Source organism: Microtus pennsylvanicus, chromosome 14, assembly GCF_037038515.1.
Source record: "Microtus pennsylvanicus isolate mMicPen1 chromosome 14, mMicPen1.hap1, whole genome shotgun sequence".
NCBI lineage: Eukaryota > Metazoa > Chordata > Mammalia > Rodentia > Cricetidae > Microtus > Microtus pennsylvanicus.
In genome coordinates, this window is record NC_134592.1 from 76,025,266 (window position 1) to 76,095,113 (window position 69,848).

Genomic DNA, 69,848 nt, shown 5'->3' on the forward strand with positions numbered 1-69,848 from the left:
ACGCAGAGTTGCGGTGTACGTGCATGGAGCAGATTGAAGACAGTGTGTTCCTAGAGCAGAGTGAAGACAGTATGCTCCTTAAGTAGAGTGAATACAGTGCGTTCCTAACGCAGAGTTGATGTGTACAAGCATGGAGCAGATTGAAGACAGTGTGTTCCTAGAGCAGAGTGAAGACAGTATGTTCCTACAGCAGAGTGAAGACAGTGTGTTTCTAGAGCAGAATGAAGACAGTGTGGTCCTAATGCACAGTGAAGAAAGTGTGTTCCTATGCAGAGTGAAGACAATGTGTTCCTAACGCAGAGATGCGGTGTATGTGCATGGAGCAGAGGGAAGACCGTGTGTTCCTAGAGCAGAGTGAAGACAGTGTGTTCCTAATGCAGAGTGAAGTCAGTGTGTTCCTAATGCAGAGTGAAGACAGTGTGTTCCTAATGCAGAGTGAAGACAGTGTGTCCCTAACGCAGAGTTGTGGTTTATGTGCATGAAGCAGAGTGAAGACAGTGTGTCCCTAACGCAGAGTTGTGGTTTATGTGCATGAAGCAGAGTGGAGACAGTGCGTTCCTAACGCAGAGTTGCGAAGTATGTGCATGGAACAGAGTGAAGACAGTGTGTTCCTAGAGCAGAGTGAAGACAGTGTGTTCCTAATTCAGAGTGAAGACAGTGAGTTCCTAACTTAAGCAGAGTGAAGTCAGTATGTTCCTAACGCAGAGTGAAGACAGTGTGTTCCTTAGGCAGAGTTGCGGTGTATGTGCAAGTAGCAGAGTGAAGACAGTGTGTTCATAGTGCAGACTGAAGACAGTTTGTTCCGAACGCAGAGTGAAGACAGTGTGTTCCTAAAGCAGAGTGAAGACAGTGTGTTCCTAACGCATAGTGAAGGCAGTGTGGTCCTAACGAATAGTGAAGACAGTGTGTTCCTAACTCATAGTGAAGACAGTATGTTCCTAATGCATAGTGAAGACAGTGTGTTCCTAATGCAGAGTTGCGGTGAATGTGAATGGAGCAGAGTGAAGATAGTGTGTTCCTAAGCAGAGTGAAGACAGTGTGTTCCTAATGCAGAGTGAAGACAGTGTGTTCCTAATGCATAGTGAAAACAGTGTGTTCCTACAGCAGAATGAAGACAGTTTGTTCCTAACGCAGAGTGAAGACAGTGTGTTCCTAACGCAGAGTAGCGGTGTATGTGCATGAAGCAGAGTGAAGACAGTGTGCTCCTAATGCAGAGTGAAGTCAGTGTGTTCCTAACGCATAGTGACGAAAGTGTGTACCTAACACATAGTGAAGAAAGTATGTTTCTAACGCATAGTGAAGACAGTGTGTTTGTAGAGCAGAGTGAAGACAGTGTGTTCCTAATGCATAGTGAAGCAAGTGTCTTTCTATAGCAGAGTGAAGACAGTGTGTTCCTAACACATAGTGAAGACAGTGTGTTCTTAAGTCGGAGTGAAGACAGTGTGTTTCTAGAGCAGAGTGGAGACAGTGTGTTCCTAATGCAGAGTGAAGACAGTGTGTTTCTAAGGCAGAGTGGAGACAGTGTGTTCCTAATGCAGAGTGAAGACATTGTGTTCCTAACGCAGAGTTGCTGTGTACGTGCATGGAGCAGATTGAAGACAGTGTGTTCCTAGAGCAGAGTGAAGACAGTATGTTCCTAAAGTAGAGTGAATACAGTGCGTTCCTAACGCTGAGTTGATGTGTACAAGCATGGAGCAGATTGAAGACAGTGTGTTCCTAGAGCAGAGTGAAGACAGTATGTTCCTACAGCAGAGTGAAGACAGTGTGTTTCTAGAGCAGAATGAAGACAGTGTGGTCCTAATGCACAGTGAAGAAAGTGTGTTCCTATGCAGAGTGAAGACAGTGTGTTCCTAACGCAGAGTTGCGGTGTATGTGCATGGAGCAGAGGGAAGACCGTGTGTTCCTAGAGCAGAGTGAAGACAGTGTGTTCCTAATGCAGAGTGAAGACAGTGTGTCCCTAACGCAGAGTTGTGGTTTATGTGCATGAAGCAGAGTGAAGACAGTGTGTCCCTAACGCAGAGTTGTGGTTTATGTGCATGAAGCAGAGTGGAGACAGTGCGTTCCTAATGCAGAGTTGCGAAGTATGTGCATGGAACAGAGTGAAGACAGTGTGTTCCTAGAGCAGAGTGAAGACAGTGTGTTCCTAATTCAGAGTGAAGACAATGAGTTCCTAACTTAAGCAGAGTGAAGTCAGTATGTTCCTAACGCAGAGTGAAGACAGTGTGTTCTTTACGCAGAGTTGCGGTGTATGTGCAAGTAGCAGAGTGAAGACAGTGTGTTCATAGTGCAGACTGAAGACAGTTTGTTCCGAACGCAGAGTGAAGACAGTGTGTTCCTAATGCAGAGTGAAGACAGTATGTTCCTAACGCATAGTGAAGACAGTGTGTTCCTAATGCAGAGTTGCGGTGAATGTGCATGGAGCAGAGTGAAGATAGTGTGTTCCTAGAGCAGAGTGAAGACAGTGTGTTCCTAATGCAGACTAAACAGTGTGTTCCTAGAGCAGAGTGAAGACAGTGTGTTCCTAAGGCAGAGTGAAGACAGTGTGTTCCTAGAGCAGAGTGAAGACAGTGTGTTCCTAACACAGAGTTGCGGTGTATGTGCATGGAGCAGAGTGAAGACAGTGTCTTCCTAGAGCAGAGTGAAAACAGTGTGTTTCTATCGCATAGTGACACAGTGTGTTCCTAAGGCAGAGTTGCGCTGTATGTGCATGGAGCTGCGTGAAGACAGTGTCTTCCTAGAGCAGAGTGAAGACAGTGTGTTCCTAATGCATAGTGAAGACAGTGTGTTCCTAACACATGGTGAAACAATATCTTCCTAACACGTAGTGAAGACAGTGTGTGCCTAACGCAGAGTTGCGGTGTATGTGCATGGAGCAGATTGAAGGCAGAATGTTCCTAGAGCAGAGTGAAACCAGTATATTCCTATTGCATAGTGAAAACAGTGTGTTCCTACAGCAGAATGAAGACAGTTTGTTCCTAACGCAGAGTGAAGACAGTGTGTTCCTAACGCAGAGTAGCGGTGTATGTGCATGAAGCAGAGTGAAGACAGTGTGTTCCTAATGCAGAGTGAAGTCAGTGTGTTCCTAACGCATAGTGACGAAAGTGTGTACCTAACACATAGTGAAGAAAGTATGTTTCTAAGGCATAGTGAAGATAGTGTGTTCCTAGAGCAGAGTGAAGACAGTGTGTTCCTAATGCATAGTGAAGCGAGTGTCTTTCTATAGCACAGTGAAGACAGTGTGTTCCTAAGTCGTAGTGAAGACAGTGTGTTTCTAGAGCAGAGTGGAGACAGTGTGTTCCTAATGCAGAGTGAAGACAGTGTGTTTCTAATGCAGAGTGGAGACAGTGTGTTCCTAACGCAGAGTGAAGACAGTGTGTTCCTAGAGCAGAGTGAAGACATTGTGTTCCTAACGCAGAGTTGCGGTGTACGTGCATGGAGCAGATTGAAGACAGTGTGTTCCTAGAGCAGAGTGAAGACAGTATGTTCCTTAAGTAGAGTGAATACAGTGCGTTCCTAACGCAGAGTTGATGTGTACAAGCATGGAGCAGATTGAAGACAGTGTGTTCCTAGAGCAGAGTGAAGACAGTATGTTCCTACAGCAGAGTGAAGACAGTGTGTTTCTAGAGCAGAATGAAGACAGTGTGGTCCTAATGCACAGTGAAGAAAGTGTGTTCCTATGCAGAGTGAAGACAATGTGTTCCTAACGCAGAGATGCGGTGTATGTGCATGGAGCAGAGGGAAGACCGTGTGTTCCTAGAGCAGAGTGAAGACAGTGTGTTCCTAATGCAGAGTGAAGTCAGTGTGTTCCTAATGCAGAGTGAAGACAGTGTGTTCCTAATGCAGAGTGAAGACAGTGTGTCCCTAACGCAGAGTTGTGGTTTATGTGCATGAAGCAGAGTGAAGACAGTGTGTCCCTAACGCAGAGTTGTGGTTTATTTGCATGAAGCAGAGTGGAGACAGTGCGTTCCTAACGCAGAGTTGCGAAGTATGTGCATGGAACAGAGTGAAGACAGTGTGTTCCTAGAGCAGAGTGAAGACAGTGTGTTCCTAATTCAGAGTGAAGACAGTGAGTTCCTAACTTAAGCAGAGTGAAGTCAGTATGTTCCTAACGCAGAGTGAAGACAGTGTGTTCCTTACGCAGAGTTGCGGTGTATGTGCAAGTAGCAGAGTGAAGACAGTGTGTTCATAGTGCAGACTGAAGACAGTTTGTTCCGAACGCAGAGTGAAGACAGTGTGTTCCTAAAGCAGAGTGAAGACAGTGTGTTCCTAACGCATAGTGAAGGCAGTGTGGTCCTAACGAATAGTGAAGACAGTGTGTTCCTAACTCATAGTGAAGACAGTATGTTCCTAATGCATAGTGAAGACAGTGTGTTCCTAATGCAGAGTTGCGGTGAATGTGAATGGAGCAGAGTGAAGATAGTGTGTTCCTAAGCAGAGTGAAGACAGTGTGTTCCTAATGCAGAGTGAAGACAGTGTGTTCCTAATGCATAGTGAAAACAGTGTGTTCCTACAGCAGAATGAAGACAGTTTGTTCCTAACGCAGAGTGAAGACAGTGTGTTCCTAACGCAGAGTAGCGGTGTATGTGCATGAAGCAGAGTGAAGACAGTGTGTTCCTAATGCAGAGTGAAGTCAGTGTGTTCCTAACGCATAGTGACGAAAGTGTGTACCTAACACATAGTGAAGAAAGTATGTTTCTAACGCATAGTGAAGACAGTGTGATTCTAGAGCAGAGTGAAGACAGTGTGTTCGTAATGCATAGTGAAGCGAGTGTCTTTCTATAGCACAGTGAAGACAGTGTGTTCCTAACACATAGTGAAGACAGTGTGTTCCTAAGTCGGAGTGAAGACAGTGTGTTTCTAGAGCAGAGTGGAGACAGTGTGTTCCTAATGCAGAGTGAAGACAGTGTGTTTCTAAGGCAGAGTGGAGACAGTGTGTTCCTAATGCAGAGTGAAGACAATGTGTTCCTAGAGCAGAGTGAAGACAGTGTGTTCCTAATGCAGAGTTGCAGTGTACGTGCATGGAGCATATTGAAGACAGTGTGTTCCTAGAGCAGAGTGAAGACAGTATGTTCCTAATTCAGAGTGAAGACAGTGAGTTCCTAACTTAAGCAGAGTGAAGTCAGTATGTTCCTAACGCAGAGTGAAGACAGTGTGTTCCTTACGCAGAGTTGCGGTGTATGTGCAAGTAGCAGAGTGAAGACAGTGTGTTCATAGTGCAGACTGAAGACAGTTTGTTCCGAACGCAGAGTGAAGACAGTGTGTTCCTAATGCAGAGTGAAGACAGTGTGTTCCTAACGCATAGTGAAGGCAGTGTGGTCCTAACGAAAGGTGAAGACAGTGTGTTCCTAACTCATAGTGAAGACAGTATGTTCCTAACGCATAGTGAAGACAGTGTGTTCCTAGTGCAGAGTTGCGGTGAATGTGCATGGAGCAGAGTGAAGATAGTGTGTTCCTAGAGCAGAGTGAAGACAGTGTGTTCCTAATGCAGAGTGAAGACAGTGTGTTCCTAATGCAGAGTGAAGACAGTGTGTTCCTAATGCAGAGTGAAGACAGTGTGTTCCTAGAGCAGAGTGAATACAGTGTGTTCCTAATGCAGAGTTGTGGTGTATGTCCATGGAGCAGAGTGAAGACAGTGTGGTCCTAGAGCAGTGTGAAGACAGTGTGTTCCTAACGCAGAGTGAAGACAGTGTGTTATTACAGCAGAGTGAAGAGAGTGTGTCTCTAATGCAGAGTGAAGACAGTGTGTTCCTAGAGCAGAATGAAGACAGTTTTTTCCTAACGCACAGTGAAGACAGTGTGTCGCTAACGCAGACTTGCGGTTTATGTGCATGGAGCAGAGTGAAGACAGTGTGTTCCTAGAGCAGAGTGAAGAGAGTGTGTTCCTAATGCAAAGTTAACACAGTATGTTCCTGCAGAGGAGTGAAGACAGTGTGTTACTAACAAAGAGTTGCTGGGTATGTGCATGGAACACAGTGAAGACAGTGTGTTCCTAGAGCAGAGTGAAGACAGTGTGTTCTTAATGCATAGTGAAGACAGTGTGTCCCTAACACATAGTGAAACAGTATCTTCCTAACGCATAGTGAAGACAGTGTTTTCCTAACGCAGAGTTGCGGTGTATGTGCATGGAGCAGAGTGAAGACACTGTATTCCTAGAGCAGAGTGAAGACAGTGTGTTCCTAATGCAGAATGATGACAGTGTGTTCCTAATGCAGAGTGAAGACAGTGTGTTCCTAATGCAGAATGATGAAAGTGTGTTCCTATTGAAGAGTGAAGACAGTGTGTTCCTAATGCAGAGTGAAGACAGTGTGTTCCTAGAGCAGAGTGAAGACAGTGTGTATTAACGCAGAGTTGTGGTGTATGTGAATGGAGCAGAGTGAGGACTGTGTGTTCCTACAGCAGAGTGAAGACAGTATGTTCCTAACGCAGAGTGAAGACAGTGTGTTCCTAGAGCAGAGTGAAGACAGTGTGTTCCTAGTGCAGAGTGAAGACAGTGTGTTCCTAACGCACAGTGAAGACAGTGTTCTCATAACGCACAGTGAAGACAGTGTGTTCCTAGAGCAGAGTGAAGACAGTGTGTTCCTAGAGCAGAGTGAAGACAGTGTGTTCCTAGAGCAGAGTGAAGACAGTGTGTTCCTAATGCAGACTAAACAGTGTGTTCCTAGAGCAGAGTGAAGACAGTGTGTTCCTAAGGCAGAGTGAAGACAGTGTGTTCCTAGAGCAGAGTGAAGACAGTGTGTTCCTAACACAGAGTTGCGGTGTATGTGCATCGAGCAGAGTAAAGACAGTGTGTTCCTAGAGCAGAGTGAAAACAGTGTGTTTCTATCGCATAGTCACACAGAGTGATCCTAAGGCAGAGCTGCGCTGTATGTGCATGGAGCTGCATGAAGACAGTGTCTTCCTAGAGCAGAGTGAAGACAGTGTGTTCCTAACACATGGTGAAACAGTATCTTCCTAACGCGTAGTGAAGACAGTGTGTGCCTAACGCAGAGTTGCGGTGTATGTGCATGGAGCAGATTGAAGACAGAATGTTCCTAGAGCAGAGTGAAACCAGTATGTTCCTATTGCATAGTGAAAACAGTGTGTTCCTACAGCAGAATGAAGGCAGTTTGTTCCTAACTCAGAGTAAGACAGTGTGTTCCTAACGCAGAGTTGCGGTGTATGTGCATGGAGCAGAGGGAAGACCGTGTGTTCCTAGAGCAGAGTGAAGACAGTGTGTTCCTAATGCAGAGTGAAGTCAGTGTGTTCCTAATGCAGAGTGAAGACAGTGTGTTCCTAATGCAGAGTGAAGACAGTGTGTCCCTAACGCAGAGTTGTGGTTTATGTGCATGAAGCAGAGTGAAGACAGTGTGTCCCTAACGCAGAGTTGTGGTTTATGTGCATGAAGCAGAGTGGAGACAGTGCGTTCCCAACGCAGAGTTGCGAAGTATGTGCATGGAACAGAGTGAAGACAGTGTGTTCCTAGAGCAGAGTGAAGACAGTGTGTTCCGAACGCAGAGTGAAGACAGTGTGTTCCTAATGCAGAGTGAAGACAGTGTGTTCCTAACGCATAGTGAAGGAAGTGTGGTCCTAACGAATAGTGAAGAGTGTGTTCCTAACTCATAGTGAAGACAGTATGTTCCTAACGCATAGTGAAGACAGTGTGTTCCTAATGCAGAGTTGCGGTGAATGTGCATGGAGCAGAGTGAAGATAGTGTGTTCCTAGAGCAGAGTGAAGACAGTGTGTTCCTAATGCAGAGTGAAGACAGTGTGTTCCTAATGCATAGTGAAAAGAGTGTTCCTACAGCAGAATGAAGACAGTTTGTTCATAACGCAGAGTGAAGACAGTGTGTTCCTAACGCAGAGTAGCGGTGTATGTGCATGAAGCAGAGTGAAGACAGTGTGTTCCTAATGCAGAGTGAAGTCAGTGTGTTCCTAACGCATAGTGACGAAAGTGTGTACCTAACACATAGTGAAGAAAGTATGTTTCTAACGCATAGTGAAGACAGTGTGTTCCTAGAGCAGAGTGAAGACAGTGTGTTCCTAATGCATAGTGAAGCGAGTGTCTTTCTATAGCAGAGTGAAGACAGTGTGTTCCTAACACATAGTGAAGACAGTGTGTTCCTAAGTCGGAGTGAAGACAGTGTGTTTCTAGAGCAGAGTGGAGACAGTGTGTTCCTAATGCAGAGTGAAGACAGTGTGTTTCTAAGGCAGAGTGGAGACAGTGTGTTCCTAATGCAGAGTGAAGACAGTGTGTTCCTAGAGCAGAGTGAAGACATTGTGTTCCTAACGCAGAGTTGCGCTGTACGTGCATGGAGCAGATTGAAGACAGTGTGTTCCTAGAGCAGAGTGAAGACAGTATGTTCCTAAAGTAGAGTGAATACAGTGCGTTCCTAACGCAGAGTTGATGTGTACAAGCATGGAGCAGATTGAAGACAGTGTGTTCCTAGAGCAGAGTGAAGACAGTATGTTCCTACAGCATAGTGAAGACAGTGTGTTTCTAGAGCAGAATGAAGACAGTGTGGTCCTAATGCACAGTGAAGAAAGTGTGTTCCTATGCAGAGTGAAGACAGTGTGTTCCTAACACAGAGTTGCGGTGTATGTGCATGGAGCAGAGGGAAGACCGTGTGTTCCTAGAGCAGAGTGAAGACAGTGTGTTCCTAATGCAGAGTGAAGTCAGTGTGTTCCTAATGCAGAGTGAAGACAGTGTGTTCCTAATGCAGAGTGAAGACAGTGTGTCCCTAACGCAGAGTTGTGGTTTATGTGCATGAAGCAGAGTGAAGACAGTGTGTCCCTAACGCAGAGTTGTGGTTTATGTGCATGAAGCAGAGTGGAGACAGTGCGTTCCTAACGCAGAGATGCGAAGTATGTGCATGGAACAGAGTGAAGACAGTGTGTTCCTAGAGCAGAGTGAAGACAGTGTGTTCCTAATTCAGAGTGAAGACAGTGAGTTCCTAACTTAAGCAGAGTGAAGTCAGTATGTTCCTAACGCAGAGTGAAGACAGTGTGTTCCTTACGCAGAGTTGCGGTGTATGTGCAAGTAGCAGAGTGAAGACAGTGTGTTCATAGTGCAGACTGAAGACAGTTTGTTCCGAACGCAGAGTGAAGACAGTGTGTTCCTAATGCAGAGTGAAGACAATGTGTTCCTAACGCATAGTGAAGGCAGTGTGGTCCTAACGAAAGGTGAAGACAGTGTGTTCCTAACTCATAGTGAAGACAGTATGTTCCTAACGCATAGTGAAGACAGTGTGTTCCTTACGCAGAGTTGCGGTGTATGTCCATGGAGCAGAGTGAAGACAGTGTGTTCCTAGAGCAGTGTGAAGACAGTGTGTTCCTAACGCAGAGTGAAGACAGTGTGTTACTACAGCAGAGTGAAGAGAGTGTGTCTCTAATGCAGAGTGAAGACAGTGTGTTCCTAGAGCAGAATGAAGACAGTTTTTTCCTAACGCAGAGTGAAGACAGTGTGTCGCTAACGCAGACTTGCGGTTTATGTGCATGGAGCAGAGTGAAGACAGTGTGTTCCTAATGCAGAGTGAAGACAGTGTGTTCCTAATGCATAGTGAAAAGAGTGTTCCTACAGCAGAATGAAGACAGTTTGTTCATAACGCAGAGTGAAGACAGTGTGTTCCTAACGCAGAGTAGCGGTGTATGTGCATGAAGCAGAGTGAAGACAGTGTGTTCCTAATGCAGAGTGAAGTCAGTGTGTTCCTAACGCATAGTGACGAAAGTGTGTACCTAACACATAGTGAAGAAAGTATGTTTCTAACGCATAGTGAAGACAGTGTGTTCCTAGAGCAGAGTGAAGACAGTGTGTTCCTAATGCATAGTGAAGCGAGTGTCTTTCTATAGCAGAGTGAAGACAGTGTGTTCCTAACACATAGTGAAGACAGTGTGTTCCTAAGTCGGAGTGAAGACAGTGTGTTTCTAGAGCAGAGTGGAGACAGTGTGTTCCTAATGCAGAGTGAAGACAGTGTGTTTCTAAGGCAGAGTGGAGACAGTGTGTTCCTAATGCAGAGTGAAGACAGTGTGTTCCTAGAGCAGAGTGAAGACATTGTGTTCCTAACGCAGAGTTGCGCTGTACGTGCATGGAGCAGATTGAAGACAGTGTGTTCCTAGAGCAGAGTGAAGACAGTATGTTCCTAAAGTAGAGTGAATACAGTGCGTTCCTAACGCAGAGTTGATGTGTACAAGCATGGAGCAGATTGAAGACAGTGTGTTCCTAGAGCAGAGTGAAGACAGTATGTTCCTACAGCATAGTGAAGACAGTGTGTTTCTAGAGCAGAATGAAGACAGTGTGGTCCTAATGCACAGTGAAGAAAGTGTGTTCCTATGCAGAGTGAAGACAGTGTGTTCCTAACACAGAGTTGCGGTGTATGTGCATGGAGCAGAGGGAAGACCGTGTGTTCCTAGAGCAGAGTGAAGACAGTGTGTTCCTAATGCAGAGTGAAGTCAGTGTGTTCCTAATGCAGAGTGAAGACAGTGTGTTCCTAATGCAGAGTGAAGACAGTGTGTCCCTAACGCAGAGTTGTGGTTTATGTGCATGAAGCAGAGTGAAGACAGTGTGTCCCTAACGCAGAGTTGTGGTTTATGTGCATGAAGCAGAGTGGAGACAGTGCGTTCCTAACGCAGAGATGCGAAGTATGTGCATGGAACAGAGTGAAGACAGTGTGTTCCTAGAGCAGAGTGAAGACAGTGTGTTCCTAATTCAGAGTGAAGACAGTGAGTTCCTAACTTAAGCAGAGTGAAGTCAGTATGTTCCTAACGCAGAGTGAAGACAGTGTGTTCCTTACGCAGAGTTGCGGTGTATGTGCAAGTAGCAGAGTGAAGACAGTGTGTTCATAGTGCAGACTGAAGACAGTTTGTTCCGAACGCAGAGTGAAGACAGTGTGTTCCTAATGCAGAGTGAAGACAATGTGTTCCTAACGCATAGTGAAGGCAGTGTGGTCCTAACGAAAGGTGAAGACAGTGTGTTCCTAACTCATAGTGAAGACAGTATGTTCCTAACGCATAGTGAAGACAGTGTGTTCCTTACGCAGAGTTGCGGTGTATGTCCATGGAGCAGAGTGAAGACAGTGTGTTCCTAGAGCAGTGTGAAGACAGTGTGTTCCTAACGCAGAGTGAAGACAGTGTGTTACTACAGCAGAGTGAAGAGAGTGTGTCTCTAATGCAGAGTGAAGACAGTGTGTTCCTAGAGCAGAATGAAGACAGTTTTTTCCTAACGCAGAGTGAAGACAGTGTGTCGCTAACGCAGACTTGCGGTTTATGTGCATGGAGCAGAGTGAAGACAGTGTGTTCCTAGAGCAGAGTGAAGAGAGTGTTTTCCTAATGCAAAGTTAACACAGTATGTTCCTACAGAGGAGTGAAGACAGTGTGTTACTAACAAAGAGTTGCTGGGTATGTGCATGGAACGCAGTGAAGACAGTGTGTTCCTAGAGCAGAGTGAAGACAGTGTGTTCCTAACGCAGAGTTGCGGTGTATGTGCATGGAGCAGAGTGAAGACTGTGTGTTCCTAGAGCAGAGTGAAGACAGTGTGTTCCTAATGCAGAGTTGCGGTGAATGTGCATGGAGCAGAGTGAAGATAGTGTGTTCCTAGAGCAGAGTGAAGACAGTGTGTTCCTAATGCAGAGTGAAGACAGTGTGTTCCTAGAGCAGAGTGAATACAGTGTGTTCCTTAAGCAGAGTTGCGGTGTATGTCCATGGAGCAGAGTGAAGACAGTGTGTTCCTAGAGCAGTGTGAAGACAGTGTGTTCCTAACGCAGAGTGAAGACAGTGTGTTACTACAGCAGAGTGAAGAGAGTGTGTCTCTAATGCAGAGTGAAGACTGTGTGTTCCTAGAGCAGAATGAAGACAGTTTTTTCCTAACGCAGAGTGAAGACAGTGTGTTCCTAACGCAGACTTGCGGTTTATGTGCATGGAGCAGAGTGAAGACAGTGTGTTCCTAGAGCAGAGTGAAGAGAGTGTGTTCCTAATGCAAAGTTAACACAGTATGTTCCTACAGAGGAGTGAAGACAGTGTGTTACTAACAAAGAGTTTCTGGGTATGTGCATGGAACACAGTGAAGACAGTGTGTTCCTAGAGCAGAGTGAAGACAGTGTGTTCCTAACGCAGAGTTGCGGTGTATGTGCATGGAGCAGAGTGAAGACTGTGTGTTCCTAGAGCAGAGTGAAGACAGTGTGTTCCTAGAGTAGAGTGAAGACAGTGTGTTCCTAACGCAGAGCTACGGTGTATGTGCATGGAGCTGAGCGAAGAGAGTGTCTTCCTAGAGCAGAATGAAGACAGTGTGTTCTTAATGCATAGTGAAGACAGTGTGTCCCTAACACATAGTGAAACATTATCTTCCTAACGCATAGTGAAGACAGTGTGTTCCTAACGCAGAGTTGCAGTGTATGTGCATGGAGTAGAGTGAAGACACTGTATTCCTAGAGCAGAGTGAAGACAGTGTGTTCCTAATGCAGAATGATGACAGTGTGTTGATGTGGGAGTGTCATATATCAATCTGTTGATTTCATTGTTTAAGCAATAAAGAAACTGCTAGGCCCATTTGATAGGCCCACCCTTAGGTGGGTGGAGTAAACAGAAGGGAAGGCTGGGAGGAAGAGGAAGTGAGGTCAGACTCCGCAGCTCTCCTCTCCAGAGCAGATGCAGGAGAGACGCCATGCTACCCGCTCCAGGGAAGATGCACGCCATGCCCCAGCTCCGACCCAGGATGGACTTAGGCTAGAATATTCCCGGTAAGCGCACCTAGGGGCGCTACACAGATGATTAGAAATGGGCCAGAGCAGTGTTTAAAAGAATACAGTGTCCGTGTAATTATTTGGGGCATAAGCTAGCCGAGCCGGGCAGGAGCAGGCGGTTGGGGGTTTTGGGGACGCAGCCCTGCCGCCGCTCCCATATTACTACAAATGACGCCCAGACGTGTGGCTAACTAAACCCACTTAAAAAATCTGAAAAGGCTTAAAAATAAGGGAGAGAGAGTTTAACACAGATTTTTGCTGTTTGTTGGTGGCGTGATGTAGAGAGATTTCCTGATTCGGCAACAGTAGCAGAAAAAACGCTGTGTCATTTCAAAGCGTGGCTTCCTGGGGCTGTGCCGCCAGTGCAAACTCTGGCTTTATGTTTGTGTTCCCGCTTGGGATCTGAAGGAGAGTGCTCTGAGACCTTGACGATGACTCAGAGCTCCCTGCCTGCTCCTGGGCAGAAGGCAGAATCAGGCTTAGGCAGGCGGAAGAGCATGGCGGATTCCTGCTGCCATACAGAGATGTGTTTTCAGACTGCGTAGTGCTCTGCGTGTCAGATTTGGATGTTACTTGGATGAAAAGAATTTCTGTGCTGCACGCTCAGTCTCAGAATTAAAGTGCTGAGTGCTGCTCCTACCTGGTAGCCCTAAGAGGCTTCCTGACTCAGCTTTAGCTGCAAAGCCTGCAGCTCATTAAGAGGTCCTGCCACGAAACACTTAAACGGTGTTGACGAAAAGCTGAACACATGCTTTTCGGTTTTCAGCCATAGCAGGAAAAAAGCTGCGCGTTTAAAAATGCCAGCTTTCTGGGCCATCCTGCCAGGGAAAACTCTGACTGTTTGAGGCAGGAGGGCCGGCTACAGAGAGAGGACTTGAGTGTTGTCTGTTGTAGCTTGCTGGCTGGCAGGGACCTTGAAATGCTATAAACATGGCTACAGCCAGTACCTCAGCCATGAGGCTGGAAAGCTAAGGATCCAGCCGTCAAAGCCACGCCTTTAGTCCTACTGATATTGCTTGGTAAATTAAAGGCTCTTGTGGTCAGAAAAAGAGAGATATACAGTAAAGAGAGATTCAAAGACAGAGAAAATTTCTGAATGGTTTAAAATGTGTTAAAAATATATGCAAGCTGAAAGTTGAAGTTCTTAAAGCAAAAAACAAAAAAAGGAAGAGAGTTGTTGTGTGTACACACCTTTAATCCCAGTGCCTAGAAGGCAGAGACGAACAGATCTCTGTGAATTCAAGGTGTAGTAGCAAACACCTTTAATCCCAATGCCTGGGAGGCAGAGACAGGCGGATCTCTGAGAGTTCAAAGACAGCCTGGTCCACAGATATACGCTCAAAAAGCAAAAAGTTAACTTAGGAATGTCTCAGCTTAGATTCTTAAGCGCCTAATGATTTAAAGGTGCAAATCAAAAGTGCTCCTGGATAGTAAAAAATTGCAGATTCACAATAGGACAGATTCAGACCACTAAGTGAGTCACACTGTTGGATGAATGTACGTAGGCTTGGGAGAGAGAAAAAAAAAATATAGAGAATAAAGTTAATGGTTTAAAAAGAAAAAAGTAAAAGTAAAGTCTTTAAAGAGACAGAGTACAGATAGTTATAGATATAAATAAAAATAAGCCGCGTAAAGATGGAAAATTCACAGAGAATCTGGATTATGTACATTGTGTTTTCTTTAAAATTTTTGACTGTGAAGGAGCTAAGTACAGAGAGACATTACATTACATGGGCTGCCAAGCTAAACCAGAATGGATATAAGGGTATTACTATTTCAGAATTTGGGTCTAAGGATATGATGCTTTGGAGAGAGTCTTCTTTTGTTTTCACAGAGGATGAGACCCTGTTCATTTCTTCTATTCCGATTTGGTATGATGGAACACGACCTTCTGAAGGTTTGCTGTGAACATCTTCAGAAAATTGCTTTGCTCAACTGACAACTGAGATGACCCTGGCACACAGGTTATACCATGAAAGACCTAATTAACGACGCCCCCATTCAGCAGGAAGCAGTTTGGAGAGAAAAAACTGCGCCCATGTTCCCAAAATATGGTTTATAAATGTTCTTTTACATTTAAAGGGGGATATGATATAGGTATGAATAATTTGCATTAGTATAGATTTTGCTTTATTGATAGAGATTTACGGTCAATTTTGTTATATGTATAAATGTTTCTGATGTAACTTTTACTTGATAACTGTTTTGTTATATGTAATTTTGCTATGTTAAGGTTAAAGCCTTCCTTTTTTTGTTTAAACAGAAAAAGGGGAAGTGATGTGGGAGTGTCATATATCAATCTGTTGATTTCATTGTTTAAGCAATAAAGAAACTGCTAGGCCCATTTGATAGGCCCACCCTTAGGTGGGTGGAGTAAACAGAAGGGAAGGCTGGGAGGAAGAGGAAGTGAGGTCAGACTCCGCAGCTCTCCTCTCCAGAGCAGACGCAGGAGAGACGCCATGCTACCCGCTCCAGGGAAGACGCACGCCATGCCCCAGCTCCGACCCAGGATGGACTTAGGCTAGAATATTCCCGGTAAGCGCACCTAGGGGCGCTACACAGATGATTAGAAATGGGCCAGAGCAGTGTTTAAAAGAATACAGTGTCCGTGTAATTATTTGGGGCATAAGCTAGCCGAGCCGGGCAGGAGCAGGCGGTTGGGGGTTTTGGGGACGCAGCCCTGCCGCCGCTCCCATATTACTACAGTGTGTTCCTAATGCAGAGTGAAGACAGTGTGTACCTAATGCAGAATGATGAAAGTGTGTTCCTATTGAAGAGTGAAGACAGTGTGTTCCTAATGCAGAGTGAAGACAGTGTGTTCTTAGAGCAGAGTGAAGACAGTGTGTATTAACGCAGAGTTGTGGTGTATGTGAATGGAGCAGAGTGAAGACTGTGTGTTCCTACAGCAGAGTGAAGACAGTATGTTCCTAACGCAGAGTGAAGACAGTGTGTTCCTAGAGCAGAGTGAAGACAGTGTGTTCCTAGAGCAGAGTGAAGACAGTGTGTTCCTAACGCACAGTGAAGACAGTGTGTTCATAACGCACAGTGAAGACAGTGTGTTCCTAGAGCAGAGTGAAGACAGTGTGTTCCTAGAGCAGAGTGAAGACACTGTGTTCCTAAGGCAAAGTTGCTGTGTATGTGCATGGAGCTGAGTGAAGACAGTGTGTTCCTAGAGCAGAGTGAAGACAGTGTGTTCCTAGAGCAGAGTGAAGACAGTGTGTTCCTAATGCAGACTAAACAGTGTGTTCCTAGAGCAGAGTGAAGACAGTGTGTTCCTAAGGCAGAGTGAAGACAGTGTGTTCCTAGAGCAGAGTGAAGACAGTGCGTTCCTAACACAGAGTTGTGGTGTATGTGCATGGAGCAGAGTGAAGACAGTGTCTTCCTAGAGCAGAGTGAAAACAGTGTGTTCCTATCGCATAGTGACACAGTGTGTTCCTAAGGCAGAGCTGCGCTGTATGTGCATGGAGCTGCGTGAAGACAGTGTCTTCCTAGAGCAGAGTGAAGACAGTGTGTTCCTAACGCATAGTGAAGACAGTGTGTTCCTAACACATAGTGAAACAGTATCTTCCTAACGCGTAGTGAAGACAGTGTGTGCCTAACGCAGAGTTGCGGTGTATGTGCATGGAGCAGATTGAAGACAGAATGTTCCTAGAGCAGAGTGAAACCAGTATGTTCCTATTGCATAGTGAAAACAGTGTTTTCCTACAGCAGAATGAAGACAGTTTGTTCCTAACGCAGAGTGAAGACAGTGTGTTCCTAACGCCGAGTAGTGGTGTATGTGCATGAAGCAGAGTGAAGACAGTGTGTTCCTAATGCAGAGTGAAGTCAGTGTGTTCCTAACGCATAGTGACGAAAGTGTGTACCTAACACATAGTGAAGAAAGTACGTTTCTAACGCATAGTGAAGACAGTGTGTTCCTAGAGCAGAGTGAAGACAGTGTGTTCCTAATGCATAGTGAAGCGAGTGTCTTTCTATAGCAGAGTGAAGACAGTGTGTTCCTAACACATAGTGAAGACAGTGTGTTCCTAAGTCGGAGTGAAGACAGTGTGTTTCTAGAGCAGAGTGGAGACAGTGTGTTTCTAATGCAGAGTGAAGACAGTGTGTTTCTAGAGCAGAGTGGAGACAGTGTGTTCCTAATGCAGAGTGAAGACAGTGTGTTCCTAGAGCAGAGTGAAGACATTGTGTTCCTAACGCAGAGTTGCGGTGTACGTGCATGGAGCAGATTGAAGACAGTGTGTTCCTAGAACAGAGTGAAGACAGTATGTTCCTAAAGTAGAGTGAATACAGTGCGTTCCTAACGCAGAGTTGATGTGTACAAGCATGGAGCAGATTGAAGACAGTGTGTTCCTAGAGCAGACTGAAGACAGTATGTTCCTACAGCAGAGTGAAGACAGTGTGTTTCTAGAGCAGAATGAAGACAGTGTGGTCCTAATGCACAGTGAAGAAAGTGTGTTCCTATGCAGAGTGAAGACAGTGTGTTCCTAACGCAGAGTTGCGCTGTATGTGCATGGAGCAGAGGGAAGACCGTGTGTTCCTAGAGCAGAGTGAAGACAGTGTGTTCCTAATGCAGAGTGAAGTCAGTGTGTTCCTAATGCAGAGTGAAGACAGTGTGTTCCTAATGCAGAGTGAAGACAGTGTGTCTCTAACGCAGAGTTGTGGTTTATGTGCATGAAGCAGAGTGAAGACAGTGTGTCCCTAACGCAGAGTTGTGGTTTATGTGCATGAAGCAGAGTGGAGACAGTGTGTTCCTAACGCAGAGTTGCGAAGTATGTGCATGGAACAGAGTGAAGACAGTGTGTTCCTAGAGCAGAGTGAAGACAGTGTGTTCCTAATTCAGAGTGAAGACAGTGAGTTCCTAACTTAAGCAGAGTAAAGTCAGTATGTTCCTAACGCAGAGTGAAGACAGTGTGTTCCTTACGCTAAGTTGCGGTGTATGTGCAAGTAGCAGAGTGAAGACAGTGTGTTCATAGTGCAGACTGAAGACAGTTTGTTCCGAACGCAGAGTGAAGACAGTGTGTTCCTAATGCAGAGTGAAGACAGTGTGTTCCTAACACACAGTGAAGGCAGTGTGGTCCTAACGAATAGTGAAGACAGTGTGTTCCTAACTCATAGTGAAGACAGTATGTTCCTAACGCATAGTGAAGACAGTGTTCCTAACGCAGAGTTGCGGTGTATGTGCATGGAGCAGAGTGAAGACACTGTATTCCTAGAGCAGAGTGAAGACAGTGTGTTCCTAATGCAGAATGATGACAGTGTGTTCCTAATGCAGAGTGAAGACAGTGTGTTCCTAATGCAGAATGATGAAAGTGTGTTCCTATTGAAGAGTGAAGACAGTGTGTTCCTAATGCAGAGTGAAGACAGTGTGTTCCTAGAGCAGAGTGAAGACAGTGTGTATTAATGCAGAGTTGTGGTGTATGTGAATGGAGCAGAGTGAAGACTGTGTGTTCCTACAGCAGAGTGAAGACAGTATGTTCCTAACGCAGAGTGAACACAGTGTGTTCCTAGAGCAGAGTGAAGACAGTGTGTTCCTAACGCACAGTGAAGACAGTGTGTTCATAACAAACAGTGAAGACAGTGTGTTCCTAGAGCAGAGTGAAGACAGTGTGTTCCTAGAGCAGAGTGAAGACACTGTGTTCCTAACGCAAAGTTGCGGTGTATGTGCATGGAGCTGAGTGAAGACAGTGTGTTCCTAGAGCAGAGTGAAGACAGTGTGTTCCTAATGCAGACTAAACAGTGTGTTCCTAGAGCAGAGTGAAGACAGTGTGTTCCTAAGGCAGAGTGAAGACAGTGAGTTACTAAAGCAGAGCGAAGACAGTGTCTTCCTAGAGCAGAGTGAAGACAATGTGTTCCTAACGCATAGTGAAGACAGTTTGTTCCTAACACATAGTGAAACAGTATGTTCCTAATGCGTAGTGAAGACAGTGTGTTCCTAACACAGAGTTGCGGTGTATATGCATGGAGCAGAGTGAAACAGTGTGTTCCTAGAGCAGAGTGAAAACAGTATGTTCCTATCGCATAGTGAAAACTGTGTGTTCCTAGAGCAGAATGAAAACAGTTTGTTCCTAACGCAGAGTGAAGACAGTGTGTTCCTAACGCAGAGTAGCGGTGTATGTGCATGAAGCAGAGGGAAGACAGTGTGTTCCTAATGCAGAGTGAAGTCAGTGTGTTCCTAATGCAGAATTAAGACAGTGTGATCCTAGAGCAGAGTGAAGACTGTGTGTTCCTAACGCATAGTGAAGACAGTGTGTACCTAACGCATAGTGAAGACAGTATGTTTCTAAAGCATAGTGAAGACAGTGTGTTCCTAGAGCAGAGTGAAGACAGTGTGTTCCTAATGCATAGTGAAGAGAGTGTCTTCCTATAGCAGAGTGAAGACAGTGTGTTCCTAACGCATAGTGAAGACAGTGTGTTCCTAAGGCGGTGTGAAGACAGTGTGTTTCTAGAGCAGAGTGGAGACAATGTGTTCCTAATGCAGAGTGAAGAGAGTGTGCAGTGTGTTCCTAACGCAGAGTTGCGGTGTACGTGCATGGAGCAGATTGAAGACAATGTGTTCCTAGAGCAGAGTGAAGACAGTGTCTTCCTAGAGCAGAGTGAAGACATTGTGTTCCTAACATATAGTGAAGACAGTGTGTTCCTAAGGCATAGTGAAGACAGTGTCTTACTAGAGCAGAGGGAAGACAGTGTGTTCCTAACGCATAGTGAAGACAGTGTGTTCCTAAGGCATAGTGAAGACAGTGCGTTCCTAGAGCAGAGTGGAAACAGTGAGTTCCTAATGCAGAGTGAAGAGAGTGTGTTCCTAATGCATAGTGAAGATAGTGTGTTGTTAGAGCAGAGTAAAGACAGTGTGTTCCTAACGCAGGGTTGTGGTGTACGTGCATGGAGCAGAGTGAAGACAGTGTGTTCCTAGAGCAGAGTGAAGACAGTGTGTTCCTAAAGCAGAGTGAAGACAGTGTGTTCCGAGAGCAGAGTGAAGACAGTGTGTTCCTAACGCAGAGTTGCTGTGTATGTGCATGGAGCAGAGTGAAGACAGTGTGTTCCTAGAGCAGAGTGAAGACAGTGTTTTCCTAACGCAGAGTTGCGGTTTATGTGCATGGAGCTGAGTGAAGACAGTTTGTTCTTAGAGCAGAGTGAAGACAGTGTGTTCCTAAGGCAGAGTGAAGACAGTGTGTTCCTAGAGCAGAGTGAAGACAGTGTGTTCCTAAGGCAGAGTGAAGACAGTGTGTTCCTAGAGCAGAGTGAAGAGAGTTTGTTCCTAACGCAGAGTGAAGACAGTGCTTTCCTAACGAAGAGTTGCCTTGTACGTGCATGGAGTAGTTAGAAGACACTGTGTTCCTAGAGCAGAGGGAAGACAGTATGTTCCTACAGCAGAGTGAAGACAGTGTGTTCCTAGAGCAGAATGAAGACAGTGTGTTCCTAATGCACAGTGAAGACCGTGTGTTCCTATGCAGAGTGAGGACAGTGTGTTCCTAAAGTATAGGGAAGACAGTGTGTTCCTAACACATAGTGAAAACAGTATGTTCCTAACGAATAGTGAAGACAGTGTTCTCCTAACGCAGAGTTGCGGTGTATGTGCATGGAGCAGAGTGAAGACAGTGTTTTCCTAGAGCAGAGTGAAGACAGTGTGTTCCTAACGCAGAGTGAAGACAGTGTGTTCCTAGAGCAGAGTGAAGACAGTGTGTATTAACGCAGAGTTGTGGTGTATGTGAATGGAGCAGAGTGAAGACAGTGTGTTCCTACAGCAGAGTGAAGACAGTATGTTCCTAACGCAGAGTGAAGACAGTGTGTTCCTAGAGCAGAGTGAAGACAGTGTGTTCCTAGAGCAGATTGAAGACAGTGTGTTCCTACAGCAGAGTGAAGACAGTATGTTCCTAACGCAGAGTGAAGACAGTGTGTTCCTAACGCACAGTGAATACAGTGTGTTCCTAGAGCAGAGTGAAGACAGTGTGTTCCTAGAGCAGAGTGAAGACAGTGTGTTCCTAACGCAAAGTTGCGGTGTATGTGCATGGAGCTGAGTGAAGACAGTGTGTTCCTAGAGCAGAGTGAAGACAGTGTGTTCCTAATGCAGACTAAACAGTGTGTTCCTAGAGCTGAGTGAAGACAGAGTGTTCCTAAGGCAGAGTGAAGACAGTGTGTTCCTAGAACAGAGTGAAGACAGTGTGTTCCTAACACAGAGTTGCGGTGTATGTGCATGGAGCAGAGTGAAGACAGTGTCTTCCTAGAGCAGAGTGAAAACAGTGTGTTCCTATCGCATAATGACACAGTGTGTTCCTAAGGCAGAGCTGCTATGTATGTGCATGGAGCTGAGCGAAGTCAGTGTCTTCCTAGAGCAGAGTGAAGACAGTGTGTTCCTAACGCATAGTGAAGACAGTGTGTTCCTAACACATAGTGAAACAGTATCTTCCTAACGCGTAGTGAAGACAGTGTGTTCCTAACGCAGAGTTGCGGTGTATGTGCATGGAGCAGAGTGAAGACAGAATGTTCCTAGAGCAGAGTGAAACCAGTATGTTCCTATCGCATAGTGAAAACAGTGTGTTCCTACAGCAGAATGAAGACAGTTTGTTCCTAAGGCAGAGTGAAGATAGTGCGTTCCTAGAGCAGAGTGAAGACAGTGTGTTCCTAGAGCAGAGTGAAGACAGTGTGTTCCTAACGCACAGTGAAGACAGTGTGTTCCTAACGCACAGTGAAGACAGTGTGTTCCTAGAGCAGAGTGAAGACAGTGTGTTCCTATAGCAGAGTGAAGACACTGTGTTCCTAACGCAAAGTTGCGGTGTATGTGCATGGAGCTGAGTGAAGACAGTGTGTTCCTAGAGCAGAGTGAAGACAGTGTGTTCCTAATGCAGACTAAACAGTGTGTTCCTAGAGCAGAGTGAAGACAGAGTGTTCCTAAGGCAGAGTGAAGATAGTGTGTTCCTAGAGCAGAGTGAAGACAGTGTGTTCCTAACACAGAGTTGCGGTGTATGTGCATGGAGCAGAGTGAAGACAGTGTCTTCCTAGAGCAGAGTGAAAACAGTGTGTTCCTATCGCATAATGACACAGTGTGTTCCTAAGGCAGAGCTGCTATGTATGTGCATGGAGCTGAGCGAAGACAGTGTCTTCCTAGAGCAGAGTGAAGACAGTGTGTTCCTAACGCATAGTGAAGACAGTGTGTTCCTAACACATAGTGAAACAGTATCTTCCTAACGCGTAGTGAAGACAGTATGTTCCTAACGCAGAGTTGCGGTGTATGTGCATGGAGCAGAGTGAAGACAGACTGTTCCTAGAGCAGAGTGAAACCAGTATGTTCCTATCGCATAGTGAAAACAGTGTGTTCCTACAGCAGAATGAAGACAGTTTTTTCCTAACGCATAGCGAAGATAATGTGTTCCTAACACAGAGTAGCGGTGTATGTGCATGAAGCAGAGTGAAGACAGTGTGTTCCTAAGGCAGAGTGAAGTCAGTGTGTTCCTAACGCATAGTGAAGACAGTGTGTACCTAACGCATAGTGAAGACCGTATGCTTCTAACGCATAGTGAAGACAGTGTGTTCCTAGAGCAGAGTGAAGACAGTGTGTTCCTAACGCACAGTGAAGACAGTGTGTTCCTAACGCACAGTGAAGACAGTGTGTTCCTAGAGCAGAGTGAAGACAGTGTGTTCCTATAGCAGAGTGAAGACACTGTGTTCCTAACGCAAAGTTGCGGTGTATGTGCATGGAGCTGAGTGAAGACAGTGTGTTCCTAGAGCAGAGTGAACAGTGTGTTCCTAATGCAGACTAAACAGTGTGTTCCTAGAGCTGAGTGAAGACAGAGTGTTCCTAAGGCAGAGTGAAGACAGTGTGTTCCTAGAGCAGAGTGAAGACAGTGTGTTCCTAACACAGAGTTGCGGTGTATGTGCATGGGGCAGAGTGAAGACACTGTGTTCCTAGAGCAGAGTGAAGACAGTGTGTTCCTAATGCATAGTGAAGAGAGTGTCTTCCTATACCAGAGTGAAGACAGTGTGTTCCTAACGCATAGTGAAGTCAGTGTGTTCCTAAGGCGGTGTGAAGACAGTGTGTTTCTAGAGCAGAGTGGAGAAAGTGTGTTCCTAATGCAGAGTGAAGACAGTGTGAAGTGTGTTCCTAACGCAGAGTTGCGGTGTACGTGCATGGGGCAGAGTGAAGACACTGTGTTCCTAGAGCAGAGTGAAGACAGTGTGTTCCTAGAGCAGAGTGAAGACAGTGTTTTCCTAACGCATAGTTGCGGTTTATGTGCATGGAGCTGAGTGAAGACAGTTTGTTCTTAGAGCAGAGTGAAGACAGTATGTTCCTAATGCAGAGTGAACAGTGTGTTCCTAGAGCAGAGTGAAGACAGTGTGTTCCTAAGGCAGAGTGAAGACAGTGTTTTCCTAGAGCAGAGTGAAGACAGTGTGTTTCTAATGCAGAGTGAAGACAGTGTGTTCCTAGAGCAGAGTGAAGACTGTGTGTTCCTAACGCATAGTGAAGACAGTGCGTTCCTAATGCAGAGTTGCGAAGTAAGTGCATGGAGCAGAGTGAAGACAGTGTGTCCTAGAGCAGAGTGAAGACAGTGTGTTCGTATTGCAGAGTGAAGACAGTGAGTTCCTAGAGCAGAGTGAAGACAGTGTTCCTAAATCAGAGTGAAGACAGTGTGTTCCTAATGCAGAGTGAAGACAGAGTTGCGGTGTACATGCATGGAGCAGATTGAAGACAGTGTGTTCGTACTGCAGAGTGAAGACAGTGAGTTCCTAGAGCAGAGTGAAGACAGTGTTCCTAAATCAGAGTGAAGACAGTGTGTTCCTAATGCAGAGTGAAGACAGAGTTGCGGTGTACATGAATGGAGCAGATTGAAGACAGTGTGTTCCTAGAGCAGAATGAAGACAGTATGTTCCTAACGCAGAGTGCAGACAGTGTCTTCCTAAAGCAGAGTTGCGAAGTAAGTGCATGGAGCAGAGTGAAGACAGTGTGTTCCTAGATCAGAGTGAAGACAGTGTGTTCGTAATGCAGAGTGAAGACAGTGTGTTCCTAGAGCAGAGTGAAGACAGTGTTCCTAAATCAGAGTGAAAACAGTGTGTTTCTAATGCAGAGTGAAGACAGTGTCTTCCTAGAGGAGAGTGAAGACAGTGTGTTCCTAACGCATAGTTGCAGTGTATGTGTATGAAGCAGAGTGAAGACAGTGTGTTCCTAGAGCAGAATAAAGACAGTGTGTTCCTAATGCAGAGTAAAGACAGTGTGTTCCTCATGAAGAGTGAAGACAGTGTCTTCCTAGAGCAGAGTGAAGACAGTGTGTTCCTAGAGGAAAAAGAATACAGTGTGTTCCTAGAGCAGAGTGAAGACAATGTGTTCGTAATGCAGAGTGAAGACAGTGAGTTCCTAGAGCAGAGTGAAGACAGTGTTCCTAATCAGAGTGAAGACAGTGTGTTCCTAAGGCAGAGTGAAGACAGTGTGATCCTAATGCAGAGTGAAGACAGTGTGTTCCTAATGCAGGGTGAAGACAGTGTCTTCCTAGAGCAGAGTGAAGACAGTGTGTTCCTAGAGGAGAAAGAAAACAGTGTGCTCCTAGAGCAGAGTGAAGACAGTGTGTTCCTAATGCAGAGTGAAGACAATGTGTTCCTAATGCAGAGTAAAGACAGTGTGTTCCTAGAGAAGAGTGAAGACAGTGTGTTCCTAATGCAGAGTGAAGACAGTGTGTTCCTAGAGCAGAGTGAAGACAGTGTTTTCCTAACGCAGAGTTGCGGTGTATGTGCATGTAGCAGATTGAAGACAGTGTGTTCCAGAGCAGAATAAAGACAGTGTGTTCCTAATGTAGAGTGAAGACAGTGTGTTGCTAATGCAGAGTGAATACAGTGTCTTCCTAGAGCAGAGTGAAGACAGTGTGTTCCTAACTCATAGTGAAGACAGTGTGTTCCTAACGCATAGTGAAAACAGTGTGTTCCTGAGGCAGAGTGAAGACAGTGTGTTCCTAGAGCAGAGTGGTGACAGTGAGTTCCTAATGGAGAGAGAAGACAGTGTGTTCCTAATGCATAGTGAAGACAGTGTGTTCTCAAGCAGAGTGAAGACAGTGTGTTCCTAACGCATAGTGAAGACAGTGTGTTCATAATGCATAGTGAAGACACTGTATTCCTAGAGCAGAGTGAAGACAGTGTGTTCCTAACGCAGAGTGAAGACAGTGTGTTCCAAAGGCAGAGTTGCTAAGTAAGTGCATGGATCAGAGTGAAGACAGTGTGTTCGAAGAGCAGAGTGAAGACAATGTGTTCGTAATGCATAGTGAAGACAGTGAGTTCCTAGAGCAGAGTGAAGACAGTGTTCCTAAATCAGAGTGAAGACAGTGTGTTCCTAATGCAGAGTGAAGACAGTGTGTTCCTAACGTATAGTGAAGACGGTGTGTTCCTAGAGCAGAGTGAAGACAGTGTGTTCCTAATGCAGAGTGAAGACTGTGTGTTCCTAATGCAGATATGCGGTGTATGTGCAAGGAGCAGAGTGTAGACATTGTGTTCCTAGAGCAGAATAAAGACAGTGTGTTCCTAATTCAGAGTGAAGACAGTGTGTTCCTAATGCAGAGTGAAGACAGTGTGTTCCTAGAGCCGCGTGAAGACAGTGTGTTCCTAACGTATAGTGAAGACAGTGTGTTCCTAACGCATAGTGAAGACAGTGTCTTCCTAGAGCAGAGTGAAGACAGTGTGATCCTAACGCATAGTGACGACATTGTTTTCCTAAGGCAGAGTGAAGACAGTGTGTTCCTAGATCAGAGTGAAGACAGTGTGTTCGTAATGCAGAGTGAAGACAGTGAGTTCCTAGAGCAGTGTGAAGACAGTGTTCCTAAATCAGAGTGAACACAGTGTGTTTCTAATGCAGAGTGAAGACAGTGTCTTCCTAGAGGAGGGTGAAGACAGTGTGTTCTTAACGCATAGTTGGAGTGTATGTGTATGAAGCAGAGTGAAGACAGTGTGTTCCTAGAGCAGAATAAAGACAGTGTGTTCCTAATGCATAGTGAAAACACTGTCTTCCTAGAGCAGAGTCAAGAAAGTGTGTTCCTAACGCAGAGTGAAGACAGTGTGTTCCAAAGGCAGAGTTGCGAAGTAAGTGCATGGATCTGAGTGAAGATAGTGTGTTCGAAGAGCAGAGTGAAGACAATGTGTTCGTAATGCAGAGTGAAGACAGTGAGTTCCTAGAGCAGAGTGAAGACAGTGTTCCTAAATCAGAGTGAAGACAGTGTGTTCCTAACGCAGAGTGAAGACAGTGTGTTCCTGATATATAATGAAGATGGTGTGTTCCAAGAGCAGAGTGAAGACAGTGTGTTCCTAATGCAGAGTGAAGACAGTGTGTTCCTAACGCAGATATGCGGTGTATGTGCATGGAGCAGAGTGTAGACAGTGTGTTCCTAGAGCAGAATAAAGACAGTGTGTTCCTAATTCAGAGTGAAGACAGCGTGTTCCTAATGCAGAGTGAAGACAGTGTGTTCCTAGAGAAGAGTGAAGACAGTGTGTTCCTAATGTAGAGTGAAGACAGTGTGTTCCTAATGCAGAGTGAATACAGTGTCTTCCTAGAGCATAGTGAAGACAGTGTATTCCTAACTTATAGTGAAGACAGTGTGTTCCTAACGTATAGTGAAAACAGTGTGTTCCTGAGGCAGAGTGAAGACAGTGTGTTCCTAGAGCAGAGTGGTGACAGTGAGTTCCTAATGCAGAGAGAAGACAGTGTGTTCCTAATGCATAGTGAAGACAGTGTGTTCCTCGGGCAGAGTGAAGACAGTGTGTTCCTATCGCAGAGGGAAGACAGTGTGTTCCTAATGCATAGTGAAGACAGTGTGTTCCTAGAGCAGAGTGAAGACAGTGTGTTCCTAAAGCAGAGTGAAGACAGTGTGTTCCTAAGGCAGAGTTGCGAAGTAAGTGCATGGATCAGAGTGAAGACAGTGTGTTCGAAGAGCAGAGTGAAGACAATGTGTACGTAATGCAGAATGAAGACAGAGAGTTCCTAGAGCAGAGTGAAGACAGTGTTCCTAAATCAGAGTGAAGACAGTGTTTTCCTAACGCAGAGTGAAGACAGTGTGTTCCTAGGGCAGAATGAAGAGAGTGTGGTCCTAATGCAGAGTGAAGACAGTGTGTTCCTAACGCAGAGTTGCGGTGTATGTGCATGGAGCAGAGTGTAGACAGTGTGTTCCTAGAGAAGAATAAAGACAGTGTGTTCCTAATTCAGAGTGAAGACAGTGTGTTCCTAATGCAGAGTGAAGACAGTGTCTTCCTAGAGCAGAGTGAAGACTGTGTGATCCTATCGCATAGTGAAGACAGTGTTTTCCTAAGGCAGAGTGAAGACAGTGTGTTCCTAGAGCAGAGTGGAGACAGTGAGTTCAGAATGCAGAGTGAAGACAGTTTGTTCCTAGAGCAGAGTGAAGACTGTTTGTTCCTAATGCAGAGTTGCGGTGTACATGCATGGAGCAGATTGAAGACAGTGTTTTCCTAGAGCAGAGTGAAGACTGTTTGTTCCTAATGCAGAGTGAAGACAGTGTGTTCCTAGAGCAGAGTGAAGACAGTGTGTTCCTAAGACAGAGGGAAGAGAGTGTGTTCCTAGAGCAGAGTGAAGACAGTGTGTTCCTAAGGCAGAGGGAAGACAGTGTGTTCCTAGAGCAGAGTGAAGACAGTGTGTTCCTAACTAATAGTGAAGACAGTGTGTTCCTAATGCATAGTGAAGACAGTGACTTCCTAGAGCAGTGTGAAGACAGTGTGTCCCAAACTCATAGTGAAGACAGTGTTCCTAAGGCAGTGTGAAGACAGTGTTTTCCTAGAGCAGAGTGAAGACAGTGTGTTTCTAATGCAGAGTGAAGACAGTGTGTTCCTAGAGCAGAGTGAAGACTGTGTGTTCCTAACGCAGAGTGAAGACAGTGCGTTCCTAATGCAGAGTTGCGAAGTAAGTGCATGGAGCAGAGTGAAGACAGTGTGTTCCTAGAGAAGAGTGAAGACAGTGTGTTCGTAATGCAGAGTGAAGACAGTGAGTTCCTTGAGCAGAGTGAAGACAGTGTTCCTAAATCAGAGTGAAGACAGTGTGTTCCTAACGCAGAGTTGCGGTGTACATGCATGGAGCAGATTGAAGACAGTGTGATCCTAGAGCAGAGTGAAGACTGTTTGTTCCTAATGCAGAGTGAAGACAGTGTGTTCCTAGAGCAGAATGAAGACAGTGTGTTCCTAACGCAGAGTGCAGACAGTGTCTTCCTAAAGCAGAGTTGCGAAGTACGTGCATGGAGCAGAGTGAAGACAGTGTGTTCCTAGATCAGAGTGAAGACAGTGTGTTCGTAATGCAGAGTGAAGACAGTGAGTTCCTAGAGCAGTGTGAAGACAGTGTTCCTAAATCAGAGTGAAGACAGTGTGTTTCTAATGCAGAGTGAAGACAGTGTCTTCCTAGAGGAGAGTGAAGACAGTGTGTTCCTAACGCATAGTTGCAGTGTATGTGTATGAAGCAGAGTGAAGACAGTGTGTTCCTAGAGCAGAATAAAGACAGTGTGTTCCTAAAGCAGAGTGAAGACAGTGTGTTCCTCATGCAGAGTGAAGACAGTGTCTTCCTAGAGCAGAGTGAAGACAGTGTGTTCCTAGAGGAAAAAGAATACAGTGTGTTCCTAGAGCAGAGTGAAGACAATGTGTTCGTAATGCAGAGTGAAGACAGTGAGTTCCTAGAGCAGAGTGAAGACAGTGTTCCTACTCAGAGTGAAGACAGTGTGTTCTTAATGCAGAGTGAAGACAGTGTGATCCTAATGCAGAGTGAAGACAGTGTGTTCCTAATGCAGGGTGAAGACAGTGTCTTCCTAGAGCAGAGTGAAGACAGTGTGTTCCTAGAGGAGAAAGAAAACAGTGTCTTCCTAGAGCAGAGTGAAGACAGTGTGTTCCTAATGCAGAGTGAAGACAATGTGTTCCTAATGCAGAGTAAAGACAGTGTGTTCCTAGAGAACAGTGAAGACAGTGTATTCCTAATGCAGAGTGAAGACAGTGTGTTCCTAGAGCAGAGTGAAGACAGTGTTTTCCTAACGCAGAGTTGCGGTGTATGTGCATGGAGCAGATTGAAGACAGTGTCTTCCAGAGCAGAATAAAGACAGTGTGTTCCTAATGTAGAGTGAAGACAGTGTGTTGCTAATGCAGAGTGAATACAGTGTCTTCCTAGAGCAGAGTGAAGACAGTGTGTTCCTAACTCATAGTGAAGACAGTGTGTTCCTAACGCATAGTGAAAACAGTGTGTTCCTGAGGCAGAGTGAAGACAGTGTGTTCCTAGAGCAGAGTGGTGACAGTGAGTTCCTAATGGAGAGAGAAGACAGTGTGTTCCTAATGCATAGTGAAGACAGTGTGTTCTCAAGCAGAGTGAAGACAGTGTGTTCCTAACGCATAGTGAAGACAGTGTGTTCCTAATAAATAGTGAAGACACTGTATTCCTAGAGCAGAGTGAAGACAGTGTGTTCCTAACGCAGAGTGAAGACAGTGTGTTCCAAAGGCAGAGTTGCGAAGTAAGTGCATGGATCAGAGTGAAGACAATGTGTTCGAAGAGCAGAGTGAAGACAATGTGTTCGTAATGCAGAGTGAAGACAGTGAGTTCCTAGAGCAGAGTGAAGACAGTGTTCCTAAATCAGAGTGAAGACAGTGTGTTCCTAACGCAGAGTGAAGACATTGTGTTCCTAACGTATAGTGAAGACGGTGTGTTCCTAGAGCAGAGTGAAGACAGTGTGTTCCTAATGCAGAGTGAAGACAGTGTGTTCCTAACGCAGATATGTGGTGTATGTGCATGGAGCAGAGTGTAGACAGTGTGTTCCTAGAGAAGAATAAAGACAGTGTGTTCCTAATTCAGAGTGAAGACAGTGTGTTCCTAATGCAGAGTGAAGACAGTGTGTTCCTAGAGCAGAGTGAAGACAGTGTGTTCCTAACGCATAGTGAAGACAGTGTCTTCCTAATGCAGAGTGAAGACAGTGTGATCCTAACGCATAGTGAAGACAGTGTTTTCCTAAGGCAGAGTGAAGACAGTGTGTTCCTAGATCAGAGTGAAGACAGTGTGTTCGTAATGCAGAGTGAAGACAGTGAGTTCCTAGAGCAGTGTGAAGACAGTGTTCCTAAATCAGAGTGAACACAGTGTGTTTCTAATGCCGAGTGAAGACAGTGTCTTCCTAGAGGAGGGTCAAGACAGTGTGTTCTTAACGCATAGTTGCAGTGTATGTGTATGAAGCAGAGTGAAGACAGTGTGTTCCTAGTGCAGAATAAAGACAGTGTGTTCCTAATGCATAGTGAAGACACTGTCTTCCTAGAGCAGAGTGACGATAGTGTGTTCCTAAAGCAGAGTGAAGACAGTGTGTTCCAAAGGCAGAGTTGCGAAGTAAGTGCATGGATCTGAGTGAAGATAGTGTGTTCGAAGAGCAGAGTGAAGACAATGTGTTCGTAATGCAGAGTGAAGACAGTGAGTTCCTAGAGCAGAGTGAAGACAGTGTTCCTAAATCAGAGTGAAGACAGTGTGTTCCTAACGCAGAGTGAAGACAGTGTGTTCCTAACATATAGTGAAGACGGTGTGTTCCTAGAGCAGAGTGAAGACAGTGTGTTCCTAATGCAGAGTGAAGACAGTGTGTTCCTAACGCAGATATGCTGTGTATGTGCGTGGAGCAGAGTGTAGACAGTGTGTTCCAAGAGCAGAATAAAGACAGTGTGTTCCTAATTCAGAGTGAAGACAGTGTGTTCCTAATGCAGAGTGAAGAGTTGTGTTCCTTGAGAAGAGTGAAGACAGTGTGTTCCTAATGTAGAGTGAAGACAGTGTGTTCCTAATGCAGAGTGAATACAGTGTCTTCCTAGAGCAGAGTGAAGACAGTGTGTTCCTAACTTATAGTGAAGACAGTGTGTTCCTAACGTATAGTGAAAACAGTGTGTTCCTGAGGCAGAGTGAAGACAGTGTGTTCCTAGAGCAGAGTGGTGACAGTGAGTTCCTAATGCAGAGAGAAGACAGTGTGTTCCTAATGCATAGTGAAGACAGTGTGTTCCTCGGGCAGAGTGAAGACAGTGTGTTCCTATCGCAGAGGGAAGACAGTGTGTTCCTAATGCATAGTGAAGACAGTGTCTTCCTAGAGCAGAGTGAAAACAGTGTGTTCCTAAAGCAGAGTGAAGACAGTGTGTTCCTAAGGCAGAGTTGCGAAGTAAGTGCATGGATCAGAGTGAAGACAGTGTGTTCGAAGAGCAGAGTGAAGACAATGTGTTCGTAATGCAGAGTGAAGACAGAGAGTTCCTAGAGCAGAATGAAGAGAGTGTGGTCCTAATGCAGAGTGAAGACAGTGTGTTCCTAACGCAGAGTTGCGGTGTATGTGCATGGAGCATAGTGTAGACAGTGTGTTCCTAGAGAAGAATAAAGACAGTGTGTTCCTAATTCAGAGTGAAGACAGTGTGTTCCTAATGCAGAGTGAAGACTGTGTGTTCCTAACGTATAGTGAAGACAGTGTGTTCCTAACGCATAGTGAAGTCAGTGTCTTCCTAGAGCAGAGTGAAGACAGTGTGATCCTAACGCATAGTGAAGACAGTGTTTCCCTAAGGCAGAGTGAAGACAGTGTGATCCTAGAGCAGTGTGGAGACAGTGAGTTCAGAATGCAGAGTGAAGACAGTGTGTTCCTAATGCATAGTGAAGACAGTGTGTTCCTAGAGCAGAGTGAAGACAGTGTGTTCCTAAGGCAGAGGGAAGACAGTGTGTTCCTAGAGCAGAGTGAAGACAGTGTGTTTCTAAGGCAGTGGTATGACAGTGTGTTCCTAGAGCAGAGTGAAGACAGTGTGTTCCTAACTAATAATGAAGACAGTGTGTTCCTAATGCATAGTGAAGACAGTGTCTTCCTAGAGCAGAGTGAAGACAGTGTGTTCCAAACTCATAGTGAAGACAGTGTTCCTAAGGCAGTGTGAAGACAGTCTTTTCCTAGAGCAGAGTGAAGACAGTGTGTTCCTAGAGCAGAGTGAAGACTTTGTGTTCCTAACGCAGAGTGAAGACAGTGCGTTCCTAATGCAGAGTTGCGAAGTAAGTGCATGGAGCAGAGTGAAGACAGTGTGTTCCTAGAGGAGAGTGAAGACAGTGTGTTCCTAATGTAGAGTGAAGACAGTGTGTTCCTAATGCAGAGTGAATACAGTGTCTTCCTAGAGCAGAGTGAAGAGAGTGTGTTCCTAACGCAGAGTGAAGACAGTGTGTACCTAATGCAGATTGAAGACAGTGTGTTCCTAGAGCAGAGTGAAGACTGTGTGTTCCTAACGCAGAGTTGCGGTGTACATGCATGGAGCAGATTGAAGACAGTGTTTTCTTAAGGCAGAGTGAAGCCTGTTTGTTCCTAACGCAGAGTGCAGACAGTGTGTTCCTAATGCAGAGTTGCGAATAAGTGCATGGAGCAGAGTGAAGACAGTGTGTTCCTAGATCAAAGTGAAGACAGTGTGTTCGTAATGCAGAGTGAAGACAGTGAGTTCCTAGAGCAGTGTGCAGACAGTGTTCCTAAATCAGAGTGAAGACAGTGTGTTCCTAACGCATAGTTGCAGTGTATGTGTATGAAGCAGAGTGAAGACAGTGTGTTCCTAGAGCAGAATAAACACAGTGTGTTCCTAATGCAGAGTGAAGACAGTGTGTTCCTCATGCAGAGTGAAGACAGTGTCTTCCTAACGAAGAGTTGCGAAGTAAGTGCATGGAGCAGAGTGAAAACAGTGTGTTCCTAGATCAGAGTGAAGACAGTGTGATCGTAATGCAGAATGAAGACAGTGAGTTCCTAGAGCAGTGTGAAGACAGTGTTCCTAAATCGGAGTGAAGACAGTGTGTTTCTAATGCAGAGTGAAGACAGTGTCTTCCTAGAGGAGAGTGAAGACAGTGTGTTCCTAACGCATAGTTGCAGTGTATGTGTATGAAGCAGAGTGAAGACAGTGTGTTCCTAGAGCAGAATAAAGACAGTGTGTTCCTAATGCATAGTGAAGGCACTGTCTTCCTAGAGCACAGTGAAGACAGTGTGTTCCTAACGCAGAGTGAAGAAAGTGTGTTCGAAACGCAGAGTTGCGAAGTAAGTGCATGGATCAGAGTGAAGACAGTGTGTTCGAAGAGCTGAGTGAAGACAATGTGTTCGTAATGCAGAGTGAAGACAGAGAGTTCCTAGAGCAGAGTGAAGACAGTGTGTTCATAACATATAGTGAAGACGGTGTGTTCCTAGAGCAGAGTGAAGACAGTATGTTCCTAATGCAGAGTGAAGACAGTGTGTTCCTAACGCAGATATGCGGTGTATGGGCATGGAGCAGAGTGTAGACAGTGTGTTCCTAGAGCACAATAAAGACAGTGTGTTCCTAATTCAGAGTGAAGACTGTGTTTTCCTAATGCAGAGTGAAGACAGTGTGTTCCTAGAGAAGAGTGAAGACAGTGTGTTCCTAATGTAGAATGAAGACAGTGTGTTCCTAATGCAGAGTGAATACAGTGTCTTCCTAGAGCAGAGTGAAGACAGTGTGTTCCTAACTTATAGTGAAGACAGTGTGTTCGTAACGCATAGTGAAAACAGTGTGTTCCTGAGGCAGAGTGAAGACAGTGTGTTCCTAGAGCATAGTGGTGACAGTGAGTTCCTAATGCAGAGAGAAGACAGTGTGTTCCTAATGCATAGTGAAGACAGTGTGTTCCTTGAGCAGAGAGAAGACAGTGTGTTCCTTTCGCAGAGTGAAGACAGTGTGTTCCTAATGCATAGTGAAGACAGTGTCTTCCTAGAGCAGAGTGAATACAGTGTGTTCCAAAAGCAGAGTGAAGACAGTGTGTTCCTAAGGCAGAGTTGCGATGTAAGTGCATGGATCAGAGTGAAGACAGTGTGTTCGAAGAGCAGAGTGAAGACAATGTGTTCGTAATGCAGAGTGAAGACAGAGAGTTCCTAGAGCAGAGTGAAGACAGTGTTCCTAAATCAGAGTGAAGACAGTGTGTTCCTAACGCAGAATGAAGACAGTGTGTTCCTAGAGCAGAATGAAGAGAGTGTGTTCCTAATGCAGAGTGAAGACAGTGTGTTCCTAACGCAGAGTTGCGGTGTATGTGCATGGAACAGTGTATAGACAGTGTGTTCCTAGAGCAGAATAAAGACAGTGTGTTCCTAATTCAGAGTGAAGACAGTGTGTTCCTAATGCAGAGTGAAGACAGTGTCTTCCTAGAGCAGAGTGAAGACAGTGTTTTCCTAACTTATAGTGAAGACAGTGTCTTCCTTGAGCAGAGTGAAGACAGTGTGATCCTAACGCGTAGTGAAGACCGTGTTTTCCTAAGGCAGAGTGAAGACAGTGTTCCTAGAGCAGAGTGGAGACAGTGAGTTCAGAATGCAGAGTGAAGACAGTGTGTTCCTAATGCATAGTGAAGACAGTGTGTTCCTAGAGCAGAGTGAAGACAGTGTGTTCCTAAGGCAGAGGGAAGACAGTATGTTCCTAGAGCAGAGTGAAGACAGTGTGTTCCTAAGGCAGTGGGAAGACAGTGTGTTCCTAGAGCAGAGTGAAGACAGTGTGTTCCTAACTAATAGTGAAGACAGTGTGTTCCTAATGCATAGTGAAGACAGTGTCTTCCTAGAGCAGATTGAAGACAGTGTGTTCCAAACTCATAGTGAAGACAGTGTCCCTAAGGCAGTGTGAAGACAGTGTTTTCCTAGAGCAGAATGAAGACAGTGTGTTTCTAATGCAGAGTGAAGACAGTGTGTTCCTAGAGCAGAGTGAAGACTGTGTGTTCCTAATGCAGAGTGAAGACAGTGCGTTCCTAATGCAGAGTTGTGAAGTAAGTGCATGGAGCAGAGTGAAGACAGTGTGTTCCTAGAGCAGAGTGAAGACAGTGTGTTCGTAATACAGAGTGAATAAAGTGAGTTCCTAGAGCAGAGTGAAGACAGTGTTCCTAAATCAGAGTGAAGACAGTGTGTTCCTAATGCAGAGTGAAGACAGTGTGTACCTAATGCAGAGTGAAGACAGTGTGTTCCTAGAGCAGAGTGAAGACAGTGTTTTCCTAACGCAGAGTTGCGGTGTACATGCATGGAGCAGATTGAAGAGAGTGTGATCGTAGAGCAGAGTGAAGACAGTTTGTTCCTAACGCAGAGTGAAAACAGTGTGTTCCTAGAGCAGAATGAAGACAGTGTGTTCCTAAGGCAGAGTGCAGACAGTGTGTTCCAAAGGCAGAGTTGCGAAGTAAGTGCTTGGATCAGAGTCAAGACAGTGTGTTCGAAGAGCAGAGTGAAGACAATGTGTTCGTAATGCAGAGTGAAGACAGTGAGTTCCTAGAGCAGAGTGAAGACAGTGTTCCTAAATCAGAGTGAAGACAGTGTGTTCCTAACGCAGAGTGAAGACAGTGTGTTCCTAACGTATAGTGAAGACAGTGTGTTCCTAGAGCAGAGTGAAGACAGTGTGTTCCTAATGCAGAGTGAAGACAGTGTGTTCCTAAGGCAGATATGCGGTGTATGTGCATGAAGCAGAGTGTAGACAGTGTGTTCCTAGATCAGAAAAAAGACAGTGTGTTCGTAATTCAGAGTGACGACAGTGTGTTCCTAATGCAGAGTGAAGACAGTGTCTTCCTAGAGCAGAGTGAAGACAGTGTGTTCCTAACGTATAGTGAAGACAGTGTGTTCCTAACGCATAGTGAAGACAGTGTCTTCCTAGGGCAGTGTGAAGACAGTGTGATCCTAACGCATAGTGAAGACAGTGTTTTCCTAAGGCAGAGTGAAGACAGTGTGTTCCTAGATCAGAGTGAAGACAGTGTGTTCGTAATGCAGAGTGAAGACAGTGAGTTCCTAGAGCAGTGCGAAGACAGTGTTCCTAAATCAGAGTGAAGACAGTGTGTTTCTAATGCAGAGTGAAGACAGTGTCTTCCTAGAGGAGAGTGAAGACAGTGTGTTCCTAACGCATAGTTGCAGTGTATGTGTATGAAGCAGAGTGAAGACAGTGTGTTCCTAGAGCAGAATAAAGGCAGTGTGTTCCTAATGCAGAGTGAAGACAGTGTGTTCCTCATGCAGAGTGAAGACAGTGTCTTCCTAGAGCAGAGTGAAGACAGTGTGTTCCTAGAGGAAAAAGAAAACAGTGTGTTCCTAGAGCAGAGTGAAGACAATGTGTTCGTAATGCAGTGTGAAGACAGTGAGTTCCTAGAGCAGAGTGTAGACAGTGTTCCTAATCAGTGTGAAGACAGTGTGTTCCTAATGCAGAGTGAAGACAGTGTGATCCTAATGCAGAGTGAAGACAGTGTGTTCCTAATGCAGAGTCAAGACAATGTCTTCCTAGATTAGAGTGAAGACAGTGTGTTCCTAGAGGAGAAAGAAAACAGTGTGCTCCTAGAGCAGAGTGAAGACAGTGTTCCTAATGTAGAGTGAAGACAATGTGTTCCTAATGCAGAGTAAAGACAGTGTGTTCATAGAGAAGAGTGAAGACAGTGTGTTCCTAATGCAGAGTGAAGACAGTGTGTTCCTAGAGCAGAGTGAAGACAGTGTTTTCCTAATGCAGAGTTGCGGTGTATGTGCATGGAGCAGATTGAAGACAGTGTGTTCCAGAGCAGAATAAAGACAGTGTGTTCCTAATGTAGAGTGAAGACAGTGTGTTGCTAATGCAGAGTGAATACAGTGTCTTCCTAGAGCAGAGTCAAGACAGTGTGTTCCTAACGTATAGTGAAGACAGTGTGTTCCTAACGCATAGTTAAAACAGTGTGTTCCTGAGGCAGAGTGTAGACAGTGTGTTCCTAGAGCAGAGTGGTGACAGTGAGTTCCTAATGCAGAGAGAAGACAGTGTGTTCTTAATGCATAGTGAAGACACTGTGTTCCTCGAGCAGAGTGAAGACAGTGTGTTCCTATCGCAGAGGGAAGACAGTGTGTTCCTAATGCATAGTGAAGGCACTGTCTTCCTAGAGCACAGTGAAGACAGTGTGTTCCTAACGCAGAGTGAAGAAAGTGTGTTCGAAAGGCAGAGTTGCGAAGTATGTGCATGGATCAGAGTGAAGACAGTGTGTTCGAAGAGCTGAGTGAAGACAATGTGTTCGTAATGCAGAGTGAAGACAGTGAGTTCCTAGAGCAGAGTGAAGACAGTGTGTTCATAACATATAGTGAAGACGGTGTGTTCCTAGAGCAGAGTGAAGACAGTATGTTCCTAATGCAGAGTGAAGACAGTGTGTTCCTAACGCAGATATGCGGTGTATGTGCATGGAGCAGAGTGTAGACAGTGTGTTCCTAGAGCACAATAAAGACAGTGTGTTCCTAATTCAGAGTGAAGCCTGTGTTTTCCTAATGCAGAGTGAAGACAGTGTGTTCCTAGAGAAGAGTGAAGACAGTGTGTTCCTAATATAGAGTGAAGACAGTGTGTTCCTAATGCAGAGTGAATACAGTGTCTTCCTAGAGCAGAGTGAAGACAGTGTGTTCCTAACTTATAGTGAAGACAGTGTGTTCGTAACGCATGGTGAAAACAGTGTGTTCCTGAGGCAGAGTGAAGACAGTGTGTTCCTAGAGCATAGTGGTGACAGTGAGTTCCTAATGCAGAGAGAAGACAGTGTGTTCCTAATGCATAGTGAAGACAGTGTGTTCCTTGAGCAGAGAGAAGACAGTGTGTTCCTATCGCAGAGGGAAGACAGTGTGTTCCTAATGCATAGTGAAGACAGTGTCTTCCTAGAGCAGAGTGAAGACAGTGTGTTCCTAAAGCAGAGTGAAGACAGTGTGTTCCTAAGGCAGAGTTGCGATGTAAGTGCATGGATCAGAGTGAAGAGAGTGTGTTCGAAGAGCAGAGTGAAGACAATGTGTTCGTAATGCAGAGTGAAGACAGAGAGTTCCTAGAGCAGAGTGAAGACAGTGTTCCTAAATCAGAGTGAAGACAGTGTGTTCCTAACGCAGAATGAAGACAGTGTGTTCCTAGAGCAGAATGAAGAGAGTGTGTTCCTAATGCAGAGTGAAGACAGTGTGTTCCTAACGCAGAGTTGCGGTGTATGTGCATGGAGCAATGTATAGACAGTGTGTTCCTAGAGCAGAATAAAGACAGTGTGTTCCTAATTCAGAGTGAGGACAGTGTGTTCCTAATGCAGAGTGAAGACAGTGTCTTCCTAGAGCAGAGTGAAGACAGTGTTTTCCTAACTTATAGTGAAGACAGTGTCTTCCTTGAGCAGAGTGAAGACAGTGTGATCCTAACGCGTAGTGAAGACAGTGTTTTCCTAAGGCAGAGTGAAGACAGTGTGTTCCTAGAGCAGAGTGGAGACAGTGAGTTCAGAATGCAGAGTGAAGACAGTGTGTTCCTAATGCATAGTGAAGACAGTGTGTTCCTAAGGCAGTGGGAAGACAGTGTGTTCCTAGAGCAGAGTGAAGACAGTGTGTTCCTAACTAATAGTGAAGACAGTGTGTTCCTAATGCATAGTGAAGACAGTGTCTTCCTAGAGCAGATTGAAGACAGTGTGTTCCAAACTCATAGTGAAGACAGTGTCCCTAAGGCAGTGTGAAGACAGTGTTTTCCTAGAGCAGAATGAAGACAGTGTGTTTCTAATGCAGAGTGAAGACAGTGTGTTCCTAGAGCAGAGTGAAGACTGTGTGTTCCTAATGCAGAGTGAAGACAGTGCGTTCCTAATGCAGAGTTGTGAAGTAAGTGCATGGAGCAGAGTGAAGACAGTGTGTTCCTAGAGCAGAGTGAAGACAGTGTGTTCGTAATACAGAGTGAAGAAAGTGAGTTCCTAGAGCAGAGTGAAGACAGTGTTCCTAAATCAGAGTGAAGACAGTGTGTTCCTAATGCAGAGTGAAGACAGTGTGTACCTAATGCAGAGTGAAGACAGTGTGTTCCTAGAGCAGAGTGAAGACAGTGTTTTCCTAACGCAGAGTTGCGGTGTACATGCATGGAGCAGATTGAAGAGAGTGTGATCGTAGAGCAGAGTGAAGACAGTTTGTTCCTAACGCAGAGTGAAAACAGTGTGTTCCTAGAGCAGAATGAAGACAGTGTGTTCCTGAGGCAGAGTGCAGACAGTGTGTTCCAAAGGCAGAGTTGCGAAGTAAGTGCTTGGATCAGAGTCAAGACAGTGTGTTCGAAGAGCAGAGTGAAGACAATGTGTTCGTAATGCAGAGTGAAGACAGTGAGTTCCTAGAGCAGAGTGAAGACAGTGTTCCTAAATCAGAGTGAAGACAGTGTGTTCCTAACGCAGAGTGAAGACAGTGTGTTCCTAACGTATAGTGAAGACAGTGTGTTCCTAGAGCAGAGTGAAGACAGTGTGTTCCTAATGCAGAGTGAAGACAGTGTGTTCCTAAGGCAGATATGCGGTGTATGTGCATGAAGCAGAGTGTAGACAGTGTGTTCCTAGATCAGAAAAAAGACAGTGTGTTCGTAATTCAGAGTGACAACAGTGTGTTCCTAATGCAGAGTGAAGACAGTGTCTTCCTAGAGCAGAGTGAAGACAGTGTGTTCCTAACGTATAGTGAAGACAGTGTGTTCCTAACGCATAGTGAAGACAGTGTCTTCCTAGGGCAGTGTGAAGACAGTGTGATCCTAACGCATAGTGAAGACATTGTTTTCCTAAGGCAGAGTGAAGACAGTGTGTTCCTAGATCAGAGTGAAGACAGTGTGTTCGTAATGCAGAGTGAAGACAGTGAGTTCCTAGAGCAGTGCGAAGACAGTGTTCCTAAATCAGAGTGAAGACAGTGTGTTTCTAATGCAGAGTGAAGACAGTGTCTTCCTAGAGGAGAGTGAAGACAGTGTGTTCCTAACGCATAGTTGCAGTGTATGTGTATGAAGCAGAGTGAAGACAGTGTGTTCCTAGAGCAGAATAAAGGCAGTGTGTTCCTAATGCAGAGTGAAGACAGTGTGTTCCTCATGCAGAGTGAAGACAGTGTCTTCCTAGAGCAGAGTGAAGACAGTGTGTTCCTAGAGGAAAAAGAAAACAGTGTGTTCCTAGAGCAGAGTGAAGACAATGTGTTCGTAATGCAGTGTGAAGACAGTGAGTTCCTAGAGCAGAGTGTAGACAGTGTTCCTAATCAGTGTGAAGACAGTGTGTTCCTAATGCAGAGTGAAGACAGTGTGATCCTACTGCAGAGTGAAGACAGTGTGTTCCTAATGCAGAGTCAAGACAATGTCTTCCTAGATTAGAGTGAAGACAGTGTGTTCCTAGAGGAGAAAGAAAACAGTGTGCTCCTAGAGCAGAGTGAAGACAGTGTTCCTAATGTAGAGTGAAGACAATGTGTTCCTAATGCAGAGTAAAGACAGTGTGATCCTAATGCAGAGTGAAGACAGTGTGTTCCTAATGCAGAGTCAAGACAGTGTCTTCCTAGATTAGAGTGAATACAGTGTGTTCCTAGAGGAGAAAGAAAACAGTGTGCTCCTAGAGCAGAGTGAAGACTGTGTTCCTAATGCAGAGTGAAGACAATGTGTTCCTAATGCAGAGTAAAGACAGTGTGTTCATAGAGAAGAGTGAAGACATTGTGTTCCTAATGCAGAGTGAAGACAGTGTGTTCCTAGAGCAGAGTGAAGACAGTGTTTTCCTAACGCAGAGTTGCGGTGTATGTGCATGGAGCAGATTGAAGACAGTGTGTTCCAGAGCAGAATAAAGACAGTGTGTTCCTATTGTAGAGTGAAGACAGTGTGTTCCTAATGCAGAATGAATACAGTGTCTTCCTAGAGCAGAGTCAAGACAGTGTGTTCCTAACGTATAGTGAAGACAGTGTGTTCCTAACGCATAGTGAAAACAGTGTGTTCTTGAGTCAGAGTGAAGACAGTGTGTTCCAAGAGCAGAGTGGTGACAGTGAGTTCCTAATGCAGAGAGAAGACAGTGTGTTCCTAATGCATAGTGAAGACAGTGTCTTCCTCGAGCAGAGTGAAGACAGTGTGTTCCTATCGCAGAGGGAAGACAGTTTGTTCCTAATGCATAGTGAAGACAGTGTCTTCCTAGAGCAGAGTGAAGACAGTGTGTTCCTAAAGCAGAGTGAAGACAGTGTGTTCCTAAGGCAGAGTTGCGAAGTAAGTGCATGGATCAGAGGGAAGACAGTGTGTTCGAAGAGCAGAGTGAAGACAATGTGTTCGTAATGCAGAGTGAAGACAGAGAGTTCCTAGAGCAGAGTGAAGACAGAGTTCCTAAACAAGAGTGAAGACAGTGTGTTCCTAACGCAGAGTGAAGTAGTGTGTTCCTAACGCAGAGTTGCGGTGTATGTGCATGGAGCAGAGTGTAGACAGTGTGTTCCTAGAGCAGAATAAAGACAGTGTGTTCCTAATTCAGAGTGAAGACCGTGTGTTCCTAATGCAGAGTGAAACAATGTCTTCCTAGAGCAGAGTGAAGACAGTGTGTTCCTAACGTATATTGAAGACAGTGTGTTCCTAACGCATAGTGAAGACAGTGTCTTCCTAGTGCAGAGTGAAGACAGTGTGATCCTAACGCATAGTGAAGACAGTGTTTTCCTAAGGCAGAGTGAAGACAATGTGTTCCTAGAGCAGAGTGGAGACAGTGAGTTCAGAATGCAGAGTGAAGACAGTGTGTTCCTAATGCATAGTGAAGACAGTGTGTTCCTAGAGCAGAGTGAAGACAGTGTGTTCCTAAGGCAGAGGGAAGACAGTGTGTTCCTAGAGCAGAGTGAAGACAGTGTGTTCCTAACTAATAGTGAAGACAGTGTGTTCCTAATGCATAGTGAAGACAGTGTCTTCCTAGAGCAGAGTGAAGACAGTGTGTTCCAAACTCATAGTGAAGACAGTGTTCCTAAGGCAGTGTGAAGACAGTGTTTTCCTAGAGCAGAGAGAAGACAGTGTGTTTCTAATGCAGAGTGAAGACAGTGTGTTCCTAGAGCAGAGTGAAGACTGTGTGTTCCTAATGCAGAGTGAAGACAGTGCGTTCCTAATGCAGAGTTGCGAAGTAAGTGCATGGAGCAGAGTGAAGACAGTGTGTTCCTAGTGCAGAGTGAAGACAGTGTGTTCGTAATGCAGAGTGAAGACAGTGAGTTCCTAGAGCAGAGTGAAGACAGTGTTCCTAAATCAGAGTGAAGACAGTGTGTTCCTAAGGCAGAGGGAAGACAGTGTGTTCCTAGAGCAGAGTGAAGACAGTGTGTTCCTAACTAATAGTGAAGACAGTGTGTTCCTAATGCATAGTGAAGACAGTGTCTTCTTAGAGCAGAGTGAAGACAGTGTGTTCTAAACTCATAGTGAAAACAGTGTTCCTAAGGGAGTGTGAAGACAGTGTTTTCATAGAGCAGAGTGAAGACAGTGTGTTTCTAATGCAGAGTGAAGACACTGTGTACCTAATGCAGAGTGAAGACAGTGTGTAGCTAGAGCAGAGTGAAGACAGTGTGTTCCTAACGCAGAGTTGCGGTGTACGTGCATGTACCAGAGTGAAGACAATGTGATCCTAGAGCAGAGTGAAGACAGTTTTTTCATAACGCAGAGTGAAGACAGTGTTTTCCTAGAGCAGAATGAAGACAGTGTGTTCCTAAGGCAGAGTTAAGACAGTGTGTTCCTAACGCAGATTTGCGAAGTAAGTGCATGGAGCAGAGTGAAAACAGTGTGTTCCTAGAGCAGAGTGAAAACAGTGTGTTCGTAATGCAGAGTGAAGACAGTGAGTTCCTAGAGCAGAGTGAAGACAGTGTTCCTAAATCAGAGTGAAGACAGTGTGTTCCTAATGCAGAGTGAAGACAGTGTGTTCCTAGAGCAGAGTGAAGACAGTGCGTTCCTAAAGCACAGTTGCGAAGTAAGTGCATGGAGCAGAGTGAAGACAGTGTGTTCCTATAGCAGAGTGAAGACAGTGTGTTAGTAATGCAGAGTGAAGACAGTGAGTTCCTAGAGCAGAGTGAAGACAGTCTTCCTAGAGCAGAGTGAAGACAGTGTGTTCCTAGAGGAGAAAGAAAACAGTGTGTTCCTAGAGCACAGTGAAGACAGTGTTCCTAAATTAGAGTGAAGACAGTGTGTACCTAATGCAGAGTTAAGACAGTGTGTTCCTAATGCAGACTGAAGACAGTGTGTTCCTAACGCAGAGTGAAGACAGTGTGTTCCTAATGCAGAGTTGCAGTGTATGTGCATGGAGTAGAGTTAAGACAGTGTGTTCCTAGAGCAGAATAAAGACAGTGTGTTCCTAATGCAGAGTGAAGACAGTGTGTTCCTAGAGCAGAGTGAAGACAGTCTTCCTAGAGCAGAGTGAAGACAGTGTGTTCCTAGAGGAGAAAGAAAACAGTGTGTTCCTAGAGCACAGTGAAGACAGTGTGTTCCTAATGCAGAGTGAAGACAGTGTGTTCCTAATGCAGAGTAAAGACAGTGTGTTCCTAGAGAATAGTGAAGATAGTGTGTTCCTAATGCAGAGTGAGGTCAGTGTATTCCTAATGCAGAGTGAAGACACTGTGTTCCTAGAGCAGTGTGAAGACAGTATGTTCCTAACGCAGAGTTGCGGTGTATGTGCATGAAGCAGAGTGAAGACAGTATGTTCCAGAGCAGAATAAAGACAGAGTGTTCCTAATGCAGAGTGTAGACAGTGTATTCCTAACGTATAGTGAAGACGGTGTGTTCCTAGAGCAGAGTGAAGACAGTGTGTTTCTAAGGCAGATTGAAGACAGTGTGTTCCTAGAGCAGAGTGGTGACAGTGAGTTCCTATTGCAGAATGAGGACAGTGTGTTCCTAACGCAGAGTTGCGGTGTACGTGCATGGAGCAGATTGAAGACAGTGTGATCCTAGAGCAGAGTGAAGACAGTTTGTTCCTAACAAAGAGTGAAGACAGTGTGTTCCTAGATCAGAATGAAGACAGTGTGTTCCTAACGCAGAGTGCAGACAGTGTGTTCCTAACGCAGAGTTGCGAAGTAAGTGCATGGAGCAGAGTGAAGACAGTGTGTTCCTAGATCAGAGTGAAGACAGTGTGTTCGTAATGCAGAGTGAAGACAGTGAGTTCCTAGAGCAGTGTGAAGACAGTGTTCCTAAATCAGAGTGAAGACAGTGTGTTTCTAATGCAGAGTGAAGACAGTGTCTTCCTAGAGGAGAGTGAAGACAGTGTGTTCCTAACGCATAGTTGCAGTGTATGTGTATGAAGCAGAGTGAAGACAGTGTGTTCCTAGAGCAGAATAAAGACAGTGTGTTCCTAATGCAGAGTGAAGACAGTGTGTTCCTCATGCAGAGTGAAGACAGTGTCGTCCTAGAGCAGAGTGAAGACACTGTGTTCCTAGAGGAAAAAGAAAACAGTGTGTTCCTAGAGCAGAGTGCAGACAATGTGTTCGAAATGCAGAGTGAAGACAGTGAGTTCCTAGAGCAGAGTGAAGACAGTGTTCCTAATCAGAGTGAAGACAGTGTGTTCCTAATGCAGAGTGAAGACAGTGTGATCCTAATGCAGAGTGAAGACAGTGTGTTCCTAATGCAGAGTGAAGACAGTGTCTTCCTAGAGCAGAGTGAAGACAGTGTGTTCCTAGAGAAGAGTGAAGACAGTGTGTTCCTAGAGCAGAGTGAAGACAGTGTTTTCCTAATGCAGAGTTGCGGTGTATGTGCATGGAGCAGATTGAAGACAGTGTGTTCCAGAGCAGAATAAAGACAGTGTGTTCCTAATGTAGAGTAAAGACAGTGTGTTCCTAATGCAGAGTGAATACAGTGTCTTCCTAGAGCAGAGTCAAGACAGTGTGTTCCTAACGTATAGTGAAGACAGTGTGTTCCTAACGCATAGTGAAAACAGTGTGTTCCTGAGGCAGAGTGAGGACAGTGTGTTCCTAGAGCAGAGTGGTGACAGTGAGTTCCTAATGCAGAGAGAAGACAGTGTGTTCCTAATGCATAATGAAGACAGTGTGTTCCTCGAGCAGAGTGAAGACAGTGTGTTCCTAACCTATACTGAAGACAGTGTGTTCCTAACGCATAGTGAAGACAGTGTCTTCCTAGAGCAGAGTGAAGACAGTGTGATCCTAACGCATAGTGAAGACAGTGTTTTCCTAAGGCAGAGTGAAGACAGTGTGTTCCTAGAGCAGAGTGGAGACAGTGAGTTCAGAATTCAGAGTGAAGACAGTGTGTACCTAATGCAGAGTGAAGACAGTGTGTTCCTAGAGTAGAGTGAAGACAGTGTGTTCCTAACGCAGAGTTGCGGTGTACATGCATGGAGCAGATTGAAGACAGTGTGATCCTAGAGCAGAGTGAAGACAGTTTGTTCCTAACGCAGAGTGAAGACAGTGTGTTCCTAGAGCAGAATGAAGACAGTGTGTTCCTATCGCAGAGTGCAGACACTGTGTTCCTAACGCAGCGTTGCGATGTAAGTGCATGGAGCAGAGTGAAGACAGTGTGTTCCTAGATCAGAGTGAAGACAGTGTGTTCGTAATGCAGAGTGAAGACAGTGAGTTCCTAGAGCAGTGTGAAGACAGTGTTCCTAAATCAGAGTGAAGACAGTGTGTTTCTAATGGAGAGTGAAGACAGTGTCTTCCTAGAGGAGAGTGAAGACAGTGTGTTCCTAACGCATAGTTGCAGTGTATGTGTATGAAGCAGAGTGAAGACAGTGTGTTCCTAGAGCAGAATAAAGACAGTGTTTTCCTAATGCAGAGTGAAGACAGTGTGTTCCTCATGCAGAGTGAAGACAGTGTGTTCCTAACGCATAGTTGCAGTGTATGTGTATGAAGCAGAGTGAAGACAGTGTGTTCCTAGAGCAGAATAAAGACAGTGTTTTCCTAATGTAGAATAAAGACAGTGTGTTCCTAATGTAGAGTGAAGACAGTGTGTTCCTAATGCAGAGTGAATACAGTGTCTTCCTAGAGCAGAGTCAAGACAGTGTGTTCCTAACGTATAGTGAAGACAGTGTGTTCCTAACGCATAGTGAAAACAGTGTGTTCCTGAGGCAGAGTGAAGACAGTGTGTTCCTAGAGCAGAATGGTGACAGTGAGTTCCTAATGCAGAGAGAAGACAGTGTGTTCCTAATGCATAATGAAGACAGTGTGTTCCTCGAGCAGAGTGAAGACAGTGTGTTCCTAACCTATACTGAAGACAGTGTGATCCTAACGCATAATGAAGACAGTGTTTTCCTAAGGCAGAGTGAAGACAGTGTCTTCCTAGAGCAGAGTGAAGACAGTGTGTTCCTAGAGGAGAAAGAAAACAGTGTGCACCTAGAGCAGAGTGAAGACAGTGTGTTCCTAATGCAGAGTGAAGACAGTGTGTTCCTAATGCAGAGTGAAGACAGTGTGTTCCTAGAGCAGAGTGAAGACAGTGTTTCCCTAACGCATAGTTGCGTGTATGTGCATGGAGCAGATTGAAGACAGTGTGTTCCAGAGCAGAATAAAGACAGTGTGTTCGTAATGTAGAGTGAAGACAGTGTGTTCCTAATTCAGAGTGAATACAGTGTCTTCCTAGAGCAGAGTCAAGACAGTGTGTTCCTAACGTATAGTGAAGACAGTGTGTTCCTAACGCATAGTGAAAACAGTGTGTTCCTGAGTCAGAGTGAAGACAGTGTGTTCCAAGAGCAGAGTGGTGACAGTGAGTTCCTATGCAGAGAGAAGACAGTGTGTTCCTAATGCATAGTGAAGACAGTGTGTTCCTCGAGCAGAGTGAAGACAGTGTGTTCCTATCGCAGAGGGAAGACAGTGTGTTCCTAATGCATAGTGAAGCCAGTGTCTTCCTAGAGCAGAGTGAAGACAGTGTGTTCCTAAAGCAGAGTGAAGACAGTGTGTTTCTAAGGCAGAGTTGCGAAGTAAGTGCATGGATCAGTGTGAAGACAGTGTGTTCGAAGAGCAGAGTGAAGACAATGTGTTCGTAATGCAGAGTGAAGACAGAGAGTTCCTAGAGCAGAGTGAAGACAGTGTTCCTAAATAAGAGTGAAGACAGTGTGTTCCTAACGCAGAGTGAAGACAGTGTGTTCCTAGAGCAGAATGAAGAGAGTGTGTTCCTAATGCAGAGTGAAGACAGTGTGTTCCTAACACAGAGTTGCGGTGTATGTGCATGGAATAGAGTGTAGACAGTGTGTTCCTAGAGCAGAATAAAGACAGTGTGTTCCTAATTCAGAGTGAAGACCGTGTGTTCTTAATGCAGAGTGAAGACAGTGTCTTCCTAGAGCAGAGTGAAGACAGTGTGTTCCTAACGTATAGTGAAGACAGTGTGTTCCTAACGCATAGTGAAGACAGTGTCTTCCTAGAGAAGAGTGAAGACAGTGTGATCCTAACGCATAGTGAAGACAGTGTTTTCCTAAGGCAGAGTGAAGACAGTGTGTTCCTAGAGCAGAGTGGAGACAGTGAGTTCAGAATGCAGAGTGAAGACAGTGTGTTCCTCATGCATAGTGAAGACAGTGTGTTCCTAGAGCAGAGTGAAGACAGTGTGTTCCTAAGGCAGAGGGAAGACAGTGTGTTCCTAGAGCAGAGTGAAGACAGTGTGTACCTAATGCAGAGTTAAGACAGTGTGTTCCTAATGCAGACTGAAGACAGTGTGTTCCTAATGCAGAGTTGCAGTATATGTGCATGGAGCAGAGTGAAGACAGTGTGTTCCTAGAGCAGAATAAAGACAGTGTGTTCCTAATGCAGAGTGAAGACAGTGTGTTCCTAGAGCAGAGTGAAGACAGTCTTCCTAGAGCAGAGTGAACAGTGTGTTCCTATAGGAGAAAGAAAACAGTGTGTTCCTAGAGCAGAGTGAAGACAGTGTGTTCCTAATGCAGAGTGAAGACAGTGTGTTCCTAATGCAGAGTAAAGACAGTGTGTTCCTAGAGAAGAGTGAAGATAGTGTGTTCCTAATGCAGAGTGAGGTCAGTGTATTCCTAATGCAGAGTGAAGACACTGTGTTCCTAGAGCATTGTGAAGACAGTATGTTCCTAACGCAGAGTTGCGGTGTACGTGTATGGAGCAGAGTGAAGACAGTGTGTTCCAGAGCAGAATAAAGACAGAGTGTTCCTAATGCAGAGTGAAGACAGTGTGTTCCTAAAGTATAGTGAAGACGGTGTGTTCCTAGAGCAGAGTGAAGACAGTGTGTTCCTAAGGCAGATTGACGACAGTGTGTTCCTAGAGAAGAGTGGTGACAGTGAGTTCCTAATGCAGAATGAGGACAGTGTGTTACTAACGCAGAGTTGCCGTGTACGTGCATGGAGCAGAATGAAGACAGTGTGATTCTAGAGCAGAGTGAAGACAGTTTGTTCCTAACAAAGAGTGAAGACAGTGTGTTCCTAGAGCAGAATGAAGATAGTGTGTTCCTAACGCAGAGTGCAGACAGTGTGTTCCTGACGCAGAGTTTCGAAGTAAGTGCATGGCACAGAGTGAAGACAGTGTGTTCCTAGATCAGAGTGAAGACAGTGTGTTCGTAATGCAGAGTGAAGACAGTGAGTTCCCAGAGCAGTGTGACGACAGTGTTCTTAAATCAGAGTGAAGACAGTGTGTTTCTAATGCAGAGTGAAGACAGTGTCTTTCTTGAGCAGAGTGAAGACAGTGTGTTCCTAGAGCAGAGTAAAGACAGTGTTCCTAATCAGAGTGAAGACAGTGTGTTCTTAATTCAGAGTGAAGACAGTGTGATCCTAATGCAGAGTGAAGACAGTGTGTTCCTAAGCAGAGTGAAGACAGTGTCTTCCTAGAGCAGAGTGAAGACAGTGTGTTCCTAGAGGAGAAAGAAAACAGTGTGCTCCTAGAGCAGAGTGAATACAGTGTGTTCCTAATGCAGAGTGAAGACAATGTTTTCCTAATGCAGAGTAAAGACAGTGTGTTCCTAGACAAGAGTTAAGACAGTGTGTTCCTAATGCAGAGTGAAGACAGTGTGTTCCTAGAGCAGAGTGAAGACAGTGTTTTCCTAACGCAGATTTGCGGTGTATGTGCATGGAGCAGATTGAAGACAGTGTGTTCCAGAGCAGAATAAAGACAGTGTGTTCCTAATGTAGAGTAAAGACAGTGTGTTGCTAATGCAGAGTGAATACAGTGTCTTCCTAGAGCAGAGTCAAGACAGTGTGTTCCTAACATATAGTGAAGACAGTGTGTTCCTAACGCATAGTGAAAACAGTGTGTTCCTGAGGCAGAGTGAAGACAGTGTGTTCCTAGAGCAGAGTGGTGACAGTGAGTTCCTAATGCAGAGAGAAGACAGTGTGTTCCTAATGCATAATGAAGACAGTGTGTTCCTCGAGCAGAGTGAAGACAGTGTGTTCCTAACGTATACTGAAGACAGTGTGTTCCTAACGCATAGTGAAGACAGTGTCTTCCTAGAGCAGAGTGAAGACGTTGTGATCCTAACGCATAGTGAAGACAGTGTTTTCCTAAGGCAGAGTGAAGACAGTGTGTTCCTGGAGCAGATGGGAGACAGTGAGTTCAGAATGCAGAGTGAAGACAGTGTGTTCCTAATGCATAGTGAAGACAGTGTGTTCCTAGAGCAGAGTGAAGACAGTGTGTTCCTAACGCATCGTGAAGACAGTCTGTTTCTAATGCAGAGTGAAGACAGTGTGTTCCTAGAGCAGAGTGAAGACAGTGTGTTCCTAACGCAGAGTTGCCGTGTACGTGCATGGAGCAGAGTGAAGACAGTGTGATCCTAGAGCAGAGTGAAGACAGTTTGTTTCTAACGCAGAGTGAAGACAGTGTGTTCCTAGAGCAGAATGAAGACAGTGTGTTCTTAACGCATAGTGAAGACCGTGTGTTCCTAATGCAGAGTGAAGACAGTGTCTTCCTAGAGCAGAGTTAAGACAGTATGATGCTAACGCATAGTGAAGACAGTGTGTTCCTAAGGCAGAGTGAAGACAGTGTGTTCCTAAGCAGAGTGGAGACAGTGAGTTCCTAATGCAGAGTGAAGACAGTGTGTTCCTAATGCATAGTGAAGACATGTGATCCTAGAGCAGAGTGAAGACAGTGTGTTCCTACGGCAGAGTGAAGACAGTGTGTTCCTATAGCAGAATGAATAAGTGTGTTCCTAGAGCAGAGTGAAGACATTATGTACCTAAGGCATAGTGAAGACAGTTTGTTCCTAACACAGAGTGAAGACAGTGTGTTCCTAGAGCATTATGAGGACAGTGTGTTCCTAACGCAGAATGAAGACAGTGCATTCCTAATGCAGAGTTGCGAAGTAAGTGCATGGAGCAGAGTGAAGACAGTGTGTTCCTAGAGCAGAGTGAAGACAGTGTGTTCGTAATGCAGAGTGTAGACAGTGAGTTCCTAGAGCAGAGTGAAGACAGTGTTCCTAAATCAGAGTGAAGACAGTGTGTTCCTAATGCAGAGTGAAGACAGTGATTTCCTAGAGCAGAGTGAATACAGTGAGTTCCTAACGCAGAGTTGTGGTGTACGTGCATGGAGCAGAGTGAAGACAGTGTGATCGTAGAGCAGAGTGAAGACAGTTTGTTCCTAACGCAGAGTGAAGTCAGTGTGTTCCTAATGCAGTGTTGCGAAGTAAGTGCATGGAGAAGAGTGAAGACAGTGTGTTCCTAGAGTAGAGTGAAGACAGTGTGTTCGTAATGCAGAGTGAAGACAGTGAGTTCCAAGAGCAGAGTGAAGACAGTGTTCCTAAATCAGAGTGAAGAAAGTGTGTTCCTAATGCAGAGTGCAGACAGTGTGTTCCTAATGCAGAGTGAAGACAGTGTGTTCCTAGAGCAGAATAAAGACAGTGTGCTCTTAATGCAGAGTGATGACAGTGTATTCCTAATGCAGAGTGAAGACAGTGTTTTCCTAGAGCAGAGTAAAGACAGTGTGTTCCTAACGCAGAGTTTCAGTGTATGTGCATGGAGCAGAGTGAACACAGTGTGTTCCTAGAGGAGAAAGAAAACAGTGTGTTCCTAGAGCAGAGTGAAGACAGTGTGTTCCTAATGCAGAGTGAAGACAGTGTGTTCCTAATGCAGAGTAAAGACAGTGTGTTCCTAGAGAAGAGTGAAGACAGTATGTTCCTAATGCAGAGAGAGGTCAGTGTATTCCTAATGCAGAGTGAAGACAGTGTGTTCCTAGAGCAGAGTGAAGACAGTGTGTTCCTAACGCAGAGTTGCGGTGTATGTGCATGGAGCAGAGTAAAGACAGTGTGTTCCAGAGCAGAATAAAGACAGTGTGTTCCTAATGCAGAGTGAAGACAGTGTGTTCCTAACGCAGAGTTGCGGTGTATGTGCATGGAGCAGAGTAAAGACAGTGTGTTCCAGAGCAGAATAAAGACAGTGTGTTCCTAATGCAGAGTGAAGACAGTGTCTTCCTAGAGCAGAGTGAAGACAGTGTGTTCCTAACGCATAATGAAGACAGTGTGTTCCTAAGGCAGAGTGAAGACAGTGTCTTCCTAGACCAGAGTGAAGACAGTGTGTTCCTAACTCATAGTGAAGACAGTGTGTTCCTAAGGCATTGTGAAGACAGTGTGTTCTTAGAGCAGAGTGAAGACAGTTTGTTCCTAACGCAGAGTGAAGTCAGTGTGTTCCTAGAGCAGAGTGAAGACAGTGTGTTCATAACGTATAGTGAAGACAGTGTGTTCCTAAGGCAGAGTGAAGACAGTGTCTTCCTAGAGCAGAGTGAAGACAGTGTGTTACTAACGCAGAGTTGCGGTGTACATGCATGGAGCAGAAAGAAGACAGTGTTATCCTAGAGCAGAGTGCATACAGTTTGTTCCTGACACAGAGTGAAGACAGTGTTTTCCTAGAGCAGAATGAAGATAGTGTGTTCCTAACGCAGAATGAAGACAGTGTGTTCCTAATGCAGAGTTGCGAAGTAAGTGCATGGAGCAGAGTGAAGACAGTGTGTTCCTAGAGCAGAGTGAAGACATTGTGTTCGTAATGCAGAGTGAAGACAGTGAGTTCCAAGAGCTGAGTGAAGACAGTGTTCCTAAATCAGAGTGAAGACAGTGTGTTCCTAATGCAGAGTGAAGACAGTGTGTTCCTAATGCAGAGTCAAGACAGTGTCTTCCTTGAGCAGAGTGAAGACAGTGTGTTCCTAACACAGAGTTGCAGTGTATGTGCATTGAGCAGAGTGAAGACAGTGTGTTACTAGAGCAGAATAAAGACAGTGTGTTCCTAATGCAGAGTGATGACAGTGTGTTCCCAAGGCATAGTGAAGACAGTGTCTTCCTAGAGCAGAGTGAAGACAGTGTGATCCTAACGCATAGTGAAGACAGTGTGTTCCTAAGGCAGAGTGAAGACAGTGTGTTCCTAACGCAGAGTTGCGAAGTAAGTGCATGGAGCAGAGTGAAGACAGTGTGTTCCTAGATCAGAGTAAAGACAGTGTCTTCGTAATGCAGAGTGAAGACAGTGAGTTCCTAGAGCAGAGTGAAGACAGTGTGTTTCTAATGCAGAGTGAAGACAGTGTCTTCCTAGAGGAGAGTGAAGACAGTGTGTTCCTAACGCATAGTTGCAGTGTATGTGTATGAAACAGAGTGAAGACAGTGTGTTCCTAGAGCAGATTAAAGACAGTGTGTTCCTAATGCAGAGTGAAGACAGTGTGTTCCTCATGCAGAGTGAAGATAGTGTCTTCCTAGAGCAGAGTGAAGACAGTGTGTTCCTAGAGGAAAAAGAAAACAGTGTGTTCCAAGAGCAGAGTGAAGACAGTGTGATCCTAATGCAGAGTGAAGACAGTGAGTTCCTAGAGCAGAGTGAAGACAGTGTCCCAAATCAGAGTGAAGACAGTGTGTTCCTAATGCAGAGTGAAGACAGTGTGATCCTAATGCAGAGTGAGTACAGTGTGTTCCTAATGCAGACTGAAGACAATGTGTTCCTAATGCAGAGTAAAGACAGTGTGTTCCTAGAGGAAAAAGAAAACAGTGTGTTCCAAGAGCAGAGTGAAGACACTGTGTTCCTAATGCAGAGTGAAGACAGTGTGTTCCTAATGCAGAGTAAAGACAGTGTGTTCCTAGAGAAGAGTGAAGACAGTGTGTTCCTAATGCAGAGTGAGGTCAGTGTATTCCAAATGCAGAGTGAAGACAGTGTGTTCCTAGACCAGAGTGAAGAAAGTGTGTGCCTAGAGCAGAGTGAAGACAGTGTGTTCCTAGAGCAGAGTGAAGACAGTGTGTTCCAAGAGCATAGTGAAGACAGTGTGGACCTAAGGCAGAGTGAAGACAGTGTGTTCCTAGATCAGAGTGAAGACAGTGTGTTCCTAACGCAGAGTGAAGACAGCGTGTTCCTAGAGCAGAGTGAAGACAGTGTGTTCCTAGAGCAGAGTAAAGACAGTGTGTTCCTAGAGTAGAGTGAAGACAGTGTGTTCCTAGAGCAGAGTGAAGACAGTGTGTTCCTAATGCAGAGTGAAGACAGTGATTTCCTAGAGCAGAGTGAATACAGTGAGTTCCTAACGCAGAGTTGTGGTGTACGTGCATGGAGCAGAGTGAAGACAGTGTGATCGTAGAGCAGAGTGAAGACAGTTTGTTCCTAACGCAGAGTGAAGTCAGTGTGTTCCTAATGCAGTGTTGCGAAGTAAGTGCATGGAGAAGAGTGAAGACAGTGTGTTCCTAGAGTAGAGTGAAGACAGTGTGTTCGTAATGCAGAGTGAAGACAGTGAGTTCCAAGAGCAGAGTGAAGACAGTGTTCCTAAATCAGAGTGAAGAAAGTGTGTTCCTAATGCAGAGTGCAGACAGTGTGTTCCTAATGCAGAGTGAAGACAGTGTGTTCCTAGAGCAGAATAAAGACAGTGTGCTCTTAATGCAGAGTGATGACAGTGTATTCCTAATGCAGAGTGAAGACAGTGTTTTCCTAGAGCAGAGTAAAGACAGTGTGTTCCTAACGCAGAGTTTCAGTGTATGTGCATGGAGCAGAGTGAACACAGTGTGTTCCTAGAGGAGAAAGAAAACAGTGTGTTCCTAGAGCAGAGTGAAGACAGTGTGTTCCTAATGCAGAGTGAAGACAGTGTGTTCCTAATGCAGAGTAAAGACAGTGTGTTCCTAGAGAAGAGTGAAGACAGTATGTTCCTAATGCAGAGAGAGGTCAGTGTATTCCTAATGCAGAGTGAAGACAGTGTGTTCCTAGAGCAGAGTGAAGACAGTGTGTTCCTAACGCAGAGTTGCGGTGTATGTGCATGGAGCAGAGTAAAGACAGTGTGTTCCAGAGCAGAATAAAGACAGTGTGTTCCTAATGCAGAGTGAAGACAGTGTGTTCCTAACGCAGAGTTGCGGTGTATGTGCATGGAGCAGAGTAAAGACAGTGTGTTCCAGAGCAGAATAAAGACAGTGTGTTCCTAATGCAGAGTGAAGACAGTGTCTTCCTAGAGCAGAGTGAAGACAGTGTGTTCCTAACGCATAATGAAGACAGTGTGTTCCTAAGGCAGAGTGAAGACAGTGTCTTCCTAGACCAGAGTGAAGACAGTGTGTTCCTAACTCATAGTGAAGACAGTGTGTTCCTAAGGCATTGTGAAGACAGTGTGTTCTTAGAGCAGAGTGAAGACAGTTTGTTCCTAACGCAGAGTGAAGTCAGTGTGTTCCTAGAGCAGAGTGAAGACAGTGTGTTCATAACGTATAGTGAAGACAGTGTGTTCCTAAGGCAGAGTGAAGACAGTGTCTTCCTAGAGCAGAGTGAAGACAGTGTGTTACTAACGCAGAGTTGCGGTGTACATGCATGGAGCAGAAAGAAGACAGTGTTATCCTAGAGCAGAGTGCATACAGTTTGTTCCTGACACAGAGTGAAGACAGTGTTTTCCTAGAGCAGAATGAAGATAGTGTGTTCCTAACGCAGAATGAAGACAGTGTGTTCCTAATGCAGAGTTGCGAAGTAAGTGCATGGAGCAGAGTGAAGACAGTGTGTTCCTAGAGCAGAGTGAAGACATTGTGTTCGTAATGCAGAGTGAAGACAGTGAGTTCCAAGAGCTGAGTGAAGACAGTGTTCCTAAATCAGAGTGAAGACAGTGTGTTCCTAATGCAGAGTGAAGACAGTGTGTTCCTAATGCAGAGTCAAGACAGTGTCTTCCTTGAGCAGAGTGAAGACAGTGTGTTCCTAACACAGAGTTGCAGTGTATGTGCATTGAGCAGAGTGAAGACAGTGTGTTACTAGAGCAGAATAAAGACAGTGTGTTCCTAATGCAGAGTGATGACAGTGTGTTCCCAAGGCATAGTGAAGACAGTGTCTTCCTAGAGCAGAGTGAAGACAGTGTGATCCTAACGCATAGTGAAGACAGTGTGTTCCTAAGGCAGAGTGAAGACAGTGTGTTCCTAACGCAGAGTTGCGAAGTAAGTGCATGGAGCAGAGTGAAGACAGTGTGTTCCTAGATCAGAGTAAAGACAGTGTCTTCGTAATGCAGAGTGAAGACAGTGAGTTCCTAGAGCAGAGTGAAGACAGTGTGTTTCTAATGCAGAGTGAAGACAGTGTCTTCCTAGAGGAGAGTGAAGACAGTGTGTTCCTAACGCATAGTTGCAGTGTATGTGTATGAAACAGAGTGAAGACAGTGTGTTCCTAGAGCAGATTAAAGACAGTGTGTTCCTAATGCAGAGTGAAGACAGTGTGTTCCTCATGCAGAGTGAAGATAGTGTCTTCCTAGAGCAGAGTGAAGACAGTGTGTTCCTAGAGGAAAAAGAAAACAGTGTGTTCCAAGAGCAGAGTGAAGACAGTGTGATCCTAATGCAGAGTGAAGACAGTGAGTTCCTAGAGCAGAGTGAAGACAGTGTCCCAAATCAGAGTGAAGACAGTGTGTTCCTAATGCAGAGTGAAGACAGTGTGATCCTAATGCAGAGTGAGTACAGTGTGTTCCTAATGCAGACTGAAGACAATGTGTTCCTAATGCAGAGTAAAGACAGTGTGTTCCTAGAGGAAAAAGAAAACAGTGTGTTCCAAGAGCAGAGTGAAGACACTGTGTTCCTAATGCAGAGTGAAGACAGTGTGTTCCTAATGCAGAGTAAAGACAGTGTGTTCCTAGAGAAGAGTGAAGACAGTGTGTTCCTAATGCAGAGTGAGGTCAGTGTATTCCAAATGCAGAGTGAAGACAGTGTGTTCCTAGACCAGAGTGAAGAAAGTGTGTGCCTAGAGCAGAGTGAAGACAGTGTGTTCCTAGAGCAGAGTGAAGACAGTGTGTTCCAAGAGCATAGTGAAGACAGTGTGGACCTAAGGCAGAGTGAAGACAGTGTGTTCCTAGATCAGAGTGAAGACAGTGTGTTCCTAACGCAGAGTGAAGACAGCGTGTTCCTAGAGCAGAGTGAAGACAGTGTGTTCCTAGAGCAGAGTGAAGACAGTGTGTTCCTAGAGCAGAGTGAAGACAGTGTGTTCCTAGAGCAGAGTGAAGACAATGTGTTCCTAGAGCAGAGTAAACACTGTGTTCCTAAGGCAGAGTATCGGTGTATGTGCCTGGAGCAGAGTGAAGACACTGTGTTCCTAATGCAGAGTGAAGACAGTGTGTTCCTAATGCAGAGTGAACACAGTGTGTTCCTAAGGCAGAGTATCGGTGTATGTGCCTGGAGCAGAGTGAAGACACTGTGTTCCTAATGCAGAGTGAAGATAGTGTGTTCCTAATGCAGAGTTGCTGTGTATGTGCATGGAGCAGAGTGAAAACAGTGTGTTTCTAACGCAGAGTGAAGACAGTGTGTTACTAATGCAGACTTGCTGTATATGTGGATGGAACAGAGTGAAGACAGTTTGTTCCTATCGCAGAATGTAGACAGTGTGTTCCTAGAGCAGAGTGAAGACAGTGTGTTCCTAACACAGAGTTGCGGTGTATGTGCATGGAGCAGAGTGAAGACAGTGTGTTCCTAGAGCAGAGTGAAGACAGTGTGTTCCTAGAGCAGAGTGAATACAGTGTGTTCCTAACGCAGAGTTGCGGTGTATGTGCATGGAGCAGAATGAAGACAGTGTGTTCCTAGAGCAGAGTGATGATAGTGTGTTCCTTATGCAGACTTGCTGTGTATGTGGATGGAACAGAGTGAAGACAGTTTTTTCCTAACGCAGAATGAAGACAGTGTGTTCCTAGAGCAGAGTGAAGACAGTGTGTCCCTAACGCAGAGTTGTGGTGTATGTGCATGGAGCAGAGTGAAGACAGTGTGTTCCTAATGCAGAGTGAAGACAGTGTGTTCCTAATGCAGAGTGAACACAGTGTGTTCCTAACGGAGAGTTCAGAAAGTGTGTTCCTAGAGCAGAGTGAAGATAGTGTGTTCCTAGAGCAATGTGAAGACTGTGTGTTTCTAGAGCAGAGTGAAGACATTATGTACCTAAGGCATAGTGAAGACAGTTTGTTCCTAACACAGAGTGAAGACAGTGTGTTCCTAGAGCATTATGAGGACAGTGTGTTCCTAACGCAGAATGAAGACAGTGCATTCCTAATGCAGAGTTGCGAAGTAAGTGCATGGAGCAGAGTGAAGACAGTGTGTTCCTAGAGCAGAGTGAAGACAGTGTGTTCGTAATGCAGAGTGTAGACAGTGAGTTCCTAGAGCAGAGTGAAGACAGTGTTCCTAAATCAGAGTGAAGACAGTGTGTTCCTAATGCAGAGTGAAGACAGTGTGTTCCTAATGCAGAGTGAAGACAGTGATTTCCTAGAGCAGAGTGAATACAGTGAGTTCCTAACGCAGAGTTGTGGTGTACGTGCATGGAGCAGAGTGAAGACAGTGTGATCGTAGAGCAGAGTGAAGACAGTTTGTTCCTAACGCAGAGTGAAGTCAGTGTGTTCCTAATGCAGTGTTGCGAAGTAAGTGCATGGAGAAGAGTGAAGACAGTGTGTTCCTAGAGTAGAGTGAAGACAGTGTGTTCGTAATGCAGAGTGAAGACAGTGAGTTCCAAGAGCAGAGTGAAGACAGTGTTCCTAAATCAGAGTGAAGAAAGTGTGTTCCTAATGCAGAGTGCAGACAGTGTGTTCCTAATGCAGAGTGAAGACAGTGTGTTCCTAGAGCAGAATAAAGACAGTGTGCTCTTAATGCAGAGTGATGACAGTGTATTCCTAATGCAGAGTGAAGACAGTGTTTTCCTAGAGCAGAGTAAAGACAGTGTGTTCCTAACGCAGAGTTTCAGTGTATGTGCATGGAGCAGAGTGAACACAGTGTGTTCCTAGAGGAGAAAGAAAACAGTGTGTTCCTAGAGCAGAGTGAAGACAGTGTGTTCCTAATGCAGAGTGAAGACAGTGTGTTCCTAATGCAGAGTAAAGACAGTGTGTTCCTAGAGAAGAGTGAAGACAGTATGTTCCTAATGCAGAGAGAGGTCAGTGTATTCCTAATGCAGAGTGAAGACAGTGTGTTCCTAGAGCAGAGTGAAGACAGTGTGTTCCTAACGCAGAGTTGCGGTGTATGTGCATGGAGCAGAGTAAAGACAGTGTGTTCCAGAGCAGAATAAAGACAGTGTGTTCCTAATGCAGAGTGAAGACAGTGTGTTCCTAACGCAGAGTTGCGGTGTATGTGCATGGAGCAGAGTAAAGACAGTGTGTTCCAGAGCAGAATAAAGACAGTGTGTTCCTAATGCAGAGTGAAGACAGTGTGTTCCTAACGCAGAGTTGCGGTGTATGTGCATGGAGCAGAGTAAAGACAGTGTGTTCCAGAGCAGAATAAAGACAGTGTGTTCCTAATGCAGAGTGAAGACAGTGTCTTCCTAGAGCAGAGTGAAGACAGTGTGTTCCTAACGCATAATGAAGACAGTGTGTTCCTAAGGCAGAGTGAAGACAGTGTCTTCCTAGACCAGAGTGAAGACAGTGTGTTCCTAACTCATAGTGAAGACAGTGTGTTCCTAAGGCATTGTGAAGACAGTGTGTTCTTAGAGCAGAGTGAAGACAGTTTGTTCCTAACGCAGAGTGAAGTCAGTGTGTTCCTAGAGCAGAGTGAAGACAGTGTGTTCATAACGTATAGTGAAGACAGTGTGTTCCTAAGGCAGAGTGAAGACAGTGTCTTCCTAGAGCAGAGTGAAGACAGTGTGTTACTAACGCAGAGTTGCGGTGTACATGCATGGAGCAGAAAGAAGACAGTGTTATCCTAGAGCAGAGTGCATACAGTTTGTTCCTGACACAGAGTGAAGACAGTGTTTTCCTAGAGCAGAATGAAGATAGTGTGTTCCTAACGCAGAATGAAGACAGTGTGTTCCTAATGCAGAGTTGCGAAGTAAGTGCATGGAGCAGGTGAAGACAGTGTGTTCCTAGAGCAGAGTGAAGACATTGTGTTCGTAATGCAGAGTGAAGACAGTGAGTTCCAAGAGCTGAGTGAAGACAGTGTTCCTAAATCAGAGTGAAGACAGTGTGTTCCTAATGCAGAGTGAAGACAGTGTGTTCCTAATGCAGAGTCAAGACAGTGTCTTCCTTGAGCAGAGTGAAGACAGTGTGTTCCTAACACAGAGTTGCAGTGTATGTGCATTGAGCAGAGTGAAGACAGTGTGTTACTAGAGCAGAATAAAGACAGTGTGTTCCTAATGCAGAGTGATGACAGTGTGTTCCCAAGGCATAGTGAAGACAGTGTCTTCCTAGAGCAGAGTGAAGACAGTGTGATCCTAACGCATAGTGAAGACAGTGTGTTCCTAAGGCAGAGTGAAGACAGTGTGTTCCTAACGCAGAGTTGCGAAGTAAGTGCATGGAGCAGAGTGAAGACAGTGTGTTCCTAGATCAGAGTAAAGACAGTGTCTTCGTAATGCAGAGTGAAGACAGTGAGTTCCTAGAGCAGAGTGAAGACAGTGTGTTTCTAATGCAGAGTGAAGACAGTGTCTTCCTAGAGGAGAGTGAAGACAGTGTGTTCCTAACGCATAGTTGCAGTGTATGTGTATGAAACAGAGTGAAGACAGTGTGTTCCTAGAGCAGATTAAAGACAGTGTGTTCCTAATGCAGAGTGAAGACAGTGTGTTCCTCATGCAGAGTGAAGATAGTGTCTTCCTAGAGCAGAGTGAAGACAGTGTGTTCCTAGAGGAAAAAGAAAACAGTGTGTTCCAAGAGCAGAGTGAAGACAGTGTGATCCTAATGCAGAGTGAAGACAGTGAGTTCCTAGAGCAGAGTGAAGACAGTGTCCCAAATCAGAGTGAAGACAGTGTGTTCCTAATGCAGAGTGAAGACAGTGTGATCCTAATGCAGAGTGAGTACAGTGTGTTCCTAATGCAGACTGAAGACAATGTGTTCCTAATGCAGAGTAAAGACAGTGTGTTCCTAGAGGAAAAAGAAAACAGTGTGTTCCAAGAGCAGAGTGAAGACACTGTGTTCCTAATGCAGAGTGAAGACAGTGTGTTCCTAATGCAGAGTAAAGACAGTGTGTTCCTAGAGAAGAGTGAAGACAGTGTGTTCCTAATGCAGAGTGAGGTCAGTGTATTCCAAATGCAGAGTGAAGACAGTGTGTTCCTAGACCAGAGTGAAGAAAGTGTGTGCCTAGAGCAGAGTGAAGACAGTGTGTTCCTAGAGCAGAGTGAAGACAGTGTGTTCCAAGAGCATAGTGAAGACAGTGTGGACCTAAGGCAGAGTGAAGACAGTGTGTTCCTAGATCAGAGTGAAGACAGTGTGTTCCTAACGCAGAGTGAAGACAGCGTGTTCCTAGAGCAGAGTGAAGACAGTGTGTTCCTAGAGCAGAGTAAAGACAGTGTGTTCCTAGAGTAGAGTGAAGACAGTGTGTTCCTAGAGCAGAGTGAAGACAGTGTGTTCCTAATGCAGAGTGAAGACAGTGATTTCCTAGAGCAGAGTGAATACAGTGAGTTCCTAACGCAGAGTTGTGGTGTACGTGCATGGAGCAGAGTGAAGACAGTGTGATCGTAGAGCAGAGTGAAGACAGTTTGTTCCTAACGCAGAGTGAAGTCAGTGTGTTCCTAATGCAGTGTTGCGAAGTAAGTGCATGGAGAAGAGTGAAGACAGTGTGTTCCTAGAGTAGAGTGAAGACAGTGTGTTCGTAATGCAGAGTGAAGACAGTGAGTTCCAAGAGCAGAGTGAAGACAGTGTTCCTAAATCAGAGTGAAGAAAGTGTGTTCCTAATGCAGAGTGCAGACAGTGTGTTCCTAATGCAGAGTGAAGACAGTGTGTTCCTAGAGCAGAATAAAGACAGTGTGCTCTTAATGCAGAGTGATGACAGTGTATTCCTAATGCAGAGTGAAGACAGTGTTTTCCTAGAGCAGAGTAAAGACAGTGTGTTCCTAACGCAGAGTTTCAGTGTATGTGCATGGAGCAGAGTGAACACAGTGTGTTCCTAGAGGAGAAAGAAAACAGTGTGTTCCTAGAGCAGAGTGAAGACAGTGTGTTCCTAATGCAGAGTGAAGACAGTGTGTTCCTAATGCAGAGTAAAGACAGTGTGTTCCTAGAGAAGAGTGAAGACAGTATGTTCCTAATGCAGAGAGAGGTCAGTGTATTCCTAATGCAGAGTGAAGACAGTGTGTTCCTAGAGCAGAGTGAAGACAGTGTGTTCCTAACGCAGAGTTGCGGTGTATGTGCATGGAGCAGAGTAAAGACAGTGTGTTCCAGAGCAGAATAAAGACAGTGTGTTCCTAATGCAGAGTGAAGACAGTGTGTTCCTAACGCAGAGTTGCGGTGTATGTGCATGGAGCAGAGTAAAGACAGTGTGTTCCAGAGCAGAATAAAGACAGTGTGTTCCTAATGCAGAGTGAAGACAGTGTCTTCCTAGAGCAGAGTGAAGACAGTGTGTTCCTAACGCATAATGAAGACAGTGTGTTCCTAAGGCAGAGTGAAGACAGTGTCTTCCTAGACCAGAGTGAAGACAGTGTGTTCCTAACTCATAGTGAAGACAGTGTGTTCCTAAGGCATTGTGAAGACAGTGTGTTCTTAGAGCAGAGTGAAGACAGTTTGTTCCTAACGCAGAGTGAAGTCAGTGTGTTCCTAGAGCAGAGTGAAGACAGTGTGTTCATAACGTATAGTGAAGACAGTGTGTTCCTAAGGCAGAGTGAAGACAGTGTCTTCCTAGAGCAGAGTGAAGACAGTGTGTTACTAACGCAGAGTTGCGGTGTACATGCATGGAGCAGAAAGAAGACAGTGTTATCCTAGAGCAGAGTGCATACAGTTTGTTCCTGACACAGAGTGAAGACAGTGTTTTCCTAGAGCAGAATGAAGATAGTGTGTTCCTAACGCAGAATGAAGACAGTGTGTTCCTAATGCAGAGTTGCGAAGTAAGTGCATGGAGCAGAGTGAAGACAGTGTGTTCCTAGAGCAGAGTGAAGACATTGTGTTCGTAATGCAGAGTGAAGACAGTGAGTTCCAAGAGCTGAGTGAAGACAGTGTTCCTAAATCAGAGTGAAGACAGTGTGTTCCTAATGCAGAGTGAAGACAGTGTGTTCCTAATGCAGAGTCAAGACAGTGTCTTCCTTGAGCAGAGTGAAGACAGTGTGTTCCTAACACAGAGTTGCAGTGTATGTGCATTGAGCAGAGTGAAGACAGTGTGTTACTAGAGCAGAATAAAGACAGTGTGTTCCTAATGCAGAGTGATGACAGTGTGTTCCCAAGGCATAGTGAAGACAGTGTCTTCCTAGAGCAGAGTGAAGACAGTGTGATCCTAACGCATAGTGAAGACAGTGTGTTCCTAAGGCAGAGTGAAGACAGTGTGTTCCTAACGCAGAGTTGCGAAGTAAGTGCATGGAGCAGAGTGAAGACAGTGTGTTCCTAGATCAGAGTAAAGACAGTGTCTTCGTAATGCAGAGTGAAGACAGTGAGTTCCTAGAGCAGAGTGAAGACAGTGTGTTTCTAATGCAGAGTGAAGACAGTGTCTTCCTAGAGGAGAGTGAAGACAGTGTGTTCCTAACGCATAGTTGCAGTGTATGTGTATGAAACAGAGTGAAGACAGTGTGTTCCTAGAGCAGATTAAAGACAGTGTGTTCCTAATGCAGAGTGAAGACAGTGTGTTCCTCATGCAGAGTGAAGATAGTGTCTTCCTAGAGCAGAGTGAAGACAGTGTGTTCCTAGAGGAAAAAGAAAACAGTGTGTTCCAAGAGCAGAGTGAAGACAGTGTGATCCTAATGCAGAGTGAAGACAGTGAGTTCCTAGAGCAGAGTGAAGACAGTGTCCCAAATCAGAGTGAAGACAGTGTGTTCCTAATGCAGAGTGAAGACAGTGTGATCCTAATGCAGAGTGAGTACAGTGTGTTCCTAATGCAGACTGAAGACAATGTGTTCCTAATGCAGAGTAAAGACAGTGTGTTCCTAGAGGAAAAAGAAAACAGTGTGTTCCAAGAGCAGAGTGAAGACACTGTGTTCCTAATGCAGAGTGAAGACAGTGTGTTCCTAATGCAGAGTAAAGACAGTGTGTTCCTAGAGAAGAGTGAAGACAGTGTGTTCCTAATGCAGAGTGAGGTCAGTGTATTCCAAATGCAGAGTGAAGACAGTGTGTTCCTAGACCAGAGTGAAGAAAGTGTGTGCCTAGAGCAGAGTGAAGACAGTGTGTTCCTAGAGCAGAGTGAAGACAGTGTGTTCCAAGAGCATAGTGAAGACAGTGTGGACCTAAGGCAGAGTGAAGACAGTGTGTTCCTAGATCAGAGTGAAGACAGTGTGTTCCTAACGCAGAGTGAAGACAGCGTGTTCCTAGAGCAGAGTGAAGACAGTGTGTTCCTAGAGCAGAGTAAAGACAGTGTGTTCCTAGAGTAGAGTGAAGACAGTGTGTTCCTAGAGCAGAGTGAAGACAGTGTGTCTCTAACGCAGAGTTGCGGTGTATGTGCATGGAGCAGAGTGAAGACAGTGTGTTCCTAGAGCAGAGTGAAGACAGTGTGTTCCTAGAGCAGAGTGAAGACAGTGTGTTCCTAGAGCAGAGTGAAGACAATGTGTTCCTAGAGCAGAGTAAACACTGTGTTCCTAAGGCAGAGTATCGGTGTATGTGCCTGGAGCAGAGTGAAGACACTGTGTTCCTAATGCAGAGTGAAGACAGTGTGTTCCTAATGCAGAGTGAACACAGTGTGTTCCTAAGGCAGAGTATCGGTGTATGTGCCTGGAGCAGAGTGAAGACACTGTGTTCCTAATGCAGAGTGAAGATAGTGTGTTCCTAATGCAGAGTTGCTGTGTATGTGCATGGAGCAGAGTGAAAACAGTGTGTTTCTAACGCAGAGTGAAGACAGTGTGTTACTAATGCAGACTTGCTGTATATGTGGATGGAACAGAGTGAAGACAGTTTGTTCCTATCGCAGAATGTAGACAGTGTGTTCCTAGAGCAGAGTGAAGACAGTGTGTTCCTAACACAGAGTTGCGGTGTATGTGCATGGAGCAGAGTGAAGACAGTGTGTTCCTAGAGCAGAGTGAAGACAGTGTGTTCCTAGAGCAGAGTGAATACAGTGTGTTCCTAACGCAGAGTTGCGGTGTATGTGCATGGAGCAGAATGAAGACAGTGTGTTCCTAGAGCAGAGTGAAGATAGTGTGTTCCTTATGCAGACTTGCTGTGTATGTGGATGGAACAGAGTGAAGACAGTTTTTTCCTAACGCAGAATGAAGACAGTGTGTTCCTAGAGCAGAGTGAAGACAGTGTGTCCCTAACGCAGAGTTGTGGTGTATGTGCATGGAGCAGAGTGAAGACAGTGTGTTCCTAATGCAGAGTGAAGACAGTGTGTTCCTAATGCAGAGTGAACACAGTGTGTTCCTAACGGAGAGTTCAGAAAGTGTGTTCCTAGAGCAGAGTGAAGATAGTGTGTTCCTAGAGCAATGTGAAGACTGTGTGTTTCTAGAGCAGAGTGAAGACATTATGTACCTAAGGCATAGTGAAGACAGTTTGTTCCTAACACAGAGTGAAGACAGTGTGTTCCTAGAGCATTATGAGGACAGTGTGTTCCTAACGCAGAATGAAGACAGTGCATTCCTAATGCAGAGTTGCGAAGTAAGTGCATGGAGCAGAGTGAAGACAGTGTGTTCCTAGAGCAGAGTGAAGACAGTGTGTTCGTAATGCAGAGTGTAGACAGTGAGTTCCTAGAGCAGAGTGAAGACAGTGTTCCTAAATCAGAGTGAAGACAGTGTGTTCCTAATGCAGAGTGAAGACAGTGTGTTCCTAATGCAGAGTGAAGACAGTGATTTCCTAGAGCAGAGTGAATACAGTGAGTTCCTAACGCAGAGTTGTGGTGTACGTGCATGGAGCAGAGTGAAGACAGTGTGATCGTAGAGCAGAGTGAAGACAGTTTGTTCCTAACGCAGAGTGAAGTCAGTGTGTTCCTAATGCAGTGTTGCGAAGTAAGTGCATGGAGAAGAGTGAAGACAGTGTGTTCCTAGAGTAGAGTGAAGACAGTGTGTTCGTAATGCAGAGTGAAGACAGTGAGTTCCAAGAGCAGAGTGAAGACAGTGTTCCTAAATCAGAGTGAAGAAAGTGTGTTCCTAATGCAGAGTGCAGACAGTGTGTTCCTAATGCAGAGTGAAGACAGTGTGTTCCTAGAGCAGAATAAAGACAGTGTGCTCTTAATGCAGAGTGATGACAGTGTATTCCTAATGCAGAGTGAAGACAGTGTTTTCCTAGAGCAGAGTAAAGACAGTGTGTTCCTAACGCAGAGTTTCAGTGTATGTGCATGGAGCAGAGTGAACACAGTGTGTTCCTAGAGGAGAAAGAAAACAGTGTGTTCCTAGAGCAGAGTGAAGACAGTGTGTTCCTAATGCAGAGTGAAGACAGTGTGTTCCTAATGCAGAGTAAAGACAGTGTGTTCCTAGAGAAGAGTGAAGACAGTATGTTCCTAATGCAGAGAGAGGTCAGTGTATTCCTAATGCAGAGTGAAGACAGTGTGTTCCTAGAGCAGAGTGAAGACAGTGTGTTCCTAACGCAGAGTTGCGGTGTATGTGCATGGAGCAGAGTAAAGACAGTGTGTTCCAGAGCAGAATAAAGACAGTGTGTTCCTAATGCAGAGTGAAGACAGTGTGTTCCTAACGCAGAGTTGCGGTGTATGTGCATGGAGCAGAGTAAAGACAGTGTGTTCCAGAGCAGAATAAAGACAGTGTGTTCCTAATGCAGAGTGAAGACAGTGTCTTCCTAGAGCAGAGTGAAGACAGTGTGTTCCTAACGCATAATGAAGACAGTGTGTTCCTAAGGCAGAGTGAAGACAGTGTCTTCCTAGACCAGAGTGAAGACAGTGTGTTCCTAACTCATAGTGAAGACAGTGTGTTCCTAAGGCATTGTGAAGACAGTGTGTTCTTAGAGCAGAGTGAAGACAGTTTGTTCCTAACGCAGAGTGAAGTCAGTGTGTTCCTAGAGCAGAGTGAAGACAGTGTGTTCATAACGTATAGTGAAGACAGTGTGTTCCTAAGGCAGAGTGAAGACAGTGTCTTCCTAGAGCAGAGTGAAGACAGTGTGTTACTAACGCAGAGTTGCGGTGTACATGCATGGAGCAGAAAGAAGACAGTGTTATCCTAGAGCAGAGTGCATACAGTTTGTTCCTGACACAGAGTGAAAACAGTGTTTTCCTAGAGCAGAATGAAGATAGTGTGTTCCTAACGCAGAATGAAGACAGTGTGTTCCTAATGCAGAGTTGCGAAGTAAGTGCATGGAGCAGAGTGAAGACAGTGTGTTCCTAGAGCAGAGTGAAGACATTGTGTTCGTAATGCAGAGTGAAGACAGTGAGTTCCAAGAGCTGAGTGAAGACAGTGTTCCTAAATCAGAGTGAAGACAGTGTGTTCCTAATGCAGAGTGAAGACAGTGTGTTCCTAATGCAGAGTCAAGACAGTGTCTTCCTTGAGCAGAGTGAAGACAGTGTGTTCCTAACACAGAGTTGCAGTGTATGTGCATTGAGCAGAGTGAAGACAGTGTGTTACTAGAGCAGAATAAAGACAGTGTGTTCCTAATGCAGAGTGATGACAGTGTGTTCCCAAGGCATAGTGAAGACAGTGTCTTCCTAGAGCAGAGTGAAGACAGTGTGATCCTAACGCATAGTGAAGACAGTGTGTTCCTAAGGCAGAGTGAAGACAGTGTGTTCCTAACGCAGAGTTGCGAAGTAAGTGCATGGAGCAGAGTGAAGACAGTGTGTTCCTAGATCAGAGTAAAGACAGTGTCTTCGTAATGCAGAGTGAAGACAGTGAGTTCCTAGAGCAGAGTGAAGACAGTGTGTTTCTAATGCAGAGTGAAGACAGTGTCTTCCTAGAGGAGAGTGAAGACAGTGTGTTCCTAACGCATAGTTGCAGTGTATGTGTATGAAACAGAGTGAAGACAGTGTGTTCCTAGAGCAGATTAAAGACAGTGTGTTCCTAATGCAGAGTGAAGACAGTGTGTTCCTCATGCAGAGTGAAGATAGTGTCTTCCTAGAGCAGAGTGAAGACAGTGTGTTCCTAGAGGAAAAAGAAAACAGTGTGTTCCAAGAGCAGAGTGAAGACAGTGTGATCCTAATGCAGAGTGAAGACAGTGAGTTCCTAGAGCAGAGTGAAGACAGTGTCCCAAATCAGAGTGAAGACAGTGTGTTCCTAATGCAGAGTGAAGACAGTGTGATCCTAATGCAGAGTGAGTACAGTGTGTTCCTAATGCAGACTGAAGACAATGTGTTCCTAATGCAGAGTAAAGACAGTGTGTTCCTAGAGGAAAAAGAAAACAGTGTGTTCCAAGAGCAGAGTGAAGACACTGTGTTCCTAATGCAGAGTGAAGACAGTGTGTTCCTAATGCAGAGTAAAGACAGTGTGTTCCTAGAGAAGAGTGAAGACAGTGTGTTCCTAATGCAGAGTGAGGTCAGTGTATTCCAAATGCAGAGTGAAGACAGTGTGTTCCTAGACCAGAGTGAAGAAAGTGTGTGCCTAGAGCAGAGTGAAGACAGTGTGTTCCTAGAGCAGAGTGAAGACAGTGTGTTCCAAGAGCATAGTGAAGACAGTGTGGACCTAAGGCAGAGTGAAGACAGTGTGTTCCTAGATCAGAGTGAAGACAGTGTGTTCCTAACGCAGAGTGAAGACAGCGTGTTCCTAGAGCAGAGTGAAGACAGTGTGTTCCTAGAGCAGAGTAAAGACAGTGTGTTCCTAGAGTAGAGTGAAGACAGTGTGTTCCTAGAGCAGAGTGAAGACAGTGTGTCTCTAACGCAGAGTTGCGGTGTATGTGCATGGAGCAGAGTGAAGACAGTGTGTTCCTAGAGCAGAGTGAAGACAGTGTGTTCCTAGAGCAGAGTGAAGACAGTGTGTTCCTAGAGCAGAGTGAAGACAATGTGTTCCTAGAGCAGAGTAAACACTGTGTTCCTAAGGCAGAGTATCGGTGTATGTGCCTGGAGCAGAGTGAAGACACTGTGTTCCTAATGCAGAGTGAAGACAGTGTGTTCCTAATGCAGAGTGAACACAGTGTGTTCCTAAGGCAGAGTATCGGTGTATGTGCCTGGAGCAGAGTGAAGACACTGTGTTCCTAATGCAGAGTGAAGATAGTGTGTTCCTAATGCAGAGTTGCTGTGTATGTGCATGGAGCAGAGTGAAAACAGTGTGTTCCTAACGCAGAGTGAAGACAGTGTGTTACTAATGCAGACTTGCTGTATATGTGGATGGAACAGAGTGAAGACAGTTTGTTCCTATCGCAGAATGTAGACAGTGTGTTCCTAGAGCAGAGTGAAGACAGTGTGTTCCTAACACAGAGTTGCGGTGTATGTGCATGGAGCAGAGTGAAGACAGTGTGTTCCTAGAGCAGAGTGAAGACAGTGTGTTCCTAGAGCAGAGTGAATACAGTGTGTTCCTAACGCAGAGTTGCGGTGTATGTGCATGGAGCAGAATGAAGACAGTGTGTTCCTAGAGCAGAGTGAAGATAGTGTGTTCCTTATGCAGACTTGCTGTGTATGTGGATGGAACAGAGTGAAGACAGTTTTTTCCTAACGCAGAATGAAGACAGTGTGTTCCTAGAGCAGAGTGAAGACAGTGTGTCCCTAACGCAGAGTTGTGGTGTATGTGCATGGAGCAGAGTGAAGACAGTGTGTTCCTAATGCAGAGTGAAGACAGTGTGTTCCTAATGCAGAGTGAACACAGTGTGTTCCTAACGGAGAGTTCAGAAAGTGTGTTCCTAGAGCAGAGTGAAGATAGTGTGTTCCTAGAGCAATGTGAAGACTGTGTGTTTCTAGAGCAGAGTGAAGACATTATGTACCTAAGGCATAGTGAAGACAGTTTGTTCCTAACACAGAGTGAAGACAGTGTGTTCCTAGAGCATTATGAGGACAGTGTGTTCCTAACGCAGAATGAAGACAGTGCATTCCTAATGCAGAGTTGCGAAGTAAGTGCATGGAGCAGAGTGAAGACAGTGTGTTCCTAGAGCAGAGTGAAGACAGTGTGTTCGTAATGCAGAGTGTAGACAGTGAGTTCCTAGAGCAGAGTGAAGACAGTGTTCCTAAATCAGAGTGAAGACAGTGTGTTCCTAATGCAGAGTGAAGACAGTGTGTTCCTAATGCAGAGTGAAGACAGTGATTTCCTAGAGCAGAGTGAATACAGTGAGTTCCTAACGCAGAGTTGTGGTGTACGTGCATGGAGCAGAGTGAAGACAGTGTGATCGTAGAGCAGAGTGAAGACAGTTTGTTCCTAACGCAGAGTGAAGTCAGTGTGTTCCTAATGCAGTGTTGCGAAGTAAGTGCATGGAGAAGAGTGAAGACAGTGTGTTCCTAGAGAAGAGTGAAGACAGTGTGTTCGTAATGCAGAGTGAAGACAGTGAGTTCCAAGAGCAGAGTGAAGACAGTGTTCCTAAATCAGAGTGAAGAAAGTGTGTTCCTAATGCAGAGTGCAGACAGTGTGTTCCTAATGCAGAGTGAAGACAGTGTGTTCCTAGAGCAGAATAAAGACAGTGTGCTCTTAATGCAGAGTGATGACAGTGTATTCCTAATGCAGAGTGAAGACAGTGTTTTCCTAGAGCAGAGTAAAGACAGTGTGTTCCTAACGCAGAGTTTCAGTGTATGTGCATGGAGCAGAGTGAACACAGTGTGTTCCTAGAGGAGAAAGAAAACAGTGTGTTCCTAGAGCAGAGTGAAGACAGTGTGTTCCTAATGCAGAGTGAAGACAGTGTGTTCCTAATGCAGAGTAAAGACAGTGTGTTCCTAGAGAAGAGTGAAGACAGTATGTTCCTAATGCAGAGAGAGGTCAGTGTATTCCTAATGCAGAGTGAAGACAGTGTGTTCCTAGAGCAGAGTGAAGACAGTGTGTTCCTAACGCAGAGTTGCGGTGTATGTGCATGGAGCAGAGTAAAGACAGTGTGTTCCAGAGCAGAATAAAGACAGTGTGTTCCTAATGCAGAGTGAAGACAGTGTGTTCCTAACGCAGAGTTGCGGTGTATGTGCATGGAGCAGAGTAAAGACAGTGTGTTCCAGAGCAGAATAAAGACAGTGTGTTCCTAATGCAGAGTGAAGACAGTGTCTTCCTAGAGCAGAGTGAAGACAGTGTGTTCCTAACGCATAATGAAGACAGTGTGTTCCTAAGGCAGAGTGAAGACAGTGTCTTCCTAGACCAGAGTGAAGACAGTGTGTTCCTAACTCATAGTGAAGACAGTGTGTTCCTAAGGCATTGTGAAGACAGTGTGTTCTTAGAGCAGAGTGAAGACAGTTTGTTCCTAACGCAGAGTGAAGTCAGTGTGTTCCTAGAGCAGAGTGAAGACAGTGTGTTCATAACGTATAGTGAAGACAGTGTGTTCCTAAGGCAGAGTGAAGACAGTGTCTTCCTAGAGCAGAGTGAAGACAGTGTGT